Here is a 72,089-nt window from a genome sequence, read left to right on the forward strand (position 1 = left end):
TTCTGGTTCTTTTAGTGGTGTGTCACTCATATCAATTCTCCCTTTTGTTTCTTCCTCAGTAACCATTAGGCAATCATGGGGAGGCAATTCAGTCCCACCACTATTTTCCCTGGGAATTGGCATTAATTCTGCTGGATCAAAGCGCTACACCTCATAATTTGGATGTGGGGCGCAAACAATACAATTTCATATCTAGCCAATCTAGCAGAGGTGAGGTGTTGCATCTGCGTTCTATTGAGTAGAACGTCTATGGCATGTGGCACCATCAAAATTAAGGTGTGCCCCAAAACCATCCCTTCTGTTTGTTTCACTGACGCAGCAGCCGCTGCAACAGCTCACAAACATCGTGGGAGTGCGCGCGCTACAGGGTCCAGCACAGTAGACAAATAGCGGCACGGCCTATTTCTTCCACCTTGTTGCTGTGTTAAGACCGACAACGTGCATCCTTCGTTCTCATGCACAAATAGCCTAAAAACCTTTTCATAATTCGGTGTGCCCAAAACTGGAGCATAACTCAAAATGTTTTTTAGCGAATGAAATGCTTTCTGGCATTCTTCATTCCACTGCAAAGGCATCACAGCATCCTTTTTTGTTAATTCCACCATTGGTTTCACAATTAAAGCAAAGTTTATAATCCATTGACGGCAATAAGAAGCCATCCCTATTATCGCTCTCACACCTTTCTGTGTTGTTGGAATAGGCATACCAGAAATAGGGCCTCATTACACGTTAGGCGGTAACCTTGGCGCTATTAGCGCCATGGTTGCTGCCGGTATTTTACCGTGTCCGCCTTGGTGGATGGCAGAATTACCACCCTATTCCAAGGTGAGTGGGGGCGGTAATTCCCCATTCACCAAGGCCCTTCCCCATTCCCATTTTTGCCCCCATAGGGCATAATGGGGAAGGCGCTAATTACGGTACCGCAAATTGCGGTACCGTAATTAGCACCAAGGTCCCTTTGCGGGTTCGTTTTAGCAGGCGTTAAAGTACCAACCCGCAAAGGGACCTCGTAATAAGGCGGTAAGGGTTAACGGTCACCGGTACCCTTACCGGTGACCGTTAACCCTTACCGCCTACCGTGTAATGAGGCCCATACTCTTTATCCTCTCTGGCGTTAATCTTCTCCCTTCCTTTGAATGTAGGTATCCCAAATAAGCTACTTCTTTCTGACAGTACTGGAATTTCTTTAAGCTTGCTTTATGGCCATGCGTAGCTAGATGAGTCAATAATAGAACAATACCTTCTTTACATATCTCCTCCGTGTCAGCAGCGATGAGTAAATCGTCAATGTATTGTAGCAACACACAGTCTGCTGGTAATTCTAACATGTCTAGCTGTTCTTTCAATGCTCTACTGTATATACTCGGACTTTCAGTATAGCCTTGTGGAATGCATGTAACTGTGAATGATCATCCCCCTAGAGTGAAAGCAAATAAATACCTGCTTTCTTTGTGTACTGGAATGCTGAAGAAGGCGTTTTTTTAATTTGATCACACTAAAGTATTCTGCTGACGCAGGGATCATTGTCAAAATCGTAGTGACATCTGGCACTAACAGGAATTGGGGGTCTACCACTTTGTTCAGTGCACGGAGATCAATTATGAAATGGTACGGTACCTCATTACCCCCTTTCTTGTACACGGGAAGAATGGGACTGTTACATACACTACCTGTAATTTCTTCAATCACTCCCAATTTCACCAAATCTGGAACAATGCTTTTCAATCCTTTCTCTCCTTCTGCTGAAATTTTATACTGCGGAATACGTGATAGCATTATTCCTTCTTTTAATGTAATTTTCACTGGCTCTATTTTCATACATCCCACATCATTGTCATTCACGGCCCAAATGCAAGCTGGTACCTTACTCAATTCCTCTAATAAAGGTTCTGTCACAAATTCAGAAGTCGGCATAGTCTGGGGATAAATAGTCAAAAACACCCCATCTGGTGTACAATGAATAAATGCGCTTAGTTTTTTCAATAGATTCAATCCTAAAAGATTTTCCCCACAATGCTCTGTTAAAAGAAATGGACAATGTTCAGTAAAAGGCCCTATTGTCACTGCTGCTGATTTGGACTCAGGGTTTATTACTGGGGTACCTGCGAACCCTACTGAAATATTCTGTCGCCCTGACAGAGGTATGTCTGGAACCAAGTGATGATCTATCGAGCACTTTTGTGCCCCCGTGTCTACGAAGAATCTATGCTCTTCATTCCCGATTTTCATCTCTACGTAGGGTCCTTTCTGATTCACGGGAATGGGGAAGGCGCTGCCAGCGCCAATTGACACTGGTTCCGATCCCTGTCCTGAGCTGTCCTATTGGGGTAACAACACATCATCCGATGTGTAGTCTCCACTGTTATTATAATAAGCACCTGTCTGGTTATCAAAAATGTTCCCCCCTCTCCCTCTACTTCCCGTTTGTACACCTTGATGATTTTGATTTTGAGTAGCTTGATTCGGAGCCTGGTCTTGATTCTGTGCACCATTCCCATATTTATTTTGGTGCTGCTGCATATGATTTCTGTTGTGGCCATTTCTTCCCATGTGCCCTCTGTGAGGCCTTCTCTGACTATGTCTGCCTCTATTTTGCAAATGTGGACATTGTGCCTGCCAGTGTCCTTCCTCTCTGCAGTATGCACATTGGTTTAATCCCAAAAGCCCTCCATGCATATTCGAATTTCCCCTTCCCCTGTTGTGGTCTTTGGCCAACCAGTTATCATTCATTTCCGGGCCCTCAAGGGGTGTTTGGTTTTTCTGGACTGACAGATATGTCAGATATGTCACTCGATTGCTGGCACCAAAACTCAGGGATTTGTACTTCGAGGTGGGCCATGTTTTTGGTCTGAGTTGCTTCAGCTTTGTCCGCTTGGTCCGAGGTACACAAGGGAAAAGACAGAATCTGTTTTTCATCCGTAGGTTTTGATACATAACCTAATTTATTTGATTGTGCTGATGTCGTGAGAATGACAGTCTCTGCCTCCGGTATTCCTTGAGGGAGGGTTAGACCCTACCTGGAGGTGGATTTCTCAACTACGCGATCGAAGGCCGATAACTGTGATTGTTTTATATATTTACAATCACCTGTTTGTTTATCACTGGGTGAATCTGTTGGATCATTAGAAGACCCTATCTCCCTGTGAGGGGCTCTCAAGTCATCACTTGTAGTTTTGTTTCTAGCATTAATTTTATTTATTTTTATTTTTTTATTTTTTTATTTTTTAGTTGTTATTTTCTTGCCAAATAGTTTGGGATTAACATCATGTAATTGGAGAGCCACTCGGCTATCTTCATCAAGTTGGTTTAAGTCTGAGAAGGCTACTTCAATTGGTAATATATTTTCATTTTTATTTTAAGGTACTATTTGCTATTTTTATGAAGCATTCTATTTTTGGCCCTTTGGTCCAGGCGTTTCTGTCCCTGGGATAGAAAGTATCCCTTCGGATTAGTGCTTGGTTGATATGTAAAATCCAAGTTACCTGATTCTGCTATCTCCTTGTTATCCGTCTCATTTTCCATTATGTTAGATAGGGCTGTAGGGCTGTCAGGGGAATCGTTAGGTAAACTTTCATCACCCTGTGCCAGCCTAGTTCCCCCTAATTCGGTGGGAGGAGACATGCTGGTAACAAGTTTGAGAAAGCCCTGTTCCAGGTTTACCAATTTATCCAAAAGTCCATCCATACATTTCAATATTTTACCAAGGTCAGCCTCTTCCCTAGGCCAACCATTTCTAGATAGTGTGTTACGTATATCTGCAAAGGAGCACTTTTGCATCAGGTCCTGTGTCATCCCCATGGTTGCCGGTAAATTGGTATGTCTTTCCACCCTGTCACTTGTTTGGGAGCCTTGGGACCTCATCAAGTTTTTGGTAGATGGGAAATCCCTTGGTTCATACTGGTCAAGGCCAGTAGCTCTGCCCAACAGGAAGCCTTCCAATCTATTCACTTTAGTTAGTGTATCTGAGGAAATGCAAATGAGCTCTCTTATTTCCAAATGTGTATGTTCATGCCCTTTGTCTAAAAGATTTAGGGCCTCATCACGAGTTTGTAACCCTTAAATGTAGCGTTAGCGCGATTACTGCTGCATTTAAGGGTCCGCCAGATCATGGCCTTGGCAGATTTCCCCCCAGCTTTGAGCTGGGGGAAAATCTGTGGCAAATTTGTCAATTTTTGGCGCTATTACCGCCGGCAGGAATTTTCCCATTGGGCCCAATGGGGAATGAGGAATTCCCGAATGGGTCCAATGGGGAATGGGCACTAACCATTCCGCCAAACCTGTGATCTGGCGCTAATAGCGCCGGGGGGTTTGGCGGTAGGGCTAATAGCGCTGGCGGTAATACCGCCGGCATTACCGCCCAACTGTTGATGAGGCCCTAAGTTTTCTAGAGATCAAAGGGAGCAATTTTTCAAAATGTTCAATATCACCCATAATTGTTGAACTAGTCAAGGAGACAATAGGGGAGGCTTCCTGTTTGGACGAATGGCTGTTCTTCAAGTACAGAATTGCGATATATATGAGATGGTTGCATTAAAGTGGAATCTTCGATGGGATTAGACATTGATTCTGATTGTGGGCATATGAATAATGGAGTACAGGGTAATGGGATGTTAACATTTGGCCCAAAAAGCCCATGGGTAGAAAATCTACGTAGTGATGGTTGGGTGTTAAAAAAATGCACATTATCAATACCGTTTCTGGCGGCATTTACCGGGGTAGAAGGGCAGAAAGATAATCTGGTACGTTTACCTAGCTCCAGTTTAACCACTGATGCCATCATAGAGACATCAGTGGTAAGGTCATTAGTACTTACTAAACTTGTAGGATTGACATTTTCTCCACCACTAAGGAAGCTGTTTCGTATAGGCATAGCTAAATTTTATAACAGTTTGGACGGTGAGGACGACACCTCTCCATCCTCATGGGGCAGCGATTTTTGTATGAATTTGAGCATGCAAGTGGGAGAGTTCAACTTCCTGAAGAATTTCACGTTTGCCGTTTCTATATCAGAGAAACTAGCTACTAGGCTTTCGTTGTGGACAGGCGAGTGTGGCTTAGAATTATTTACCTCAAATTCAATATAATAATTTAGTGGAATATCATTCTTTTCTGCAGGCAATTCTGCACCAGTACTAGGTGATACTTTTACCATAGACATGCACACTTTACCGCTTGTTAATAGTGTAGCCATATTACCTCGTAACACAAATAGGATCACATCCTGCAAGCATACTCGAACAGTGCTAAGCTAGAATTTACTTAAATGAGGGAATATGAGTCTCACTCCCCGCTCACATTCTCACCCTAAGAGCCCCACTGAACTTTCGAAGCACTTCCGGGTGCGAGTGTGTGTGCACTCTGAGCTAAGTAGGGTTGGTGGAGTTGGTGGAGGGCGGGAAGCAGGAGGCAGGAGGTGGCGTCAACAATTCTGGGAAGACTGTAAAGGCAAAGAACAAAATGCTCTAAGTTCTGACACTTAGCAGAATTTAGAGACTGTTGCAATAAAACATAGGCATTTAATACAAAATCCCACAAAAATGCAAAGGAGTCCCAAAGGAGGTCACAGTTAGTAAAAAAAGTAATAACGTTTTTGAAGTATTTACTCTGGTATCTGAAGTCCAAATTTTTGCCTCAATTTAGAGCGCTGGCCCTTCCTCTCGCACATACGAGCGGGACAAAGAAACAACAAAGTAAATAACGCGATTCACGCAGTAGTAGCACAGTGCCAAAGATTCAGCGAGAACAACTCAAGCCCAACAGCCCTTTTGAAGCACATCCAGGTGACCCCTCCTTGAAGCTAAAGCCCAACTCGGCCTGGCCAACTGCAAAGCGTAAATCGCCCTGCCTGCTCCTGCTTTTGAGTTTGTACATGGTGCTCAAGTCTCATGCAAGGAACTCAACGGTGACTTCTTTCAATTAGTAGATATATAAGTCATTACAAAGAGCTCTTGCCCACAGGCATGCATCGAAGTACCACAACAAAGTAGAGGTTCCACAGTGCCAAAGGTTGATGTCTTAGTGTAGCAGGAGATCACCTTCCCCACTGATCCACTTCTCTGCTGACTGACCAAATACAATACGCTTAAGCACACTTGTTGCTCGCACACTGGTGCTTACTTATTTTGTTAGAAGCCCCCCACCAACTCTTGCATCCTACAATTGCTGTTAAAAGCAATACCCGACACACCACTGGTGAACCAAGATATAATAAACAGTTATGTAAATACCCTGGCATGTTTAGTGATTGGGCACACGTGCCAGGAAAAGGGGGGGGAGGCCAACTACAGGAGAAGAGATGGCTAGCAAGCAGGCAAGCATTTGACATACTCACCCTTAAACTATTGGGTGCCCATGTTCACCACGTCAACCACTGACGCAGCTTCAGACTGGAGGACAGGACTGTAGGACGGCTCTCTGCTATGCTTCCACACTGTCTCTGGCATCTCAACCTCAGCCTCGGTAGCTGCTCATGTACTCAAGAAAACCCACTCCATTATCAGGGTTCCTTACCTAGTAGCTGGATAAGAAAGCGTGCAACTGCCCCTTTCACCGACTCACTCCGCTGCACCTCTGCACCCATCACCAACTCTCTCGGTGAGCCAGCTGCACCTCTGAGAAAGGGCCTCTAAGCCTTACAAGCCCGCTGTCAAGCTAATTGCGCCTAGTCTCTCACAGAGCCGCTTCCGATAGTCTGTTGTTGTGGTAATCGGGCTCTAAGAAAAATTGAGTCGCAGCTTTGCGTTTCCTTTTCCCTACTTAATCAAAATACCTTTTTAGAAGCATTTTAGTATTTTCCCATTTTAAATAATGTGCCTGTTCTTTGTCCCAGCATTAATACATTCCTTTGTCAGTCTTCATAAGTTAGCTAACGGATGCCCCTCTATTTACTGTATATTTCCTTTACAGGGGTGAGTGTTATATTTTTCAAATTATTGTGTGTATTTTTTGTTAAGACTATTTTTAAAGGGCACTGCTTGCACATTACTCTTATGTGGTGCCCACCATATAGCGTTGTTAGGAAGGCTACACTGCTGTTCTTCAACTATGGAGAGTACAGCCTGCCCTTAACACTACAGTAAGGGGGCATTGGTATGCTTTTTACTTTTGTCTATTTGACCTTTGTGGCCGAAAATCCTGACCCAAGCAATAGGCCTTTGCTCCTTGTTGTACTTCTTCTCGCCAGATTCAGATGTTGTCCCAGTTGTGATTATTGAATGATGAATTCTTCAGGAAAGGGTTGAGTTCCTGCTCTTGATCATTCCGTTTGAGGAGCCAATTATAATGCGAGGAGATGTTGTTATTGAGGTGCAAAGGTCATTTAGAGGTGTTAGAGGTCAGGAAATGGACATGTCGCAGAACCTTTGTGGAAGCACGGGTCAGATTAATTCTTCATCAAATATCTTCAGCATACCATACGTGCTAAACTGATTCTGTAGGTTCACAGCAATCAAAAATAAAAATGTAAGCAGTATACCCTGAGAATGGGGGCATAAGTTAGAATCCTGAGCGAAGTGAATGCTTTAACGTTAGCCCCAGGGCATTACCTGACCACTAATGGCCTCCCCTGGGAGGGTTATAATGCTATTAGTAGCCGGCACTTTGTGATAGTGTTTTTTTCTCAAGATGAGAAACAAGGTGTTTGTCGTCTCCCAAGTTGAGAAAAAACTACAAAACAAAATGGCTGACATGGATTAGGGAGAATAGAACTATACTTAGTCCCTTCTCACTTAACATGGCAGCCATTGCCATGTTGGGGATGTGCGGGGATCACTAGGGTTCATGGTGCCAGCGAGGGACAACGGAGCGGCAGGTAAGTGAGGCAGAGGTAGGGGGTAGCTAAATATGTGGAAAATGGGGTGGTGAAAGGGGAAGGGGACACACAAGTGCACACTTACCTCGGACCCAGCAGAGGAAGATGGTGGACTCTAGCTCCAGTTTACCATGTGATACAGACCTTGTTCTGAGCTTCCTGATTGGCTGGATGGCCGCCACACCCCCTCACTGGGTACTAATAATTCAAATTGTGACTGACAGCCTAAAAATCGCATTTCAAAGCGTTGAATTTCACATATGATTTTTCTGCTTAATAAAAGTATAAAGCCCTCAGGAGCAAACAGGTCGGTGTTTCCCAGAAATCATGGCTTATTATCTCACAAAGTTGTCTATTTGGGTTCAAATTATTTATATGATCTGCAAGTCTGATTTGTGGGATGTGAGAACCACAATAATTACTTCTTATCTAAATCATTAAACCATGAAAAGTGAAGTAAGTATCTCTCATTTTATCATTTTTATATTTGCTTCTTCTTTGCTGTGTACGTTTTTGATGGACGGTATGTAGCTATAATGGCCATGACAGTAAGGTTGATATGTCCTGGGCCATATACATGAATGAAAAGCAGGGCCATAGAAGAAGGGTAATATTTTGTATGTACTTCATGAAACCTGAATGTGCAGACATTTTTAGCCGATTGGATTCATGTGCCGTGCTAAGGTTGTATAGATAGTGAATGCTTTAGCAGTTCTGTCATATAATCGGTAATGTTCAGTTTCACCGAAAAAGTACAAGTATTACACAGATGTCTATCTGAGAAGAAAGCGATGAATTTGAACACTGAAGGGTTCTTAAAGTACAATGGTTATAAAAGGTGTACTTTGCTCTGACATGTAGAGGCGTTGCCATGGAAAAGGCAAGTGACCAATTTCGGAAAGGGCCGGTCGTAATTTTAGATGGAAGCCTAGATAAAAATATATTTGACGAAGCTAGTTAGATCGACCGGATATATGTTTATATGTTTCCTAAATGAGGAATTTCACAGTTAGGATAGGCACAAAAATGTCACTTGCGTAATATTTCTAAGGTCCATTGACTTATTATATCGGCAGGGGATATATATTGGTTGGGGAAATAAACTGCATTTTTGGGCTAGAACCTGGTTGCATGATACACCAACGGCACTACAGCAAAAACAATGCAGTACACTGTTCATATGCAAATCATATATTGCCTCCCCCCTCACCCGACTCTGGGACACCCCATATATCTTTCCAAAATGCCAGCAGAGGAGTTTCCGCGTGTGCATGGTTCAGCAATGGGAGTATGTACATAAAAAGGCAATTGTCCTCCTTATTTTTGCGTAAAATTATAACAAGCAACTATGTGAACGTCACTTTTGCAAATGTGATGGGGCTTCATTTGCATGTTCCCCATAACTGAAGCAGGTGTGCACACAAACAGCTGCATCCCTTATATAAGAGGAACCTTTGTATGGAGCACAAAATCAGGCAGAAAGTCACGCATCACTGCTAAGAAAATATGTGTATGCATTATATACTTTAGGATGTATATAAATATGATAGAACATGGGTTTAGTATGTTGCATTATATAATTTAGGATGTATATAAATATGATAGAACATATGTTTAGTATGTTGCATTATATACTTTAGGATGTATATAAATATGATAGAACATATGTTTAGTATGTTGCATTATATAATTTAGGATGTATATAAATATGATAGAGCATATGTTTAGTATGTTGCATTATATACTTTAGGATGTATATAAATATGATAGAGCATATGTTTAGTATGTTGCATTATATAATTTAGGATGTATATAAATATGATAGAGCATATGTTTAGTATGTTGCATTATATAATTTAGGATGTATATAAATATGATAGAACATATGTTTAGTATGTTGCATTATATACTTTAGGATGTATATAAATATGATAGAACATATGTTTAGTATGTTGCATTATATATACTTTAGGATGTTGGTTCACAAAGCATTATACGGATTTGCCAGCAGCTATTTGCAATGCACATTATGAACCTAGCGGTGTTCACTAGTTGCATTTGTGCAACGCTATTCAGCTACTGTTCACCTACCATCCTAATACAGCAAACGGCTATGGACTTTCTAGGGGTTCAGGTTTTGCAGGAACCAATCAGCCCAGCCCAACCTACTAATATGCAGAAAGAATGCTGACAACACGCCATCTCCTCTAAATGTTAGTCGATTTAGGATGTCTACCCTCTGGACTGATGACTTGTCCATGGCGAGGAATAGATTGCCTTGCTGGGTATGATCCTGGATCTGAAGAAGACAACATTTCATTGCTATCTTAACATAAAAATTATCATAAAACATGTCCTGATAAGGCACACGTATTAGAATGAATAAATACCATTGGAATAAAGCACAAAGCACACAAGATCATGGTTTGCTTGTACTGTGATTGATTAAGAAAAGGACACATTGGACGTACATGTGCACACGATGTGTCAGTGCAGAATGCAGTGCATGTGTGCAAACAATATTCAGGCATCTCTGGGACTAATGGTGCACGAGTGGGTGTATCTCCAAAAAAAAGCAAACATGTTGTTCTATTATCTCTCTGGATGGATATATGTCATGGACAGCAATGCAAATGAAGGACACAAGTTAACTCTCAATAACCCAGCACATCATGTGTTCTTCTCTTTGAGGCCATCCTAGACAATGCCACATTTGTAAAATTTCCATAGATAAGATCAACTTCTGCTTCTACTTTTTGGCCTGAGAGGTTTGACTTTCAATGTTGTTGGGACTCATTTATATGACAATTATGTGAGTCAACTTGTATCACTTCTCATGTAGAAGTTCCTTTTACAGAGATGTGTGTCATGGCTTTTGCTCCTAATCAGGATACAATTATAGGTAGGCAAATGTTGAACAGTGGGCAGAAATATGTCCTTGTGAGTTGAGTGCAATATCGAATGACTACTCTCCAATAATGTTATATAGGCTTACATCCCTAGGCTTCAGTATTGCTCATGTCCTGATAAGGCACACGTATTACAGATTCAGCTACAGTTGTTGAAGAAGACATCATTGTTGCCTGCCAGTAAATATGATCCGGTGGAACAGGCCTGCTTGCCCTTTTAAATGGGTCGCCAAATGCACTGAAAGATAACAAGAAACATGGCATTGTGTGTGTGCATTCTTAAATAGGCCCACATATGACAGGTGAGACAGCACTAAGTCCATTCTAAGGATAACAGATGCGCTTTTGTCTCTAGTATATCATGACCTGGCACAAACAGAACATAGGGACGCTGATGGAGTTCTTAAGCACAGCAAATTGGGTTCATTTTGGAATTTCAAGAAGGGTAGAGGAGTACAATGTAGGTGGACATTAGATATTAGAGTTCCGATAAGATGCAATGGGCCAGAAGGGGTTGAGCCAGGTCAAAGCAATTGGTACATTGTGTTCCCAGGGGAATGTTAGGACAGTTGTTCTGAATCCAGCTAAGGGCTTAGTGAAACCATTCAACTGAGGCAGCACAGGATTCCACTCTTAGTGTCAGACTGTACTGCCTGAGTACAGGGTAGCATAGACAGAGCAGCCAGGCTTAACTTAGGAGGGGGGAGGGCTATAGAATCGGTACAATTAAATTGTAGTAAACATATAGTCCAAAGAAACACTCAAACACTATGAATTGTAAACATAAATAGTTTATTTAAATACAAACAGGCCCAGATCAATCTTGGGCAAAATCAGTACCATCACATTATGTATACAAATTATAGAAACACAGCACTATGCTTTAAAGTTCACAGACCAATATTTGTAGTTAAGTCAGACATGTGTATACACGTTCAGTATAGGGCACACCTATTCTTGCAGAGTAAAACCATATGTTACATTCAGATTACTTTATAGTAATACAAGGGAAGTAGACCCTGTCCGTTATACTGTGACGCTCAGCAAGACATCACTAGTAAGTCAACTGGACAATATACTTTTATGAATAGTGAAACACTTATTCTAGGAACAGTAAAAACCTATAACTCTGATTCAAGATAACACTATTCAAGATAACACAGTTTTTCTAGGGAAGTTGTAAGTTGGGGTGTAAAATTCAATTACAGTTGCTTTTCACTTCACAAACCAAGGGACGCACTAACCTATTTTAGGATAACCTATACTCAAGTATGTAAACCCTTTTGATGTAATATTCAATTGTAGTTGCTCTTCAGTTCACAGATTAAGGGTAGCAATAACTTGTTAACTTATTTTGGATGGCACACAGGATGATGAGAGAAAGGACAAACAAGACAGGCACATGGAGATAGAGGAAGAAACAGGGAAACAGAAAGAAAGTAAGGACAAAGATAAGGGAATGACAATGGTACAGAAAGAATGGATGGGAGAATGAACATTGCTTAAGCTAAACGATAAGGGCATTGATGGAGTTTGAGAAAGTGAGGAGACAGAAGAGCGGGAAAAGAAAGAGAAAGACGAAGAAAGAGCCTATAAAGAAGAGAGGGATACAGAATGCAAGCAAAGAAAAGAACAAAGAAAACATGAGATGAGGCAAGAAATTGAGAAATTAGAGTAGAAGAAACAAGAAGAGATAGATGCCCAAAGAATAAAAGTATATAGGTTGCAACAAAGGTGAGAGGAAGATGAACTGAGGGAGATGAGAAGAAAAGAAGAAGAAATGAACAAGAGTAGGGGATGAAAAGAGGATGCCATAGAATATTTATGCCATATGAGTAGGATGTTGATGGATGCAGGAGAATGACTAGAGGAAGATAGATGGTCATAACAAGCCCGTAGGGAGCTTCAAGGAATGCCAAGATCAGCATGCACTGGTGGGCAAGATACCAAAGCCATAGATCCAATACTTGGGAAATTATACAGGCAAATGAGGGACAAAGATAGGTACAAAAACCAAGAGAATGTAGAAGGATCCCTATTAAAGGGAACTGAAGATAGATCAGATGATGTCATAACAGACAAGTTGTCTTTAAATAGGTTAGACCTTGACGACACAGAAGAAAACAATAGTCACACAAGCTGGGGCATAATGATGTCAGACAAAGAGAGGGAGGATAGAGAGAGACCGCACAGAGATGGTGCATGCAGGTTTTCAAAAGAATCAAGTGCAGAAAAAGGGGTAACATTATGAGATTTAGAGGACCTTAAAGAAAGGACACCAGAACCAACACCTTATGCTGAGTGACCACAAGCACGATCATGTAGGGGATATATCCCCACCATATGTAAGCAGGTTAAGATCATAACCAGGAAGGAAACAAATGGGCAAGGATAATTCCACATTGAAGACAAGGAGTATAGGTAAATATGATAATGGACCAAGATGTTCACAATTCCCCTTATTGGAGATGGGGGAGGACGACCGCAATATATGCCTTGGCTGCTGATGGATAAAGACAATTTAAGGTATAAATTGCAGAGTTTAACTTCCAGTGCAGGAAAATGGATTTATAAATTAGAGGGAATAGAGCGAGCAGGATATGCAGGTGTGACTGTGCAAAATATGACTCAAAATGGAGCGCTATTTAAGCATTGCAGAGCTGAAGTGTAGTGGGCGCTCAAAGTAAAATACCCTGATACATCGGACATGGATGCGATTATGAATAGGAAAATGGGATTGTATGAAGATCATGTTGCTTATATTCAAAATATTCAAGACACATGGCGGCAGGAGACTCGTAAACCATGGGATAAAATAGTAGGATTGTGTTACCATATTTTGTGTCAGGGGCTGCCTGAGACAGTGCAATTGGAATTGAAAAAACAGGTGGGAATGGAAGCAAATCCATGGCCAGAAATACAATTGTCAATTATGCATCACTGCAGGAGAAAAATAAGAAGAAAGTTGAGAGCAGAAAGCAGGAGGAAGCAAGGTTAGTTCAGATAATGTTATCAAAAATAGCAATTGAGGGAGCGGTATTGACAAGTAATGAAGGAGGAGTGACACAGTAGGTACAGTCAGGGTAGCAGAATAATGCAGGATATACCACTGACCAGAGTGGGTACAATTTCTGGCCAAGAGGAAGATGGAATGGTCCTAGAGAAGTAGGACACAGTGGATTTCAAAACTCACAGGCAAGAGGAGGATTTAATTTTGGACAGCCACAACAATGTTGGAATTGTGAAAGAATGGGACACATAGCTAGGACGTGCATAGGCAGATGAGGCATTCAACAGAATTGACAAGCCCCAAGAGCGGGGATGGGTTACAATCCACAACATAATAAAGAACGACAGGAATATTATGCCCAATATCACAAATATGGTCAGACATATACGCCACAATTGCAACAAATGCAGCCAGCACCGCTGTAAATGCAATCACTGCAAGGGCAATCACAACAGGTACCCATGCAACCGCAACATGCACAGACACAGATGGCTATGGTACAATGAAACATGACCCCAGGATCCAAACAGCCAAACACACCCACATTGCAATGTGTGACCATGAAACCTTTCACAGGTACAGGGATGAATTTATACCCACGATAGGACAGCCCTCAGAGTGACTTGATGTGTTCAGTACTATCAGTGGCACCAGAACCCCAAGAGGAACCAAGGGTCAAGGTGACGATAGGAGCAAAACATTTTCATTTCTGATAGACTCTGTAAACACTTGTTCTTGTGTTCATGAGGGAAAATATTTCAATGTCAGGTACTGTCAGGAATGCTCTGAGATTATCTTAGGTGACGAGTTTAGATTCTTTTACAGACAACATACCAATCTCTATAGGAGAACTTCATGTGTCAGTGCCATTACTATACTCTAAGCAGATGCCAGTTAATATTTTGGGATGTGACTAAATGACAAAGCTTATGATGATGATATGTTTTACTGAGAAATGGAATTTGTGCTCTACTCCAGGGATACACTATATAAATGCGAAAGAGTTTATATTCACCACTATAGACCAGAAGGCATTACAAGGAGTATCTTTAGATCTAGAAGTATTTTTGTACTGAGCTACCCAGATAGCTAAATAAAATATTGTGAATACATGCCACATTTGTGTTCAGTCCAGAAATCCCTATGGAGGAGGGCACATCATTCCTTTATAATTAGAAGCAGCTGCGGTCAGAGAAGACAGTGTGATGCGTCATGTGACAGGTGATGAAGGAATAGTATGGAGGAGAGTGATAGCCCTCAGTGAGGAATACAGGTTGACCGATTTACAGATGAAGAACTGTTTAGAGATGACTACTCTGACGATGATCTAGTGTTTTTTATAAGTATCACTTATTGGATTAAAGTAAAGAATATAAAATATAGAACTACCTCAGAGAATGGCATTGGAAGAAAAACAAAAACAAACTGTCATTCTTTCAGGAAGAGAAAGTGCCAGTGATGTTATGGACTGGGTTTCTTAAAGAGGATAGGTGCAGTTAAAATGAAATTAAAACGTGGAGCTCTTTTACCACTATCAAAGCAATACCCTATGTCCAGAAAGGTGGATGAAGGTATATTTGAGACTATTTCCACTTTAATGAAGCAAGGCATACTGGTGCCACCTGACTCATCATGTAACACGGCTGTGAACCCCATGAAGAAATTGATGGTGGGGACATGGAGATTTAGTCAGGACCTTTGCCCTCTAAACAATATAGTCGAAGCTGAGTTTCCCTTGGTTCCAAATCCTGCGACGATACTGTGTAACATCCCATCCATGGCCAAATATTTCATAGTTGTCAATTTGAAGAATGCATTATTATCAATTCCCCTTCATGAAGACTTGACTTCCCTTTCATATCAAACTACGCACCTGAAAAATACTGGTTTACTCCAGGGGAACTGTGAGTCTCCTTCAATCTTTAACAGGGTAATGTCCAACTCGAAGTGCAATAATTAAGTATGTGGATGACATTTTGGTGTGTAGTGAGACAGAAAATGATGTAGAGAAGACTCAGTTAGTAAGGCCCTCCTTTCAGAGAAAGGATATAAGGTAGACAAGGAGAAATTACAATATTGTCAAGAGGTTTTGTATATAGGACAATTGATCTCTCACGGAGGGAGAAACGTTACATCTGAAAGAGCAGAAGCAATCATAAAAACCTTAGCACCTAAAAAATGGAGGGAAATTCAACAGTTACTAGGCTTATAGAGAATCCAGAGTGTTTTCTATCACCAACTGACTCACTTTGGAGGTAGGATAGGACTGGAAAGCCAGTTATGCCTCTAGCACTATTAAGAGTAGTGCCGGTGCAGCTTCAACACCCAACACACATAACTCAAGAGAGTCTAGCTGCAACAATTGCAGAAGAGTGGTTCTCACTCAAAATGTGGCACCGTTCATTGTGAATTTCATAGTGTGCCACAAATGTACCGCAGGGCACACTTTGTGAGAGGAGCAACCCTTAGACCCAATGACCCATTTCAGAATCTACATATAGATTATGCAGATATGCTGCAGATATGCAATGGCTACATGTATATGCTGGTTGCAGTATGTCATTTTTCTAGATGGATAAAGAAAGGTCCATGCACACACCCTGATGCTCAGTGTGCTGACAAGTTCCTTGTGTGTGAGGTGTTGCCCAGGTGGGGGGTCACCGAGATTTTGTGGTCTGACAATTTTTTTCTTCTGCATATCACCCAGAGGCAAATGGTGTCTGTGAGGGATTGAACAGATTGTTAAAGGAGCACATAGCCAAGTTGAAAATCATTTTGAGAAAGGGATGACTACATTGACTGTTCCTTGCCTTATATGCTCTAAGAAATGGTTCAGATCACTACCTAAAACCTCATGACCTGGTGACTGGATGCTGTATGAGAACCCCACCACCTCCTCCAACTATGGTAAGAACCGATGACCATAGTGTAGCGAAGGCATCAGGTGATGAGAGGCATGATTACCTATCAACAATGATTGCAAGTGTTTCTTGCATGTCTCAATAGATCACAAACAGAAGGGAAGGGGGACAAAAAGAAGTGACAAAGACAATCAACCTGGTGAAACAGAAGATTTATGGAATCCTCCAAGTTTATATCCAGGCAACCAAGTGCTAGTGCGCAAATTTATATGCACCTGGAGTGGGCCCCACTTTGAGGGGCCACATGAAGTAGAAGAAGCTAGCCCCACTGCTGTCATACTGAAGGGGTGAAGAGCATGGCTACATCTACACAACATAAAACCCTATAAAGGTGAAACTTTGACCACCCCCAAAGTTATCTGAAGTGAAGCAAGAGAAGTAGTTCGCCGTTTACTGATCCATCCAAGAGAAGCCAAAGAAGAAGTTCTATGCATGCAGATTTTCCTAATGGCTAGAATCGAGAATAAGGAAAATTAAGTGCACACAAGCACTAACGATTACAATCCTGAGACTCCAGTACCCTTGCACCTCCAGGAACCAAGTTCCATTAACCTAAGGATTGAAATGGAACTTGGTTCCTGGAGGTGCAAGTGTACTTTTCTTTATATGCTCACGGTTACTGGCTTCAGTATGCATCTACTCCCCTGTTTCAATGTCAATGTCAATCATTACATTCATCCCAATAGCTTTCTTGGCTGTCTTCTGGCACTGTCCTAAAATGATGTCACAGAACATGGAGAAAGCATGTAAACTCGTTAACCCATTTTTGCCTTTAAACTTATTTCCAAAGGAGTCTTGGTGAAAGTTCTAAAAAAGAGACACCTACCACATGTGTTGGTGAGGCCCTTCCGTCCTGATTCTTTTGGAAAATAGTGAGTTTTTTTATCCCCTTTCTTATTCGATTTACCAAATAGACCCTTGGGGAAAGTCACGTACCTGATGGACTAAAAAAAATGTTGCGATGACCCCTTAATAAAGATACCTGAGTTGGATCACAAGGTTTATTTTAACTTTAGACCTATTTCCAAGGCGCCCTTTCTGTTGGGAGTAATTGATAAATTGGCAACACTGGAATAACATCAGGTAAACTCAGGGGACTTTCATCCTAGGCAATCTAGCTTTAGTGCTTTCTATGGTATGGAAAATGCTTTGGTGAACCTGTAAACTGAAATTCTGCATATCATGGATAAAAGCAGTGCAGAGCTGCTGATGCTGGTAGACCTATCAGCAGCCTTTAATCTTGTGGATAATGAAAAGGCCAAGAAATATAAGAACATCTATATCGCGTCAATAGACTTGGAACAGGCATTCGATTCTGTTGATCGCGGAATGCTATGGCACAAATTAAGGAAATGGGGATGTCCGACCAACCTGAGAGAACCTCTCGAAGCACTACACACGGGGACAACCCTCAGAGTAAGGTTGGACAGACAGGGCGACCTCTCAAACAATGTGGTGGCCATGCATGGTCTGAAACAGGGCTGTCGGTTGGCTCCCGCTGTTTTTTGCCTTTTTATATCCGACATGCAGGAAGCTTTCGAAGCAGTGAGGTGTTTCCCCCCAAAAATCGTGGAGACCGTCATGGGAAGGCTGTTATTTGCGGACGATCTTCTGTTGCTAGACCAAACGGCCATCGGACTTCAGCGGCAACTAAAGGCACTCGAGTCATACACACAAGGAAACGGCCTCCGTATAAATCCCAAAAAATCAAAGATCTTGAGGCTAGGACCTATCATCGGCATGAAAAATCTAAGGTGGTACCTTTCCGGTGAAGAAGTACCAGTGGTTTCGTCCATGATATACCTTGGAGTAACTTTAAACAACAGCATCCAAGATGGTCCAGGTATCTGCAGGCTTAGAAGTAAAGTTACAAACTTAACTTCGCAAGCCTTGTTAATCAAGCGACGATACTGTCTTTTTCCCTTCGTCCTCTGACAGATTTCTACAAACTGAAAGTTGTGCCAATTCTCACTTACGCAGCAGAGGCAAATTTCTTCATCAATTCAGATGTTTGAAAACTGTTGGAGGGCCTATTCTGGAAAAGAGTATTGGGCTTACCGACATCAACTCCAATGGAAAGTGTGCGTAAGGAACTAGGCCTATCGTCCCTTTACATATCTACGGTCTGGAAATCCCTGACACTCCTCTGCAAATGTCTGCACCCCCAGGAAAGAAGTGGATTTGTGGCAATTAACGAAGCAATCAAAAGACAATTGATTCCGGTCCTAATCAAGTGGCAATTAATTTGTTTAGAAATCCTGAATACCATAGCTCTAAAACCAGACAATCTCATGTTAAATCCGCTCATGGTAAAGAGAAAACTCTTGGACTGGGACTGGATAGCCACCCTGGACAGGTTCAGTGCTTTGCCATCAATCACCCAAGGCATGGACGAGCACTATTGCAGAGGCACCGTCCACCCTTACTTGGATAAATTTCCCTCAAATACGGAAAGACAGTGGTTCTTAAAATTCAGACTAAACCTCTTCCACACAAGAGATGTCTTAGGGAGAAGAACCAAAAAAGAGGAAAAACCCAGTCTGCTGTGTTGAGGCTGTGGGCAAGAGGCTGAAACCTTACAGCATCTAGTGATGAATTGTGTTACCTTAACTAAGTTCAGAGAGAAATGGTTGGGGACGCACCTTTCAAATTTAAGCACTTTAACCTTGCAGGACAGGTGGCTAATTCTGAGAAGGGGGGAAAAAGTATCTACGACCCTGGCTCTGTTGAACTTTATGAGAGAAACCTTTACAATTTTGGACATTTAGTTATTTTTCTCGAGTTATACTGTTTCCCCCCCTATATATATATATAATTGATGTAACTGTTTTTTTTTTTTCTTCTTCCTTTTTTTCAATTATTTTCTTTTCTTTTTATCTCCACAATGCATTTAAAGTTTCCTTTGTTAACTAATTGATGCAATAAAAACAAAAAAAAAAAAGAAAAGCTTTTGTCAGGTTGAAGAACTTCAGCTATTGCTCTAGTGAAGGTGTCACCTGGATCAAAAACTTTCTGAATAACAGGAGATCTAAAATTGTATGCGGTGATGCCTGCTCCCTTCCAGAAGTGCTGCAATATGGTGTGCCACAAGGCGCTTGTCTCTTACCATCACTATTTAACGTCTATTGTCATCCTCTCTAAGAACTACCGGATAAGTTAGGAGTGCATTTGACGAACTACGCCGATATCACACAGCTGATCGTAGAGTTAAGTGGAGAGTATGAAAAAACACTGAGAGGGTGACTAATAGTATATGCTTAAATGCAGCCCAAACTTTTGCTCTTTGGCTCCTCTCAGGCTCGCGTGCAACTTGACAGCCAGTATTCTTGTTTTACCATTGAAAAACACCTCATTAGCATGGTCGCTAAGGCTGAAACCTTGGGGGTTGTTTTTGAATCCTCACTGAGCTTGGATGCTCAGATACAAAATGTAATTAACAGAACACAACACCACCTCAGATTATTGTGTCAAGTGAAGCCCTATGTTTCAGAAGCTAATTGTACTATGCTGGTCCGAGCGCTGATCATGCCAAGGATCGATGACTGTAATGCACTGATGATTGATGCAACTGAGAGTAGCTTAGGTGTTTAAAGGTTTACATTGTGAAAAGTGTACCTAGGCACGAAAACATTTCGAAGATGCTGATAAATGACAGAGAGGAGATAAAGATCATGGAAGAAGAACATTTGGTAGAAAATACGTCCAGATGGGGGGAATGCAGAGGAGCTGGTAGATGCTATCCCCCAGTTCCCTCCCTCACCACTGTCATACTGGAATAGCAGAGAATAGCAATAAATGGGACCCCATGCATTTCTCCAATACCAGATATAACATTGAATATATGAGAGAGGTTATGCACTCAGACAGCCATACAGAATGTACCCTCACACTGAAAGTGTTTTAAGGATGTCACATGGAAGAATGCTACATGGATGGATGTCGTCTACCAAGATGTCAGAATGCATCAATGAATATTATGGACGGATGGTAAAATGAAATCTGACGAGGACAAAGTGATGTCATAAAGAAGATATATGAACCTATGCTGAAGTGATATGAAAATATTTAAAAGTAACAATGTAGTTGAAGCGCTAACAGCAATGTGCACCTAAAGCTAGAGTAATCATGGATCTAAAGAAGATGAAATAACTTACTGGCCAATAACTGTAAATACACAATAACGCAAGGTAGAAAGAAAAAGTATAGAAGCTTGCTATAGATGTATATATAATGTGGCACGACGGCCATTATGGGAAAATGTACGCTGGCTCATGTTGTACTTAACCAAGCTACCTTATAGAAAGGCCAGGCTGTAGAATGAGGAGTCGTGGAAAAACAGCTCTGTGTGCAGAGCCGACAATGAGTCAAGGATGGCCCAGAGTGCAGGATTCTATTTTGAGGGATAAGCACAGAGCACAAAGGGCATACACGGATGTACATCAAAGTACTGTTGGCTGGTGCAGGCGACTCGTCTGGGGCTTTGCTGGATTATTGGATTTGCCTGCCCGAGATTGGAAAAGACTCGCTCTGTTATTCGGCGAATCTGCTCTGAAGCGGACGTCTTTAAGGAGCACACGGACGCTGCCTGACCCTCAATTCAAAAGTAAATATTGAACGATGTGAACACTGGAAATGAGAAATTACGTCTAGCGCTATATTGTGTGATCAAGTTTAGCGCTCTTCTAGAGTATTCACGTTTAGTGCCACTCATTAACATCTCTCCTCCTCACTTGTTTTCAGCCTGTCACTCGATTGGGCCAGTAGCCTAAAGCCCGCCTTGGGCTCCGCCCACTTTTTACATTCAAATGCAACGTGTGTAGCGCACTCGCGCGCGCACACTGAAGTACATAAATTACTGTTGGCTGTTTGCTGTTTAGATATTTTGTGATGTTATGATAGTGCGTGGCAATCTAACTTGGATCTTGACACAAGGTTTGTTTTTGACCTGTGGTTTGGTTAGATGAATTTAAAGAAAGGTATATGAAGTAAATCGTTAGGTGTGTTACCCTTCTGCTGTGACTTCATACTGTGGTTCTTCTAGTTTTTGTTACAGTGGCGCATTTACATTTATAAAGCGTGTTTTCAACTAACTAACTTAGAAAAAACAGTCAATGTTAATCTGACTGTTCGCTATTTACTTATACCTATTAATTCCATCTGTGTTAACTTTCTTAGAAACCACGTTGAGAATTGTTTATAACAGCTATGGCAGCAGGCTTAAGGAGTAAATTGCAATTACTTCTTCTAATATTGATTCACTAGTTTGCCATGGCCGCGCATCATATCCTGTTGCTTTAGAAGCAATGATTTCAGGTACTGTTGCGGCAGGCAATGCTAGCTCTACCTTGTCATCATGCGAGGCTGCGACATATAACAAGGGAATGAGTTCATCTCCAACTTTTTGTTCCACAACCTCCCATGATGATAGAAACATGAACAAAACTCTAAATATGACTACAAACGATCTTTACGGAAGTGGTCCCCAGGTACCCCTATTGAATCTATCTATCAGTGACCAACATGACCGTATCTTAAAAACACATGGTTGCCCTTGATGATCAAGTGTTTCGTGCCATAGGTACATTGACTTCTTTGCTTTATGGCCCATCTAAAAAGGTCCAAAAGGCTCTGTTGCAGTCACTCGATAACCAAGGCTTGGTAAGTGAACCTGGCAGCGATAGTTTGCAGGACATTAACCATGAACTACCTCCTCCGTGCACGTCATACATATCGGATTGTGCAGACGTCTCAATTGGGACTTTACAACTTGATCCTTTGGATGGCCCTATTGATTCAGGTGAGAAAGTACTGCGATCTCCATGTACCTTCCCAGTAATCATAAAAATTCTTGACTTACTGGATAAAGGACATGATTTGACTCATTTAGAAATAAAAGAGATAAAGGGCACCCTGCATCAATTGGGATCTAAAATGGAAAAGATAGATAGATTTATCATTGCTGCAGACACTTTACGAGCTATAAATAGTAAAACCCCTCAATGTGCCCTGGTGCAATTTGAAAAAGCGACTCAAGTCGGTGATGAGGCAAGTATTTATACTTTACCATCTCCAAGCATCTCTAATACCCTTTTGCCATGTAATTGCACGACTGAATTAAAAGAACTCAAAGTCGCAATAGAACTAATGAATTCTACCATTTTATCTCAACTGAGCAAGCTGGTTCCCTCTGTTGATTGTCCGGATAGTCCTTCAACCCTGGTGGAGATGCTTGATGAACAACAGCGGAAGGACTGCAAAATCCTTAATTCCGAAAAAGATTTCTTTTTTATGTCTCGTCGTGCAAAAAGGGTGCACCAAAGGGCAATGAAACGAAATTCAAAGCGGAAAAAGGAATCTATGGCCAAAAAATGTGACATAGATGGGAGCAAGACTAATACAACATCATTGAGAGATGAATCTTCACACATTTTCTAACAAGAAACAGTCATAGTAATATCTGATGAGGAAAGCATTGATCTACAGCAACTCTCCAAGGAGAGTCAGGAGGCATTCATATCGACATCTAGTATTAAAATTCAAACACAAACCAAAAATAAAGGGACTGAAATTCACTTTAAAAAAGCTAGGATTCCGGTGAAAACGTCAACAATTAAGCCTCCCTTGGTTGATGTGCTGATCAAAAACGATTCGACTAATTCGGAATCTCTAGAACCCGAAATGGAGGTCAAAGTGACTGATCAGCCATCCCTCTTACAGTCAAAATCGAACTTGACCAGATATTTTCCGAGTTTAGGAAGAAGCTGTACTACTAGAAAAGACGCCATACTTGAGCAACCCATGGCCATTAACAAGTTAAAAACCAACACAAATCCTTATCTGGAATTGAAAAAATCCTACAGTGTAGCTTGCTCTGAGCTCCCGTGTAGTTCAGGGAAACCTATAGTAAAAAATGAGAGTAACAAATTCAAGTTTTCAAATAAGATCAACGGGAAGGGTAAAGTTTCAACACTAGATAATGAATCCATGCAATACAAACCTAATTTTGCAGGATTCATCTCTGGCAAGGACAAGATGACCTGGTTAGACACTGATGTGGCACACAAACAACTTAATTTAATGAAAAGGAATAGTATTCATGGTAAAAAAAGATCCTCCTACTCGTATTTCCATACATGGTCCAGCTCTGAGTAGAATCATTCCGGAGATCAACTCGAAAGATTTTGAGAATCCCTATCAAGCTCCTCGAGGAATCCTCGGAAAACCATTGGCAAAGGGTATGTCTAGTACTGAAACACTCACGAAGGTGATTTCCGACGTGGAATCATTGCTTCCTTTATGTACTGAACAAAAAACCCTCTCGAAATCTCACCATGAGATACTATAAATTCTCAGAAAGGTCTTATATAACATTGACTTAAATGTAAAAAATGAAAATAAGGCAGTACCAACACTAGGATCCCAAATGGTAAGAGGAGTTGTCTCCCCCCCTCTTCAGGTTGAGGAAAAGAAATCTGAGAATCTGCCTGAGGATATTAATAAACTCTGTCTGGTTAGGATTGAAGGTAATAGGGTTTCGACAGCGGTGAAGCGCATTAATCGATCTTTTATACTGTCGCTTTTCTCGCGCATTTCTCAACTAAGAAGGGTAAATCTGAAGATATCCTTAGAGTGTCTATAGCCCAGACTGATAATTGTAGAGCAGTATGATATTTGAGCTCCGAATCTATATTGAAGTTTCTCAGGTTCTATCGTGATGAGCTCAAAAATCAAGGTTTAAGTTTACACACTTTCGATTTGGAATCAACAGCCAACGACTTCTTAGCATATATTGACCCTGTCGTTGCTATGAAAGCACTAAGTGGTACTGATGCCCAACAAAGTATCGGTAGAGTTGATGGAGATTTACATGCACTGTTATCGCATGTAGCGATAACAAAAGGTATGCCTTGGCTGGAACCAATGGTCACTGCTTTCTTAGAAACTAAAATGCCACGTAGTTCCGCGTAGCATACAGAACAGGGTCTGCTCAAAGTTCTTTCTTGGAATACCTGTGGCCTCGCTAATTTTATGGGATGGCACGCATCGTTATCAACCGACGAACAACCAACGATATTAATATTACAGGAGACAATGAAATTTACTGCATTTACCATACCAGGGTTCACCACTTACTGTAAGCTTGCAGGGAAGCCTCTTTTAGGATGACCTAGTGGTGGCCTTGCAATAGCTATTAATAACTCGGTGAACCTCCAGTCAGAATGGGTATGGGAATCTGCAAATCTGTTGGGTGTACTTGTATGGAATAACTTGCCTAAAAAGCTTCACAGTGTCGGAAGCGGCCTCTCACAGCGCAGTACTGAGTACGCTGAGTTCGATACGAGGTGCGGCTTGACACGACTTCCTTGTTCGGATACGCACGTTCTCTCCACGCCGCAGGGTCCTTTCCTCTAACGGAACGCAGAGCGGCGGTGGAGTGACGGAGGTGCGGCTGGTTTGACACGGAGGCTCCCGAAGCTCGTGGCAGCAGGCGAGTGACTGTATGACGAGTCACTGCGTGGTCCTCGGTCCCCCTACGCCCACGGGAGCTGCTGTATAGGCTGTATAGGCGGATTGGCGAAAGGACGGGGACGGTGACCACGAATCCGGCGAGGGGAGTCCCGGAGCTGATTAAGGAGGCGGGGTACCGTGCTCTCTCCTGCCAACTCCCATATACATGGAATATGGTGATACAGCATCACAAGGGCTTTGCTGTGAATATTGGAGGTGAGTGGTGAGCTGTGAGGCATATCCCTGGGGCTACACCTTACGCTCTCCGCATCTGATCCTCATATAGTCACCATTGAGGCTCATTGGGTGCTATGCTCGCGTCTGTCAGCATAGTAAAATCAGAATGCCAGCTGTGATAATATAATAATCTGGTGTAGAGTTTCTGCGCCCTATTAACCTCTAGCTAAGCGCAAACTTTCACCTACCTTGATCAATGGGGCTTTCGTGGGAGTTTTGTTGGATCCCATACTCATACCTTGTGACCATTTTTTGTTAAATTTGAGTAGTGGGGCCAGTGTTGCCCAACATACGCAATTGGGCCTTAAGGTCATACGCACAGGAGACTGCGGGCCTAGGCCTTTGATCCTGGGCGTGTTGTGCTACTGTGAGTGTTGAGCAATCTCTCTGGCCCCAGGTGAGAGGGACTGTCTGGATACAGTGGCCAATCCCTCCCCATTTCCTCTGGGGTGAAGGGGTTGATAATCCTTCTCCAGCAGTCACTATACCTTTTTCTTGATATTGTCCCTTGTGATATCTAAGTGCGGAGGGCGCTAACTTGTGAAAACCCGTATGCCTCCGAAGAAGAGAACTACACAGTCAAAGTATAATCTTAGAGGAACCAAGGGAATGGAGACAGCTAAGAGCCCCTCGAACAATCCTACCGTGCGGGTAAAACCCAGAAAGAAAGCTAAGAATGAAATACCTGCGGACCAGGGAAGGATTACTGAGTTTTTTCCACAAAACCCGCTTCCTGAAACGAATTCTACCACGATTGAGGAAGCCTTGGTTCTCGTTCCCTCTAATGAAGGATCCCTATGTGCCTCTAATTATGATGACATTGACAATAATTCATTATTGGAACTATGTCTTAATATTCAAAGGAAAATGACTCCTGCCCCAGGATCGATACCTACCAACATGGACTGCGCCAATGCTAATAAGCAGTGAAATACTTCATTAGTATCCCCTACTCCAGTTCAATGCATGGGCAGACTATCAGCATCACCAAATTTGGCGATGGCTTCTATGGAAGACAGCCCCATAGCTGAAAGTGAATGCCTGGCTGATACCTATCCGGGAGCGACAGAGATTGCTGAGATCCAGTCCTCAGTTGCATCACTGCAATTTGCCCTTAAGGTCTTACTGAAAATGACGGGGAGAATTCTGGAGATGGCCGCGAGAGAGAAAGTAGAGGGTACTGCTGAAGTTGATCAATCAGCAGAGTCCAATCTATCGGAAGCCATAAAACTGGCGGACATAAGTGAAGAACATCATTCTGAAGAGCTACAAAGCCCGGGGATGGAGACAGACAAAGAAAACGAAGAACCATTCTTTTCGCGTAAGCAACGCAGAATGGCCAGGAGGGCAGCAGGGATTAAAAGAGCTAAAGAAATGGCCATCTCCAAGTCTGTTAAGGAATCCGCTGGACACCCCTCAAAGAAAGCCAAAAAACGGGCAGCAAGAGCAAAGAAAAGGAAGAACAGTGGTGAGGGCTGCTTGACTAGTTGGCTAATATCTGACAGAGAAAAAATGATCATCCCACCGAATCTATATCTACCATGGAAGGAAATCGTATATGTCTTATAAAAAATGTATATCTAAGTGAAAACTCAAAATGGCTCTCTCGCTCAGAATTGTTAATTAGACTGAGCTATGTGCCACAACTGAGGGTCCTCAAGTCAGACGATTTCCAATTCGTGGAACCACTAAAAGGCCCTAATCCTCAGGTCTCAGCATTGCATTGTAGGTTCCTATCTACCGCGACATTGTTAAGGAACTATAAGACCGAATTGAAAGCGGTTGATGTGGAGGTTGATGCCGATCTCAATGAACCAGATCTAAGACAACTGCCCGCTAAGACAGATCTGACAGCTGAAACCAACCCCCGCCCCAATTTCTCTGAAGGGAAAAATGTGGACATTTCAGACATACAACAAGCATTAAAATGGATTGCGGATTCACTACCTGAAGTGCTGCTAAAGCAATGAGATATGTCTATTCTGTCCTGGAACTGTAGGGGTTTTGCTCACTTGTAGTCAACTGAGGGCTCTATTAAGATTTTAGATAAACATAGTTGTTTTTGCCTTCAAGAAACTTGGGCTATGGAGCCATTGATTTTGGATGGCTTTGTCATTTATCAAAGGGCAGCTAATAAAGGTACAAAGGGAAGACCCTATGGCGGACTTATCATAGGGGTGGCTAACATGTTTGGTTCTAAATTAGTGAAAACTGATTGTCCCAGTAATTTGATGGCAGTTGAGGTCGACTATAATAACCAGGCAGGAATGGATCACTTGCTACTAGTATATATAACCCCCCGGGTGCACTAATAAGAGAACAACTCCAGGAGGCCTTACAAAATCTATTGGCTACCTGGCTGCTAAAACTTGGGAACACTGGGGTAATAGTGGTTGGAGACTTCAACTGCCACATGAGCGGTAACATAGGGAAGTCCTATAACCCTAAGTTAAAAGCTCAAAATTATATGCAACACACCAAAAAAAATGATCCCGAAGGCCAAGGATGGAAACATTTGTTTGACCTATGGGACATTGAAATGCTTAATGGTAAAACAGTGAGCGACTCTCCAGGTAATTATACCTGGTCCAATGGCATTTCAAGAAGTACCATAGACTACATTTTTGTTTCTCCTAGTCTGTATGAGATAGTGGAGGATATGCAAATAACCCCTAATAAGTGGAGTGATCATGCTACACTCATATGCAAATTGAATATCGGGACAAAAGCCCCTCCTAGTATCAACATGGGTAACATCGTGCCAAATAAAGCTGGCACTAGGATCAGCTGGTCAGATAAAAATGTCGCTCTTGCGGTGGCAGCTTTGGTTAACTTTGATCTAAATTTGCTATCGAATTTCCAGGAGATGTCGAGCGACGCCATTGAACACTGGATCTGCACCTTTGCTGAGAAACATGCGGTCTGTCGTACGGGGTCTATGATTAGCTGTGGTAGGGAAAAGCCACCCTTTGACATAGCTATGAGAAACCTGAAGAGAGAGCGTAGAGCGGAACTCCGGCTGGCCAAGAGACAAGCCTACCCTTCAGACCTATATTTTATTAAGGTTAGGAGCGTTAAAAACAAATATAGAGCTATGATCAAGGCCAAATGGAAATTCGACAAAATCATGGCCTGGCAAAGATTAGTAAACACGATCTGTACAGGCAAAACACGTAATATCTGGGCTCTGCTGGGTGATGCGCGAGGTACTGTACAAGGCAAATTAGCTAACCGTATTAATGCTGAAACATGGATAGCTTTCCTCGAAAATAGGAATTCGAAGGCAGACACAGAGGAACCCCATACATTGATCAATAGGCCGTTAAACCCTCCATTTAATGTGACATATCAAATGGTGCTGAATACAATCTCAGATTTAAAATCCTCCCGAGCCCCGGGCCCAAATGGCCTAGCAAATATTGTGATGAAGGCGCATCCTGAATTCTGGGCATCCCTGTTAGCTATAATGTTTAAAAAGATCCTAAAAGAAGGGAGAATACCCCGATCCTGGCAAACAGCGGTGCTCATACCAGTCTTCAAGAAGGGTAATCGAGCGGATCCTAGCAATTATAGACTGCTCTCAATGCTGGATGTCACGGGCAAAATATTTGCCTCTCTCCTTTTAAAGGAGCTGCAGCTCTGGGTAGAGCAATCTGATATACTCTGCAAATTCCAGAGTGGCTTTAGGCAAGGGTATTCTACGGCACACAACATCATGGTGCTGGACCTTCTGAGAACACGAGCCAGATCAGGAGGGCAACCACCACTATATGCCCTCTATATAGACTTTTCGGCGGCATTTGACTCTATTTGCAGAGAGGCCCTCTGGCGGAAGTTAAAAGCAATGGGTTGCCCGGAGGGCCTGACCTATTATCTCAGACTACTCCATCAGAACACATCTGCTAAAGTAAAATTAGACCAGGAAGGACACACTACTAGAAGTGTGCTCCAAAATAGGGGGGTCAAACAAGGTTGTGTCACGGCCCCGCTGATCTATAATATGTACGTATATGACATCCCGGAGGCCATTAGGGCTGCGACAAATTGCCCACCGAAAATAGGAGATTCCATCTGCCCTGTCCTGGCCTATGCGGACGACCTGGTTTTACTGGACCACACTGTTAGTGGGCTTCGAAGGTCGGCCATCGCTCTGTGGGAATACGCTGAGAGGAACGGCCTCAAAATTAATCTGGAAAAAACTAAGGCAATGAGATTTACCAACAAGAACACCACTCGTGTACAGCTCAGAGTTGGTTCAGATACCATTGCCTATTCTCCTCATTACCGCTATCTAGGTATAGAATTTGAGAGTATCGGCGACTATGAACTCTGCAAGCAGTCACGCATTGTAAAGGCATCCCAACTGACTGCACTGTTCGATAGATTCACACTAAATCAGGGGGGATTCACCATCTGGGGCACGAGACAACTGTACATGCAGGTATTATCCCCTATGATCACCTATGGTCTTGAAGCCCTCCTCAACTCTGACCTGAAATGGCTCCAGGTGCTTGAGGGGAAATTTTGGCGCGCTATCCTGGGCCTGCCACCGGGAATCCCTATGGCAATACTAAGACTGGAAATGGGGCTGACCTCATTGAAAGCGATAGTACTAAAAAAACGAGCCCGACTCTACTTGAGAATGAGGGATGAGACTAAGAATGGGCTACTCAAGGCGGTCTACCTAGAGATTTCGAAGGATAAATCCTCGTGCCCCTTGAAGGAGCAAATGTCTAAATTCCTGACGACCATTGGATGGCAAATAAGGGAGGGCAGTGTAACTGTAGAAATGCAAAGGGCTGGGGTCAAACGCATAGAGCTCTGGGACTGGCTGGAGAATTACGCTCATCTCCAGAAGCTGAAAAGCTATCAGTTTGTCCAGTCTAGACCGTATAACTATAAAAATCTGCAGAGCTATCTCAATGTATGCCCGGATAGGAGACTTAGACGTTTCATATTACTTCTAAGGCTAGAACAACTACCTACTTTAATGATAACAGGCAGAAGAGACATGATCCCCCCAGAATTACGGCTTTGCCGGTTATGTAAAGGAGTGAATCAGCTAGAAACGGCCAGACATGTATTGACTGAATGTCACAAAATGTTAAGTACCATAAACCTTGGCTTGGGTCAGCTTGTGCATAACCAAGGTTACATTTAAGAGGAGCTATTTTGGCATCACTGTATTAACTCCAACAGTATAAGGCTCATGATGGCACTGTACAGTGTTTGGCTGAAGGTGGAAACAAGACTTAATATAACCATATAGGAGGATATAAAGAGGAGTTGATGTATAGCCATCGCTGAAATCCATGAGGGGCTGTTGGCTAATACAGGCCCCTATTTATATAGGAATTGTAACAACACTGAAATTAGATTGATATTCCATCTGAAACTCTTATTGGAGAATATACGGTAGGATGTGGTTAGATCTGGTTCCTGAACTATTGTAAATGTGAACTTAAAATGAAGCTGTTTTATATGGTTTTTAGGAAATGTATATTTAGAGAATTCAATGTATTGTCTTTCTTGGTAATTTCTTATGCAACCTTTTTGTTAATTACTGATGTTTTTTTCATTATAATTTTGTTCCTATTTAAGGTATATTTTATGTGTAAAGTTTCATTGTAAACTAAGTCACAATAAATTATATATATAAAAAGACCACGCCTATTCTGATCATTTGCCTATATTGGAACCCTGCTAGATTCTCGGTTGAAGTAATGTTAGATGAATTAGATGAATGCTTAGGGATCATAGCCAGGAAACATCAACCATTAGAAGTCATTATTGGAGGCGACTTCAATTGTGACTGTAGGAACCCGACTGAATGTGGACCACTTAAATCGTCACATTTGTCACGAGGTAGGGGTGCGCAATTTAGAGAGTTATTGGAAAATTGGGATATGGACGTGGTAACAAATAATGACATAGAATCTCAAATTACATGGTCCCGTGGATCCAAATCATCGACAATCGATTTTATCTTTGTCACCCAAGCTCTGTATACTCTCATTTCATCCTCATAATGCAGTTGCATTCTAACCAGCGACCACGCACGCATTGTATGTAATCTGAAATGGGAATGCAGGCAATTGGATATTGTACCAGCTTTAGCACTAGCTGAGATTGATCGTCCACAAATTTCCATTAGATGGAATCAAGGATTGTGTCATCAATTTGTTAACCATGTATCAAATCAGATAAACTTACATCAATTTCCCAATAATGAATCTCAAATCCCAATCACAAATTGTTATACTGGGGTGATAGAGAATGCCCTATTCACCTTTAGTAAAAGATACAATGGGAGTACGCACCCCCACCCGTTCGATTTTAATTGTAAGATCCTTAAACGTGTGCAAAATAAGGCACTCAGACAACTGAAAACATCTGGGCTTGAAGTGCAGCAATGTCGATTTATGCGGTCGCAAATTTTGAAGGAATTTAAGAGAAACTTAAACCACGCACGTATACTCAAATACAATAGAGAGAACTGTGACCTCATAAGAGCGATCTCTTTGCATGATACAAGAACAGTATGGTGCATGATGAAAAAGGATGATAAAGGAACTCCATTAATTTCACCCTGTTGCATATCTGATAGAGTATGGTGCGATTACGTAAAAACTAAATTTCACATTCCAGTGAGATTCGAGTCCCTTCCAAATGTACAGCTGTGTTATAGCAAGATCGCCTGATTGAAATGGACCCAGAACGTTATTAAAAGGGCAATATCAAAAATGTCATATTCTAAATCAGCAGGCCCGGACGGTCTTCCTCACTGCCTCTATAAAGCTGACCCTGAGTTTTGGGTAGAAATTTTAAAAACTAAATTTGACTTTATTATCAACACTGGTCAAAATCCCCCCTCTTGAACCTCAGCTAATATTGTTACAATATTCAAAAAGGGCGATCCTTCTCTACCACAAAATTATAGACCAATCTCCTTGATAGATACGGATGTGAAACTGTTTGCTATTCTTCTTTTACATGACCTCGAAAAGTTCATTCAAGAAAATGGTCTTTATTCCAGATTCCAAACAGGTTTTAGAAAAGGTATGAGTACCTCATTGAACGCTGCTGTCATGTCCCATCTTATTGCAGGCACAAAGGGAAAGAACTCACAATCCTTATATATGGCCATGATAGACATGACATCAGTGTTTGATAATGTGGCATAAACTGAGGTTGATGGTAATTCCGTTAGCACTACTTTACTGGTTTATTAAACTACATACAAACACCTCATACAAAATAGAAATGTCTGCAGGCGGTAGAACAACTGAGCCCATTAGCACGTTTATTGGCCTCAAGCAAGGCTGCAACCTAGCGGCAACTTTTTTCAATCTGTATATATCTGACCTGGACAAGCAATGGAACCATAGTAACTTGTTTTCTGTGAAAATTGGCTTCCTAAGGCTGAAATGGAGCGCATTTGCATAGTCTTCGATCCCACGCCGGTTGGGCTGCAAACCAAGCTAGCGCTCTTTCAGGAATTTGCAATTGCACACAACCTTACCCCAAACCCTGCAAAGACAGTCATTCTAAAATTTGGTAACAAGCAAAATAGTAAAGGATATCAATGGGAGATTATGCAAACTAAAATCTACTGCTCCTCTAGTGCAATATATTTGGGTTATAATTTAACTGCTCAAAATTCGATCAAATACTGGACGGATCTAATTAAAAATAAATCGCTCCCTTTACTATCCCAACTTAAAATGATCTACTCAAAATATTGTAAATTTTCATTAACACCGATGTTAGAATTTCTGACTTTAAAAATAGAGACTGTCATTCTCTATTCTACTGATATGTGCCTAAGTGACATTGCCGCAATCTTGGATTCTAAGCAGGGATCACTGTTAAAATCTGCTATGCACCTTCCAATGTGTATACCCAATGCACTGTTACGTCATGAGTTTGGCCTGGTTGCATTATCGTCATGCTGGAAATGGCGTCAACTATCTGGTAATGCAAAGATTTGCTCTCCTTCGGAAAACTCTTTGTACGTTGATTTGAATGGGTTGCTGAACTCTTCCTCCTCTGCTTCCTTTAAGAAATATCATTTGAGCATGCAACGCATTTTGAATTCTTTATGTATTATGATAGACGATGTTTACCAGCGCTCTGCGTTTGCTAAAAAGAAGCTCTTTGAACAGGATTGGAGGTGTACAATAGAACGCATATCAACATATAAAATGTACAAAGAGTATGGTGCCTTTCTTAAACAACGCATACCCCGCTTTGACCATGTAGTTCTATTTCCATGTAACCATACGCGTCAAGCATATATTCGGTATAGATTGAATCTATACCATACTAGAGAGAGAACTGCTAATTGGTCAAATCATGGTGAGCCAAAGGTAATGAAATGTCGATTCCCTCTTTGTAAAGAGCCGGTTGATTCTATGAAACATCCTATTCTTGAATGTCTACATTTTAAAGCAATGAGGACCAACCGGCTCTCGAAATTTGTGAATATTGACTTTGAGGATTTATGCAATTTCTTTGGGCATGTATGATGCTAGGCACGCATAAACCTTTGATATTTGAATTAGTTAGCTTGTGTAAATATATTGAAAAAGAGTTGCTTAAATTTTAAGTATTAAGAGGAAACAAAATGTTTGATAAGATATCCTCTTCTCTTAAATTTCTTAAAATTCTTAAAGTCTGTAAATTCGTTTTAGATTATGCTGTAAATTTGTATGATGTATATGCAAATATTTTATGGTCTAATATTTCTTTTGTACTTTGTTTTGTAAAGGTTCTACAATCTTTTTTTGTAAATGAACCAAACACAAATAATAAAAAAAAGGAGTTACATGGATACGCTCTGAATGTGGGACATTCTTCAAAGATGAAAGAAGAAGAAATCATCTGGGAGAGCCAAACTGTTGGTTAATTCAAAAAATACAAAGTTCATATGAGATAGAGTGAGCAAGTCTCTAGAGGCCAATAGGAGCAGCAGCACCCTGCATAATTAAATCAAATATCAGTAAATCGTAGGCTGAAATTGACAAATTCGTTGTCTCTTTACATGTGAATCAGAAATCAACAACAAAAGCTATTCATTAGAGCCTCAAGCTAAGATAGTTGTGTGTTCACTCTCCCTCGAATGTTCCGGGACAGTGAACAGGCAACAAGGTCAACTGCAAATAGAAGACTTCGGCTGAGGGCCTACCGATGATGGGATTCAAATACCTATGTTTCTTCACACGTATGTGCTGCTGAAGAGCCAAACATCCAGGGATGGGATAGTATGCTGACCAATCAGTGGGGTTGGGGGACAACATACAATGTTGCAGAAGCCAATCCACTGTTATTGTGTCCGCTATAATCAGTACTGTATGCATTTAGAGGTTGTTCAAGGCATGCCCTACAGATAAGGGGTAGCCAATGATGCACTAATCCTTATATGTTCTATAAGTAGATTTGTTCCCTTAACCAATCCCTGACTTGATAGGTTTTGTATTTTGCCACATATCATGACATCTTAAATGCCGCATATTGGGGTAGAAGCCCTCCATGAAATGAAGCTTCTATGAGAGTGTACATGCATCAGTCCGATGTTTGTCAGGTCTCCCTACTTTATTAAGTTGATAATAAAGTAGTATTTTGCCATATTCTTTGAGTCTGTGCGATTATTTGGTTTGTGAACATTATAGTAATTCCATCTAGCACAGAGGCTTGAAGACAACCACCTGAAACAATAAGAGGGTAATTCATAGAAATTCGCACAAAAGTGGCGCACGCGGCTGGCGCACAGTGTCCCCGTGCAATACACTGCGCCAGCCGCGTGTGAAAAAATCCTTTTCATCGCACAGCGTATTCATGGATTTTAGCCTCCGAAAATAGCCGTGGCGCAGAGTGGCGCAGCGACCCTGCAGCAGCGCCAGTTACACCCCCAAGAACGCCTTTGCGCAAGGAAAAGCCTTCAAAATTCCTAAATCATCGCAAAGGGCTGCGCTAACCCTGGACCAGTTCACAGGGCTGCCAAACAGCAAACCTCAAGCGGGGAACGTGTATTTCAGTGGTTCTCGGGAAGTTTCACACGCGATTGTCCTGGGTACGTGTACATCAGGGGTGCATGGGAAGTAACACACGCGATTCCATCAGGGCACGTGTATTCCAGGGGTGCGCGGGAAGTATCACACGCAGAAACAGCAGGGTACATGCATTTCAGGGGTGCGCGGGAAGTATCACACGCGATTCCATCAGGGTACGTGTATTCCAGGGGTGCGTGGGAAGTATCACACGCAAAAACAGCAGGGTACGTGCATTTCAGGGGTGCGCGGGAAGTATCACAAGCAAAAGCAGCAGGGTACGTGTACATCAGGGGTGCGCGGGAAGTAACACACGCGATTCCATCAGGCCACGTGTATTCCAGAGGTGCGCAGGAAGTATCACACGCAAAAACAGCAGGTTACGTGCATTTCAGGGGTGCGCGGGAAGTATCACACGCGATTCCATCAGGGTACGTGTATTCCAGGGGTGCGCAGGAAGTATCACACGCAAAAGCAGCAGGGTACGTGTATTCCAGGGGTGCGCGGGAAGTATCACATGCAAAAGCAGCAGGGTACGTGTATTTCAGGGGTGCGCGGGAAGTATCACACGCGATTCCATCAGGGTACGTGTATTCCAGGGGTGCGCGGGGAGCACCACACATGAATTGCATGTGTGGGTCCTCCCAGGTGTTCCCTCTACACCCTCCACGGCCCGTGCAGGCAGCCCACACTACAGGGGACTACCCTGCACATGTCCCACAGGCAGCCCATCCACCATGCCCATGCCCCCCAGCCAACCCACATGTCACCTTGCACTACTGCCCACCAACGCATGTCCCCCCAGCCCCCAGCCCCCAGCATCCAGGGGCACCCTCCACCAGGCCCCCACTCATGTCTCCCATCACCCCCACCCGCCAGGCAGTGCAGGGCACCCTCCACCAGGCCCCCACTCATGTCCCCCTGCACCCCCACCCCCCCAGCAGCAGTGCAGGGCACCCTTCACCAGGCCCCCACTCATGTCTCCCATCACCCCCACCCCCCAGCAGTGCAGGGCACCCTCCACCAGGCCCCCACTCATGTCCAACTCATGTCTCCCACCACCCCCACCCCCAAGCATCCAGGGGCAGCCTCCACCAGGCCCCCACTCATGTCCAACTCATGTCTCCCATCACCCCCACCCCCCAGCATCCAGGGGCACCCCCCACCAGGCCCCCACTCATGTCCAACTCATGTCTCCCACCACCCCCACCCCCCAGCAGTGCAGGGCACCCTCCACCAGGCCCCCACTCATGTCTCCCAGCACCCCACCCCAGCAAAAGGGGCAGCCTCCACCAGGCCCCCCCTCATGTCCAACTCATGTCTCCCATCACCCCCACCCCCCAGCAGTGCAGGGCACCCTCCACCAGGCCCCCACTCATGTCCAACTCATGTCTCCCACCACCCCCACCCCCCAGCAGACATGAGTTGGACATGCCCATGTCTCCCAGCACCCCCACCCCCCAGCATCCAGGGGCAGCCTCCACCAGGCCCCCAATCATGTCCAACACATGTCTCCCAGCAGCCCCACTGCCCAGCAGTGCAGGGCACCCTCCACCAGGCCCCCACTCATGTCCCCCTGCACCCCCACCCCCCAGTAGTGCAGGGCACCCTCCACCAGGCCCCCACTCATGTCTCCCATCACCCCCACCCCCAGCAGTGCAGGGCACCCTCCATCAGGCCCCCACTCATGTCCCCCTGCACCCCCACCCCCCAGCAGTGCAGGGCACCCTCCAGCAGGCCCCCACTCATGTCTCCCATCACCCCCACCCCCCAGCAGTGCAGGGCACCCTCCACCAGGCCCCCTCTCATGTCCAACTCATGTCTCCCACCACCCCCAGCAGTGCAGGGCACCCTCCACCAGGCCCCCACTCATGTCCAACTCATGTGTCCCTGCACCCCCACCCACCAGCAGTGCAGGGCACCCTCCACCAGGCCCCCACTCATGTCTCCCATCACCCCCAACCCCCAGCAGTGCAGGGCAATCTCCACCAGGCGCCCACTCATGTCCAACTCATGTCTCCCTGCACCCCACCCCCCAGCAGTTGTCATGCCTGCGCCATGGGCGCATCCATTTACGCTCAATTTGGACTATATGTTTATCATTTATTTACAACAGACTCTTGGATCTATCTATTTACTTTGGAAACTTTATTTCCCATTTGCGAGACTTTGCTGCTTAATTATTATTTCCAACAAACTACGCATACCATAATGCACCTGGCTACAAGCATTGATTCCTGGCTGTTCCTATTGGTTATCAATGGAACTACACCCCCCAGAAGCCCTAGAGACTTGCCCTGCTTCCACCAGCCCAGGAACAGAAAGGGAGGTGGCCGATTGCCTGCAGGTGTGTTTAGCCAGGTGCAACCAATTAGCCTGCCTCTGTGCTGGGCTAGGCAGTATAAAGGCTGCTGCCTGCAGTGGCTCAGCCTCTTGCATCTGAGAGTTCTTCCTCCACCTTTTGCTACTTTCTACGGATCTTGTATGCTGCTTACCTTCACTCCTGCTTGGACCCTGCCTTGTTGCTTGCTCCACCCTGCTGCCTCAAGCCATAGCTTTCCAGGCTCCCTGCCTCACAGCCCTGCTCCTCTGGGCTCTCCACACTGCAGCTGATCACGCTCTGCTGCCTTCCAGTCTCCACCCTTGCCCTGCCGGGCTCTCCACATTGCAGCGGATCACGCTCTGCTGCCTTCCAGCCTTCGCCCTTGCCCTGCCGGGCTCTCCACACTGCAGCGGATCACGCTCTGCTGCCTTCCAGCCTTCGCCCTTGCCCTGCCGGGCTCTCCACATTACAGCGGATCACGCTCTTCTGTCTTCCAGTCTCCGCCCTTGCCCTGCCGGGCTCTCCACATTACAGCGGATCACGCTCTGCTGCCTTCCAGCCTTCACCCTTGCCCTGCCGGGCTCTCCACATTGCAGCCGATCACGCTCTGCTGCCTTCCAGTCTCCGGCCTTGCCCTGCCGGGCTCTCCACATTGCAGCGGATCACGCTCTGCTGTCTTCCAGCCTCCGCCCTTGCCCTGCGTACCCTCTACATTGCAGCTGATCACGCTCTGCTGCTTTCCTGCCTCAGCCCTCGTCCTCTGGGGCTCCCTGCTCTGCAGCCTACCTCTCTCTGGCTACCTACAGCCCTTGTTCTCTGGGCCTTCCTACTTTGCAGTTTATCCCGCTTCGCTGCCTACTACCTACCTTTTCCGCTGGGTTCTCAGCCTAGCAGTTCTCTACAGTCCTCTGCTACCTTCTATGTTCATCGGCCCTGTCCTCAGGGTTCACTCCTTACTGCCCGGCCCTTACGGGATCCTTGCCGTGCAGTCTGCTTTACTCTGCTGCCCTAAGCCCTTTTCCTCTGGGTGTTCTACCTTACAGTCCTACCCCTGTGGGCTTACTCATTGCTTTCCTGCTCCTCTGAGCTCTCAACCTTGTTCCTTACTGTCCTCTGCTATCCTATCCTGTTACACGACTTTCCTTTCATTTCCTTCTGCTAGTTTGCTATCACCTCATTTACTGGATTTGTCTGTAGTATCTTCTCTTGTACTGTTTGTAGACCCTTTTGTACAGAGTTTGTCTGTTGGTTCCCATCAGTCAACCTCTGCCCCTTCCCTTGTCCTGTTTCTACATTACAGACACTCAGAGCTGCTGTTCCAAGTCATGAGCAATCAGCGTGGGCCTCTGTTATAGCAAACTGTGCAGAAGGCTAGAGTATTTCCAAGGTTCGTGGAATACTCTTTTCCTATATCTGCATACACCCCAAGAGGGTATTCATTCTGTATCTTTTCCCTTGCTACTCTTGCTTACTCTTCGTTCTCTTTCCTTTCCGCTGTGTGTGTTCTTATCTGTCCACTTTATTTGGCACAACCACCCAAACCCTTTCTGGGTGTCCTGTGCCACTCTTAATAGAGTGCCACTCCTGACAGAATGCAGGAGCCAAAGATTTCTTGTTCCATAGGCCGGAAAGGCACACACAGAACAAGGATGCTTTCCTTTTGGGTAAAGAAACCTTTGCATAAACCTATGGTTTCTCTAAAGACAGCAAACAAGAACCTTAGTCTAAAGGACAGTCTCGCCTCAGTAAACAAAGATTTACAAACACGGTACTATACTCACTGGCTAGCTGACCCTTCTTCCATGTACAATTATTATGACATCTGCGACTATGACCCGCAGTCCTTATCTGTTGCAGAGCTACAGCAAGATAATGAATTCTTACAGATCTTGTTAAACCAAACAGTGAAAAACACTCCTGCGTCTTCTGACAAGCCTTCTAACACCGCAACAGCCAAGGATATAGCACTCATTGTGGGAGACTCTAAACCAGAATACGCTGTTGCCAGAGTGATATGCGCAAGATCAACTTGGCAAGCACCCCAGAATGCTGGAAACCCTTATTTGACAGGACAAGGCAGTCATTAGCCTGAGGTTTGTGCATCTGGTCCTGGGTACAAAAGACCTATACTAACCATCGGTTGTCTTAATGCTTCCACAGTATCTACTAACCACAATAACCCTAAGGTCAGTCTTCCCATTGCTACAACCGAATTTTCTGCCACACCAGCTTCTGAAGCTTTAGATCAAACTAATGATACTTACCTGCTACACGAACAACTCCTACGCCTTAAAAGAAAGACCGAAGACCTATATGATGACTTTGTTTATTTGCATTATAAGAATCTTATGAAGGGACACAAGTCACCAGACCATCTGACACTATGTCCAACACCTGACATCTTATCTCTTATCTTTAGAGATCGACATGATAAGGCCTGGAATTTCCATACAGAAAAGTATACAGACTTATACCAAGCAGATGGAAGACCTAAATATAGCATATGTATCCCTTCTAAAGACTGACACAGCTCTTTCACCTTCCAGCCACAGAAACTCAGGTTGTTGTACTGACAGAAAAGAATTAACTCCTCCGGTGGGTCAAATCACGCACACAGCCATTACACCACAAAACAAGGGTGGTCTTCTGATTGGAAATCCCTCTGAGTCAAAGGATGGTTCCGCCCTCACCCTTGCCTATTGTCCAGTACTCACACTTACAACCTCTTCTGAAATGACAATGGCAGCTGAAGAGACTGGCGCAGTTCACACCGAGCATGCTGAGTTGGCAAGCGGGGCTTGCCAAAGTGTGGCTGTGCTATCAGACAACACTCTTGAGCAATCTACATCTTCAGTTTCTTCGATACCCCCTGAATCGCCAGTGGTTGTGGTACCCGATCTACCAGTAGTTGCAACACCTGAACTATCTGTAGCTGCTACAGCACCCGAACCTCCAACTGCAATCCATGATCTTCCTGCTGCTGTGGTTCCTAAACTCCCTGCCACATTTGAGACTCCTCAAGTCTCTGCTGCAAATCTTGAGGTTGCTATAGCTACTGTGATTCCTGAAGCTACTGCTAATTCTGATGCTCCTGATGCCCAGATTTCTACTTCCTTCGCAGCTGTGCTCGCTGCAGCAGAATCCTCTGCTACACAACCTGATCCCTCAGCACCTTCTCTTCCTGATCCTACATCCGCCATGCTAACTGTTGCAGGGTCAGCGAAGGGTTTTCCTGTTAAGACTACTGCTCCAGTTGTTTCTGCTGGTGTATCTATAGCACTAAGACTGCCAGACTCTACTCTACCAGTCTCAGGTGCATTCCAGCCCGCTGGCTCTCTCATGACACCCACACACCCAGTTGCTACCGCCTTGATACTCTCTACAGCCATTCAAGACTCTCACCTTGCAACCCGTTTCTGGTGCTTCATGATTTGCCTTTTTGGAGTAAGACTCTTGTACGGTGTGACATACTTCCTATAGGTCGGTCTTCAGGGAACCTGGAGAGGGGCCTGGAGAGGGGCCTGGAGAGGGGCATACTGTCATGCCTGTGCCATGGGTGCATCCATTTACGCTCAATTTGGACTATATGTTTATCATTTATTTACAACAGACTCTTGGATCTATCTATATTTACTTTGTAAACTTTATTTCCCATTTGCGAGACTTTGCTGCTTAATTATTATTTCCAACAAACTACGCATACCATAATGCACCTGGCTACAAGCATTGATTCCTGGCTGTTCCTATTGTGGATATTAGAATGCCCTCCCTAGACAATCAAGACGCTACTCAAAAGGAGGGTACGGATCAGTCACCTGAAGAGTTATTTGAGCCACAGATTTTTGAGAAAGTTAAAAAGACTGGTACCATGCCAAATACCCACAAGTGCTCAGGACTAGAAAATGACAAATTATCAAGTGATGTTTATACGCATATTCAGTTGGAGAATTGTAGTGATGAACTCTAATGATCCCCGGATGGAAGGGGAAACAGTGGCCACACTCCAAAAGACCTCTGAATATGGGGAAATGAATAAGGTTTCTCAAACGAAAATGGACAGAAAGGAGGGAAAAATGTCCTTTCATTTACCAATGTCCTTAGTCAAAAGTGAGAAAGGTCTGAGAAAAGTGAATCCTGAAATCAGTAAGAATTCACATTTTTTGTGTGTGTTAGAGGAAGTTGAAGACAGATATTATGCTCCCATTACAGTGGAAGAGAAATGCAATACATTTGCAATGATTGACACAGGCGAACAGGCCACAATTATGTCCAAAGAATTGGTAAAAAGTATCAATGAAGGGGGATCTCCACAGAATCAGATCACAGTGAGGCAGAGGTAAGGCCCAGTACATAACTTTAACGGTGAGGAGGTGCCTACCATGGGTGTTACTGAGGTTGACATAAAGATAGGAAAACACAGAATTAAACAGGAAGTATTGATCACATCTATTTGTGAAATTCCATTCCTAATGGGAACAGATTGCCTGAAAAGATTGTCTCCTCTCATTGATGGGGTGAATGGGGTACTGTGGTCTTTAACCAAAAAAACACTAAGACCTAAGAAAATAAAGTCCTAAAATAGCAGTGTAAATGAATGCCATACTGTAGCCAAATCAAATGATACAGTGGAGGTGTACCTACAGAAGAGTTGTGTGCCTAGTGTCACTGTCATTTTGATGTGTCAGGGTAAAATGCAAAGTGAAAAAGAAAAACAATCTGTGCAGGTCTATTTGGATGCAAGGAAGAAATGGCAAACTGAAATAGATGAACACACATTGCACTTCTATTTAAAAGAGAAGAAATGCAAACAGAACACTATTCCTAAAGCAGACACAGAAAAACACATCACCACCCTTGCTGAAAGACACATGGAAGATGGGCAGCCTTGGATTCACTTTGGTATAAATGACCATTCTAAAATGACAAAAGCCCCTTTGGCACTTGAACAGGAAAGGAGTTTTATTAATGAGAAATTACTGCAGAGAATAATGGAAAGGGAGTAGATCCCAACATTTAGAATTAAAAAACAATATATCACTGGTTTGGACAATCCAGATTTTGAAAATCTAATTGCTGGAAGATGCATGCTAAAGATTATCATTGGACAAAAAAACATCTACCACAATGTGTGGATAGTGAGTGGAACTGTAGGGTATTTTGTGTAGATTTGAGACCTAGCGGTATTTTTTTACCGCCAAAAAATAAAGTAATTCAGCAACAATCACTCCTTGCATTCAGATTGGGTTTGGTATTATAGTAATGTAGTGGATATGCATTATTTCAGTACACAGATACATTTAGTTGGTATGCATTTCGTTGTGGTATAGTGATGAGCATAATTTATTTGTTTTATTTGTGGCCCCAACATACAAAACCCCTTTCTTTTGTTTAGACTGTTCTTGTGATCTCTAGAGGCCTCAGGCTTCTACATTATTCAAGAACACCACAGTTTCATATGGAGTGCCACTTATGGCTTTTATCACTGATTTATGTACACCAGTGAGCTATGCTTACATAACATATTCACAATAACATGTGGTATAATCACTAATTTATTTACATTAGTGAAACTATTTCCAGAGGCCTCTTTCTCTGTTGACTCATGTACGTCCAACAGACTATCAGATTGTGTTCCACTCAGAAGACACACACAAATACACTGAGTGGAACCACGCACACAGCTATTTATAATTACTCATAACATAACTTTTTCCACATGGGATGCTTGACATATATTACCTAATACCCTCACCTTTTATCAGGTGATGTGGGCTAACTGTACCAGAGAAAAACAGAAGCAAATATAAGCCTTTACACGGATTGTGATTTACATCAATTTAATTTCAAAATCATACATTACCAGTTTTGCGAGGCAGTCTTTTCTAGAATAAACACAAGAGAAGCAATTGCAAAATACATGGCATTTCATTCGATTTTTCGCAACAATAAAAAGAACAGTGCATCAGTTGACTTGCATTTCTGAAAAGCAACATTAGAACACAGCTATCGCTACGCTGCCTGACTGAAATAGCTTTCATTCACACACCACATTCTCACTTTGTGTAAGATAATTACCAGCAAAATTGTAGCAGATCAGCACGCAAACTCTCTGGACAGGTCACCTTCTTTAACTGGCTTGGGACTTCCCTTTGTAACACCCGGCGAGGGCATGCAGTTCCAATCTGCACTCTTTGGTCCTCAAACCGGTGCCAATTGACTGGAATCTCCAGCCTGTGAAAGTCAGCAGTACACTGGAACGACGCCCCTCAATCAGGCAGTCCTACAGCAACTCCCCTCAGGCTTCTCACCCAAGCTGTGTAAAAATGTCCACTGCCTTTGTCTCTCCCCGAGATTCTTCAGGAAACCTCTGTTACAGCCCCTAGGGTGACGTGCACCCAATAAAATTCTATCATGTCATACCCTCCTTCTTTAAACAATGGCTTGGCTTATACAGGTTAAAAACTGTATCTACTCATTTCCTGGCATTCAGATTTTGCATCCAGCTAACACAGTGAACAGAAAAGAAAAAAAATGAATCCAAGTGCACGTTTAAAATGACTTTCAGAGCCTGTTTTTTCCACCTCATTTTGCACTGGATGCACATTATGATGTTAATAAGTTAAGATCATGTTAGTACTGTTAATTATATTAGTTCATTAATCATCTAATGTGTCTCCTGCAACAGAGGCATTTCAGGAGAAAAGAAAATGGTGCAATTGCTTGTACCGCATTATAGCAATACATTGATCTCATGCAGTGGTGCTGCACTCCAAAAACACGCTAAATAAACCTACAGAACACAAAATGATTTTTATCTGTACAATGATATCATGCATAGAACGTGTATGGTGTTAGATTTAATCAAAAAATATGGTCCTGCTTAGGCGGGCCTGCACCCGAATTTGAAGACAAGAGAAAGGCTTATCATTGTGCACAATTGGTCCCATTTGCAATTGAATTACAGGTGAATAAGGATATTACTATTCCTGCATTCAGTAAGCAGGTTGCTATCACACTAAAGTGCAAGAATGGACAGCAAATGAAATATTCTGATGCATTTGTGTGTTTGAATGAATCCATGAAACAGCAAGGCCTGGATTGTTGATGTACCTCTTTGGTAGAAGTTAGGGAAGGGTCTGTCTAAATTATAGTGAATAATAAAGGATGTCAGGATATTCATTTAGAAGATAAGTCTTTATTAGGAATGGCCATACAAAAATCACATTATACTGCAGATTTTAATAACATGGTGATTGGAAATATCCCTGAGAGATATGTAGATGCACAGGGTGTGTTGCCAGAATGTCTAGATTCCCAACCCAATGTGACCTATAAAATTCATTCTGTGTACCCTTATGATTCAAATGAGACAGTGGCCCTCATTACGACCCTGGCGGAGTGGGTTACCGCCAGCGGTAATCGTGGCGGACCCGTCCGCCCTACTACGAGTTCCCGTAGCGCCATGGAGCCTTTCTCCGCCTGGTTTTACCGGGCGGAGAAATCTATGGCGCTAAGGGACCTCGTTGTTAATTACGCCACCGTACTTTACGGTGGCGTAATTAACGCCTTCCCCACTCCCATTATACCCTATGGGGCAAGAATGGGAATGGGGAAGGGCAAAATGGGGATTGGGGATTTACCGCTCCGCCAAGGTCGGCATGGGGTGGAAAATCCGCCAACCCCCATGGCGCTATCGGCAGCTTTCCGCCGTGCTCCGCGGTGCATTTAGCACCGCGAATTCCGCCAGGGTCGTAATGAGGGCCAGTGTGCTGTCACCAAGAGAATTGTATAGTATTTGACTTAAATGAAAATGAAACAGAACATCAGCACATTGAAATTGAAGCTGATATGCCAAAATATTTAAAAGTGGCAGCTTTACAGAGAGATACAGCCACACAGTTGGAAGAGAGCACAGAGGTTCCTCCGCTGGAAGATTCCACAGAATTTTCAAAAATGGTAGAGGAACAGATTTTGTTAGCAGATGCATGTGACAGTGAAGAGGATAAGAATGAGTTGATAAAAATATTTATGGAATTTAAAGAAGTATTTGCCAAAGATGCATATGATTGCAGCCTAACTAATTTACATGTTGCCACATTACCAGAGGGGTGTGGTAGAAATCCAGTATTTATGCGCCAATACCGATTGCCATGGCTTGCTTAGAGTCATTGGCAGAGATAATTACAAACTTGGAGTCTAGGGGAATTATCAGGCCCATTCATAGTACCTCCAACACTCCTATTTTGGCTGTGTTAAAGCCAAATGGTCAATGGCGTCTGTGTGCAGAACTGAGGGAGTTAAATAAAAGAGTGCCAGTGTCTAGATGGCCGCTGCCATTCATTGATCAAGGCCTTGCTCAAGTGCATGGGTCAAAGGTGTTTACCACATTAGATCTTACATCTGGATATTCGTGTGTGCTACTTGCAGAGGATATTCAGAATGTATTTTCATTTTCATTTGATAAAACGCAATATGCATGGGCTAGAATACCGTTCGGGTATGTCAATAGTGGGAGCAAATTTTGCATATTTTTGAGACAGGCTATGCCAGATGCAGCGGAAAGAGGAACTATAGTTTATGTAGATGATGTCCTGATAAAAAATGAAAACTTGAAAAGTCATTTTGATGAAACTAGACATGTACTTGACCAATTGCAAAAGGCGGGGGGCAAAATATCTTTACAGAAAGCCCAATGGTGCAAGAAAAAGGTGAATTCCCTTGGCCATGAAGTAACTGAACATGGGCTAAATCCACAAAAGAAAAAGGTGGAGGCAATACAGAGACTGAAAGATCCTAGAAATGTGAAAGGTTTAAAATGTTTATTAGGAATGATGGGATATAACAGGACATTTATTGAAAATTATGCTGAAATTACTCAACCATTGACTAAACTATTGAAGCTGAATACGCCCTGGAAGTGGGAAAAGGAGCAATCTGAGGCAGTTGCTAAATTGAAGGAATGTCTCATAAAGGCACCATTCTTAGCATATCCCATAAAAAACAGAGATTTCGTTATAGAAAAAGGTTTCACTGAACATTGTATGTCAGCAGTGTTATCTCAAAAACATTATTTGAACCACAAAACTATTGCTTATGCAAGTAAGGCATTTTCCCAGGTTGAGATTAAATTCAGTGAATGTGAAAAGGCTTTTCTGACCACTGTGTGGGTGTTGCAACATGTTCGCCCATTGTTCAAAGGGAAAAGGTAATCATTGAGACAAATCATCAACCATTGCAGTTTTTACAGAGTAAGAGGATTAGGTCAGGCAATCTAGCACAGGCCAGAATTACTTCATAGACATTGGCATTGCAAGGCTTTCCTGTAAAAGTGAGGTATGGCCAGAATAAAAAGAGCCCAGTTGCTCAAGGATTAGCAGATTTACATGACTGTGCAGCTGAATGTGTATCAGACGAAGTAGAAGTGGAATCTTGTTTGCAGGAGTTTTAACAATCAACACACAAAGCTTTTGATGAAAATAAATGTAAGAATTTACCAACTGTATATGTTGACGGATGTGCCTTTCAAATTGAAAATGACAGCAATAAACAGTTGGTATCAGGGATAGGAAATGTCTGGTTGAAATGTGAGGACATTCCTAGTATAGGAATGAGAATTGGGGCTAGGAGTAGCCAGGTAGCAGAGTTCACAGCCATTTATAAAGCAATTACTACTGCAGTTGATAATAAATTCAGTGAAATTGTGTTGGTGACTGATTCTGATTATGCAGGAAATAGCTTTGTGAATGTTTGCCTGGCTGGAAAGCAAGAACACATATAATAAAATGCCCCTCAAGCATGGGAAATTGATACAAGCTATTGACAAATTAGTGTCAGAGAATAATTTAACAGTATACTGGAGGAAAATTCGTGGACATTTGCAAACTCCAGGAGAAGATAAGGAGGGAAATGATAAAGCAGATCACTTAGCCGAGATTGGGGCTGTTATGGGAGAGTTGTTACCCATTGAACACTTAATTGGTGAAATACAAATAGATGCAGTTACACGCTCTAATGTTCCAAAAGAGGTAGAACAACCAGTAGTGCAATGGAGTTATGATACAACAGATCAAGATCTGATTAAGGTGCAAAAAGATGATCCAATATTGGGGATCTATTATAATCATTTGATGGACCCTGAACAAAATCCTTTAACTGCAAATGATTGTACAGGAAAAGAAGAGTTGAGGGTGTTATTAAAGAATAAAAAACGGATTAGGATACTGTAACGCTCACCTGATTCCCGTAGAGGCGCCGGTCTTGACTGGGCGTATACCGTATCTTCAAAGGTGATGTGTAACACACGGCTGGCTCTTTGGGCTGGACCTCTGTGCACTGTATGTCTGACTTGAAGGGTAAGATGTCTGCAGATAGAAAATATGGGATTAAGGAACTGGGTTATTGAATGTCTCTCTCTTCTTCCCTTTCTCTTCTCCTGTAGAACCCCAAAGGTTAACGCTCTCACCTTAGGTAAGTGAACGCCGTGCTCTCCATCTGCCTCGGGGCAGGGTGCTGTAACCAGTTTCTTCACTGGATAAGAGGAGCAGGCCTCTTGACTTCAGAGGACTGCTGTCCGTCGTTTACTGCACGAACGGTAAGTTTCGAGTAATTCTAATGTCTTTAAAAGTCTTTAGTAATGATGTCTCTTGTTTTGCAGGGTTCCGGCGATGGCGGATGACGGGCTGAAGTGAGTTGAAGATGGAGCCCGTGTGATGAATAGAAGCGCCTGGAAGCACGCAAGTAAGCGCTTGTTGCCTGCTTCACGATGCGCTCTAACTGTCTTTTTATTTTGCAGATACAAGTTCGGAGCGGCTGCAGGGTGCCGGAATACCCACTGGGTTAGATGTGGAAAGGAGTAATGGCACGTGAGTATTAAAGTTCCCCAATGTCTTTAAACGCACCTTGTTTTGTCTTTCAGATGCGGGATGCAGCGCCGAAGGCCTCCGGAGCGTGCAAAGAGTTGGTAAGCTTTTGTCTTTCAGATGCCGGAATGCAGTGCGTAGACCTCCGGAGCGCACGAAGAGTAGGTAAGCCTTTGTCTTTCAGATGCCGGAATGCAGCGCGAGGCGTTGGTGACAGCCGATGGACCAGGTAAGTGAAGTGCTGTCACTGAAGACCGTAATGCTAACCTGTTCTTTCTTGTCTTTATAGATGTTGCTGAAGACTGGATTCAGGATGGTAAGCCTTTTTCCTTAGGCCCAGGATCAGATGCAGAAGACACGATGAGCGTTCTGCTGCAGAGGATGCAGAATAACGCAAAGCAAGATTCATCCATCGGGTGTGGTTTAAATAGCCTCCTGTAGTGCTTAGGTGTTTCCTTCCACAGCCACGCCTAGGTAAGAAAAGAGTTCCTGCTTTCCAGAAGAGTTCCAGTGTTCTGAACCTAGGGAGTGGCTCATGCCCCACCCAACAGGAAAAGTAGTTCCAAACAGAAGAGGATCAGAGGCTCAACTGGCAGGCAAGTAAGCAGCATGGTCTGCTGCAGGTAAGTCCACCCAAGCATTATGAGCCCGGCGCTTCCAGCGCTGGGACTGGGCATATTTATGAGCCTGGTGCCACTGGCGCCAGGACTGGCTCCAAAAGGTCCCAATTGGGACTGGTTGGCACTCGGAACCTGGGTTATGGATCTGCTTCCAAGGGAGTTGGGAAAACCCTTACCTTTTGGAAGCAGAGATCATGACAGTACCCCCCCTCAAGGCCCCTCCCAAACCGGGCTTCTCCTGGGGTTTTGGCTTGTCAGGAAATGTTCGGTGAAATCTTTTGATTAGGCGAGGAGCGTGGACATATTCAGCAGGTTCCCAGGATCTCTCTTGGGGGCCGTAGCCTTTCCAGTCAACTAGGTAAAATAGTTTAGATTTGGAGATCTTGGAGTCCAGAATGGTTTTGACTTCAAACTCGAGTTCTCCATCAACTAGGATGGGTTTTGGAGATTTAGTTAGTCGGGTTTGAGGTTGCACGGGTTTTAATAGAGAGACGTGGAAGACCGGATGTATCTTCATGTGCGGGGGCAAATCCAACTTGACCGCTACTGGGTTTACTATGGTAGTGATGGAATAGGGACCAAGGTATCTTGGGTTGAATGTGCGTGGCCCTTTTAGAGGTAGATATTTGGTGGATAACCAGACTTGATCCCCTACTTGATATTGAGGGGCTTCCTTCCGATGTTGATCTGCTCCTTTCTTGTATTGTTCTTTAGCCCTTTGAAGGTGAGAAACAGCTTCCTTAAAGGCTTGGGTGATTGTAGAATGCAGGTAGTCTACTGCTGGTGTTTCAAGATCTTGGAGGGGATCCAACTCCGAGGTTCGAGGGTGACTGCCGTATAAAAGAAAAAACGGGGTTTTCCCAGTTCCCGAATGGACAGAGTTATTGTAGGCATATTCGGCTTTCCAAAGGATATCTTTACAAGTCTTTTCAGTTTGTTGCAGCATGCAGCGTAAATACTGTTCCAGAGTTTGATTGGTCCTCTCGGTTTGTCCGTCGGTCTGAGGGTGGTGACTGGTTGATAGTCTCACATCAATTTGAGCCGACCTACAGCAACTTCGCCAAAAATGAGAAATAAATTGACTACCTCGATCCGAAATTAGAACCGAAGGAAAACCGTGCAGTCGGACAATGTTTTCGAGAAATTCTCGGGCCAGAGTTGCTGCTGTTGGCAAGCCTTTGAGCGGAATGAAATGCGCCATCTTGGAGAATAAGTCCACGATTACTAGAATCGTATTGTATTCGGAGCATGGAGGTAGATCGGTGATGGAGTCCATAGAAAGCGTATGCCAAGGGCGAGGTGGGATGTCAATAGGGCGTAAGAGGCCTGCTGGTCTTTCCTTTTGACTCTTGTTTTGGGCGCATACTCCACAGGACATTATAAAGTCTCTGATATCTTTTTTCCAAGACGGCCACCAGAAGTAGCGCTTGATCTTTTCTGAGGTCTTGGCCATACCGGGATGTCCTTCCATTAAAGAATCGTGATAACAAGAGATTACTTTTTTCTGTAAATCTGTGCCGGGCAGGTATAATCGTTCTTGGAAATACAATAAGTTGTCCTTTACTGCAAAGTCCTTTCCCTGCAGATGCCAATTCTGTATGTCTGCTGGAGTTACAAGTTGCCTGGCTTTATCCTTAACTTTCTCTATGGATTGTGTGGTGATTACACCCAGAATTCTTTGTTCGGGAATGATTGGTACAGGTTTAGGGTTGATCAAGTGTTCTTCCACTCCCATCCGAGAAAGGGCATCAGCTTTACCGTTTTTTGTACCAGGTCGATAGGTAATTATGAAGTCAAACTCGGCAAAGAATAATGCCCAACGGAGTTGTCTAGAGGATTGAGCTTTTGCGGTTTTCAAATATTGCAGGTTTCGGTGATCCGTAATCACAGTAACGGTGTGTCGGGCCCCCAGCAGATAATGCCACCAAGCCTTAAAGGCAGACTTGATAGCCAGAAGTTCCTTGTCAGTAATCGTGTAATTGATTTCAGGAGGCGAGAATTTGTGGGACCAAAATGCCACGGGATGCAACTGATTGGTTACCGGGTCCTTTTGTGATAGAACTGCCCCCATGGCAAGGCTTGAAGCATCAGTTTCCACGATGTAGGGGAGTTCGGGGCGAGGGTGTTTTAAGATTGGTGCAGAGATAAATTTAGTCTTCAAATCCTGGAAAGCTTGTTCCGCCTCGGTAGACCATTCAAAACGTTTGTTTTTCTTTAACAAGGCAGTGATGGGCTGGACTATTCGAGAAAATTCGGGGATAAACCTGCGGTAAAAGTTAGCGAAGCCTAACATGCTTTGCACACCTTTTACGGAGGATGGTGATGGCCATTTGAGAACTGCATCGACCTTCTTTGAATCCATACGCACTCCGCTAGGTGATAATATGAATCCCAAGAATTCAACTTCAGTCACGTTGAAAACACATTTTTCCAACTTAGCGAAAAGTTTGTGTTGACGCAATCTTTCGAGGACCATTTTCACGTGTTTCCGATGTTCAGATTCCGATGAAGAATAAACGAGGATGTCATCAATGTAAACAACAACACACACATCTATGAGCTCTCTGAGGACATCGTTCATAAAATATTGAAAGGCGGCCGGGGCATTGCAAAGTCCGAAGGGCATGACCTGATATTCAAATAGCCCATATTTGGTGCGGAAGGCCGTCTTCCATTCATCGCCCTCTTTTACTCGTACCAAGTGGTAGGCTCCTCTAAGATCCAGCTTTGTATATATGCATGCTTTTCTGACTTGGTCCAGGAGTTCAGGGATCAAAGGTAACGGATATCTATTCTTGACGGTGATCTGGTTCAGGGAGTGATAATCTATACAAGTTCTAAGGTCTCCTTCCTTTTTTGCAACGAAGAACAAAGCTGAAGAAGCAGGGGACTTGGAAGGACGAATAAACCCATTTGCCAGGTATTGATCCAGGTATTGTCGAAGGTGAAGGTTCTCAGGCTCAGTGAGGGCATAAATTCTACTACAAGGAGGAGTAGATCCAGGTATCAGGTCTATCTGGCAGTCATAAGACCTATGAGGAGGTAGAGAGTTAGCCTGATCCTTCCGGAAAACATCTTGGTATTCTAGGTATTCGGGAGGTAACTGGGGAGTCTCTGAAGAAATTGCTGCCAGTGCACCACCAGGTGGAGGGTGACAAGTAGAGACACATTCTGGAAACTGGACCGTTCTTGCTCGCCAATCGATCAGAGGATTGTGTTTCTCTAACCAAGGTATTCCTAGAATAATCTGAAACTGAGGAAGCTTGATCACATTGAACACGATCTTCTCATGGTGTCCATCTTGACTTACTAGCGTCACTTCTTGAGTGGTATGCGTTACTGGTCCGGAGGCTATCTCCGTTCCATCCACCGTAGTAATGACGTCCTTTACAGCCTTGGGACAAAGAGTTAGATTCATCCTCAAAACCATTTCATGATCCACATAATTGCCGATGGCACCGCTGTCGACGTAAGCTTCAATTGCATGTAATCGATCCGGATTATCAGGGCTAATGAGGACCATAGGTATCACGAAATGCGAGGTCACGGAACTGGTTTTCACGCTCGGCAAGAGGACCTCTATTCTTGTCGGGCGAGGTCGTTTCCCTGCTCAGAGTTTGTAACTTTGGTAACTGCAGCTCCTACTGCCTTCTTGGCAGGTTTCACCGGACAGTCTCGAAGAAAGTGCCCTGAGTTTCCGCAATAGAGGCATAATTGCAACTGTTTTCTCCTTTCCCGCTCCTTTTGTGTTAGAGGACCTTTCAGGCCCCCTATTTGCATGGGTTCCCCGGAGTCTACTCCTTTGGAAGGAGTTGGCGGTTTGGAAAATACTCGAGCATCAAACTTGGAATGATCGGCCTTCCTGTTCTGCAGTCTGTGATCTATTTGAACAACTAAGTCTATATAGTCCGAACAATCTTGTGGGGGATTCACTACTTGGGCTAACACATCTTTGAGCTCTCCACGTAGACCTCTATAAAACAGCGTAATCCTTTTGTCCTCAGGCCATTGAGTTTCCACTATCAGTCTGTTGAAAGAGGCAATATAAGCCAAAAGGTCTTGATTACCTTGTCGCAACGAAAGAAGCTCATTGTCCAAGGCCTGCCCCTGTGAATGTCTTGCGAACAGTTTTTCCATACTGAGCTGAAAAGTTTGAAAATCATGGAGGACCGGATCATCTTGATTTACTAGAGGGATCGACCAGTCTGCCGCATTGCCACTAAGGTACGAAAGCACGAAAGCTACTTTAGCTTGATCAGTTGGAAAGGCTGCTGGCCGGCATAAGAAATGCAACCGGCACTGATTGATAAATACTGCAAACCTCTTTGGGTCACCAGAAAATCGTTCGGGCGGAGCCAGAGGTACATTCCCAGGTAGGTTGATCTGCACTGGATTCATAGAGGATGTAGAAGGAAGATTTACCCCAGATGCGGGTAACGGGGTCTGTCCGGCTTGTGACTGTAGCAATTGTCTAGCGAAATCATCTGTTCGCTCCTTGGAAATAATCAGTTCCCTTCTTAGAGCATTCGTTTCCTGACGGGCTGCATGCACTTCTGCCCTTAGTTCCCCAAGTAACTGGGCTAGCTGGTCGGTATCCGAGGTTTCCATAGCGCCTGGACGGGAGTTTTGCGGTAGGCTTTGCGTTCTGTAACGCTCACCTGATTCCCGTAGAGGCGCCGGTCTTGACTGGGCGTATACCGTATCTTCAAAGGTGATGTGTAACACACGGCTGGCTCTTTGGGCTGGACCTCTGTGCACTGTATGTCTGACTTGAAGGGTAAGATGTCTGCAGATAGAAAATATGGGATTAAGGAACTGGGTTATTGAATGTCTCTCTCTTCTTCCCTTTCTCTTCTCCTGTAGAACCCCAAAGGTTAACGCTCTCACCTTAGGTAAGTGAACGCCGTGCTCTCCATCTGCCTCGGGGCAGGGTGCTGTAACCAGTTTCTTCACTGGATAAGAGGAGCAGGCCTCTTGACTTCAGAGGACTGCTGTCCGTCGTTTACTGCACGAACGGTAAGTTTCGAGTAATTCTAATGTCTTTAAAAGTCTTTAGTAATGATGTCTCTTGTTTTGCAGGGTTCCGGCGATGGCGGATGACGGGCTGAAGTGAGTTGAAGATGGAGCCCGTGTGATGAATAGAAGCGCCTGGAAGCACGCAAGTAAGCGCTTGTTGCCTGCTTCACGATGCGCTCTAACTGTCTTTTTATTTTGCAGGTACAAGTTCGGAGCGGCTGCAGGGTACCAGAATACCCACTGGGTTAGATGTGGAAAGGAGTAATGGCACGTGAGTATTAAAGTTCCCCAATGTCTTTAAACGCACCTTGTTTTGTCTTTCAGATGCGGGATGCAGCGCCGAAGGCCTCAGGAGCGTGCGAAGAGTTGGTAAGCTTTTGTCTTTCAGATGCCGGAATGCAGTGCGAAGACATCCGGAGCGCACGAAGAGTAGGTAAGCCTTTGTCTTTCAGATGCCGGAATGCAGCGCGAGGCGTTGGTGACAGCCGATGGACCAGGTAAGTGAAGCGCTGTCACTGAAGACCGTAATGCTAACCTGTTCTTTCTTGTCTTTATAGGTGTTGCTGAAGACTGGATTCAGGATGGTAAGCCTTTTTCCTTAGGCCCAGGATCAGATGCAGAAGACACGATGAGCGTTCTGCTGCAGAGGATGCAGAATAACGCACAGCAAGATTCATCCATCGGGTGTGGTTTAAATAGCCTCCTGTAGTGCTTAGGTGTCTCCTTCCACAGCCACGCCTAAGTAAGAAAAGAGTTCCTGCTTTCCAGAAGAGTTCCAGTGTTCTGAACCTAGGGAGTGGCTCCTGCCCCACCCAACAGGAAAAGTAGTTCCAAACAGAAGAGGATCAGAGGCTCAACTGGCAGGCAAGTAAGCAGCATGGTCTGCTGCAGGTAAATCCACCCAAGCATTATGAGCCCGGCGCTTCCAGCGCTGGGACTGGGCATATTTATGAGCCTGGTGCCACTGGCGCCAGGACTGGGTCCAAAAGGTCCCAATTGGGACTGGTTGGCACTCTGAACCTGGGTTATGGATCTGCTTCCAAGGGAGTTGGGAAAACCCTGACCTTTTGGAAGCAGAGATCATGACAGATACAGGATGGACTTATGATCAGGGAATCCATAACAGGACAGATACAGTGGGTGGTACCCCTTTCATTCAGAAGCCTAATGCTACACCATGCACATGGTGCAATAACTGCAGGACACAGAGGTTCACAAAAACTTTAGAGATACTGAAAAATTATGCTTACTGGCCACATATGTCCCAAGATGTGGAATTATACACTAGTGGGTGCCTGGTATGTGCTCAATTCAAACCCGCGTCACCAATGCATAGGGCTCCATTGATGAGAAGAGGTTTAACTCTTCCATGGTCAAATTTGCAAATTGACTATGTAGGGCCTGTAAAAAGGTCAAGTAGGGGGAAACATTATCTTTTGACCGTGGTTTTTTTGATGTTGAAATGGGTAGAGTGTATCCCTGCACCAGATTGTAGTGCCAAACAGCAGCTGCATTACTGGTAAATGATATATTTTCAAGATTTGGATTACCACAAACAATAGAATAAGACAGGGGGAGTCATTTCACAAGCACCTTAATGAGTAAGGTGTGGCAGATATTCGGGGTGAAAAGGAAACTGCATATTGTGTACCGGCTCGCCTCTTCTGGGAATATTGAACGTTGCAACAGGTCTGTTGTAGAGATATTAAAGAAGTTCGTAGCGGAGGCAGATTCCAGTTGGGATTTACGATTACCTCTGGTATTGATGGCAATCAGATCGACTCCTGCTAATATTGGTGGTCATTTTAGTGGTATCTTGTTTTGCAGTATTTATATCTATGGTATAGCGGTGAACATGGTTTTCTTTCTATACTATAACCCCATCATAAAACAAACCTTTCCTTTCTATTAGAATACCTCCTAGTTTTCTGTAGAGTGCCACAGACTTATGCACTTTATCAAAACCCAATAATTTTATTCAGAGCACCAACTACAGTTTGTGGCTGGTATTACTGGCTTATGTACATCCAGTAATCTATGTATCAGATCAGACATCTTCCCATCAGCATTCAAGGAAGGAAACATTCATCACACTGCACACAAACCTCTGCTTTATAGATGTTTATTACTAGTTTTCTCTTGTTTGCTATTTTTGATGCATTGGTAAACTGGCAAATGCACTACTGCACTGATATGAGCCTCCCCTTTCTACTTCACTTATGTAAATAAACAGATGCATGAATGACACAAAATCCCATTGGTTTTTATAAATACAAGCAGTATTTTTTCTTATTTACAAGTCACCAAGTCTTACCATGAGTTAAATTACAGCACCGTCTGTAATACAAGAGAATAAAACAGAACAAGCAGGTATTTTTGAAACATGGATTAATGTTCACACGTTCTGAAATTGAAGAAAAAAAAACAACATGCAATGATTTCCTAACTTCCCTATACTGTAATAAATCTTAGTCACACATACAGTATTTTATGGTCCTCACTTAGCACTTATCTTACCAAGATTGGTATTTCTTTGAAGTCCTCCTCAGGACTTTGCTATGTTCGCCATTGCAGGCCCAGTGTCAGCGCAAAATTCTTCAGTAAGTTTGTGTGGACAGCACCAGTTTATCATATCCCACAGCTAGGGCTTTATCCCTTTGAATCTCTGTCTGTCTCCTCAGCCCAGCATGAACTAACTGCTCTCCTCACTTCTTGTTACCAAGAGAACTCTCATCCACCCCCTTATTGACGTGATTGTCTGCCTACATTTTCCACCAATCATACTAAAAAAAAGTTTGCTCTGTATCAGCCCTCATTTTCAGAACAATGAAAGCTTTAGGCTCAGAGTTACTGTATCATTCTGTTTCCTGCAGCCTGCATTTTTTCTGTTCTCTACAAACTGAAGAAAACATCAGCAGTGCCACCAAAACATGGATTTCACCTAATTTTGCATATGAAACTGCATTTTAATGTTAGAGAAGTTAGAATTAGCATTTTAGTAATGTTACTAATGTTAGTCGGTTATGTATTATAATGTAGTCTTCATACATGAAGCATCCAAAAAAAAAATGGTGCACTTCATTATTTGACTCTGGCAGTACACAAAGCTTTTCTATGTGTGCTCTGAATATCTGCAGTTTCAAGTTGGGGTTGGCTGTGTTGTAAATCCTGTACTTTGCATACTACCAATAATGCTATGTTATACTGGCAAAAAAAAATAATCTATGTTACATACTGGCAAAATACTATTATCTGCTGGCAATAAAAAAATGCTATTCTATTTTGACAAAATACTATACATGCCCTTACAGGCTGCTGTTTACCTCCAATGTGTATTCCCTCTGGATCTTCTCACTTTGCTCCATTCCTTTTAGTTCTTTGGCCTCCTTAGTTTCTCCATCTAGTTCACCATTGTAATGCGGCAGTGCACGTCTGCCCCAACAAGCACATCCAATACACTGGCCTCCTTAGTTTCTCCATCTAGTTCACCATTGTAACCCTACAGCGCACGTCTGCCCCAACAAGCACATCCAATACACTTGATATCTAACCACTTAAATAAGGATTGTGGGAGTCTTCTAAACCTGTATAACTGGTAGCAGCCAATACCTGTTCTCTTTTTAACCATGGCTTGTATTGCTACCTTCCATCTAATACAGCAGTTAAGGTGGGTGCTACACACATATAGCTTAACTGTTTATGGTGTAAGAGCAAGTAGCTGCAGAATATGAAATCTAGACTAAAGATGAAAAACAATGGTTTCGTTTGGAAGTGTTTATTTGAACTTAAATCATGGTTTATAACCTTGAGACTAAAATAAAAAAGTTCAAATTTGAAAGGTTGTTAAAGTGCATCTCGGTACCTACTTAATAGTAATAGGTTAACGTAACTATATAGCCATGAGTCATAATACAGATCCAACAATTAGTTTCCATGGCACCATCAGCCTCAAAAGTGTCCTGTAGACTCATCAGTAATATCCATAGTGCCTAAGTCACCACCAACAATGGCTTTATCCCCACCCATCTCTCTTCTTCCTCCTATTTAGCAAACCCTAATTAACAAAGTAATCAGCAATCTGCTCATCTACAAATAATGAATGTGGTCTGCAGAATGTGGAGTTTAGTGGCTGGCTTGGTACTCAAAATGCACACAATTATGCTCCTTCCTCTGTTCTACACACACATTATTAGGTCAGTTGGTGGAAGACCAAAAAGTGACACTACACATTGGTGAAAAGAGGTGTTCAAACATGCATGCTGGAATCATCAAGTAATATATTATGTCCATGCGTTTGGGCCCCAGATGGCAGCAATTAATTATAATTCATTACAAATCTATCACACACTCTGGGTTTAATGGCCTTGGAAAAGCAAAGAGAGAATGGGGGAAGAATTGAATGTACATGTTTTGAACGAAATGGCTAAAGCAACTAGGGTTTGAATGAATGGAACAGATGGTATAGATGGAACAAAAGGAATACATGGGACCAGTGGAAGTTGAACAGATGGAGCAGATGGGAACAGTAGAAAAGGAGTAAGTGGATAGAACAGATGTAGTGGATGGAACAGATGAAGTGGATGGAATGGATGAAGTGGATGAAACAAATGAGAAGATGGAACAGAGGAAGTGAATAGAATGGATGAAGTGCTTGGAACGGATCAGGGCGATGGAAAGGATGAAGCGAATAGATGGAGCGAGTGGAAGCTGAACAGATGGAGCAGATATGAATGGAAGAAATGGATGAAGTGGATAGTACAAATTGTCATGCCTGCTGGACATATCTCTGGACCCGGAACAACCTCTCCATACAAAATGAGTTACGCCCATAGAACCGCTAGACCATTCTATTCGAAATGGTGGTTGTTCGATGCATTGCCCGGAAAACGACATCTGCATTTTTCACGTCGTTAAATTCACGTGACTTAGTTCCATCACGTGTATCATGGCAGTACGTACATAAGCAGCGTGGAAATCTCGACAGTAGCAGGAGTCCCTGTGTCGAGTGTTACATCGGACTCCATTACTTTTCCAGTGCACGCACCTATAGCTGTTGAGATGACTTTACGTTTTGATGATCAAGAATTGGTTTCCAGGGGTATGGTTGATTCTGGAGCCACTAATAATTACATGGATATCACATATGCCAAGAAATGTTCTATACCCCTTGTAGACAAGAATAAACCTGAAACTGTTAATACGGTGGATGGATCGGTCTTGATTTCCGGTATGGTAACTCAGGAGACTGTACCTATTCAGATGACTCTATTAAATGGTCATTCGGAGGAAATAGTCTTCAATGTCATTGCGGCCCCTCAGTACAAAATATTACTTGGACTTGCGTGGTTGACTCTTCATAATCCTGCCATTGACTGGGTTACGGGATTGATCCAATATCCTTCCGTTTTTTGCAATGAACATTGCTTTACCAGTCAGGAGGTGTCAAATAAATCACATATTTTGGCCTCTATGGAGGGAATTTCCACTATTAGTGTGGTACATCAGAGCGGTACACATATACCAAGTGAATATACAGATTTTGCTGATGTGTTTGACAAAGGCCAGGCAGAACAGCTGTCTCCATATAGGCAGTATGATTGTCCAATTGAACTAATTCCTGGAGCTAAAATCCCTACTGGTCGAGTCTATTCTTTAACTCCCAAAGAAGATGTTGTCTTGAAAGAATACATCGATAAAGCTCTTGATATGGGATTTATACAGCCATCTCAATCGCCGGCTGCCTCTCCTTTATTCTTTGTTCCGAAGAAGGAAGGAGATCTAAGGCCTTGCATTGATTACAGGGCTCTTAACCACATCACCATAAAGAATCAGTAACCTTTACCACTGATAAATGTTCTGTTGGATCACTTAGGAACTTCCAAGTACTTTTCTAAACTTGCGCGGTGCTTACAATCTGGTTCGCATTCGTGAAGGAGACGAATGGAAGACCGCTTTTAAGACGTGGTACAGCCTTTATGAATATTTAGTGATGCCTTTTGGTCTTTGTAACGCTCCCACCACATTTCAGTTCTTCATGAACGATATCTTCAGAGATATGATGGATCAATTTGTGGTGATTTACTTGGAAGACATTTTGATATATTCATCGTCTTTTCCAGAACATGTTCAAAACGTGTTAGATGTCTTACAAAGACTGAGAGAGAACAAGCTTTTTGTTAAAGCCGAGAAATGTGTCTTTCATACACAAGAAGTGGAATTTCTGGGTTACGACATTACCAATCAAGGTGTTCAAATGAGTCGTTCCAAAGTAAAGGCCATATTGAATTGGCCGTTCCACACAATGTCAAGTCATTACAGTCAATCCTAGGTTTTGCAATTTTTTATCGCAGATTTATTTGTTCTTTCTCGAAAACAGTGGCCCCATTGACAGCTTTAACTAGTTCCAAAGTTCCATTCTGTTGGAACCAGAATGCCCAAGCATCTTTTGAGATGTTAAAGTAAGCATTTACCACTGCACCTGTACTACAACATCCTGATCCGGATTGTCAGTTTATCGTTGAAGCAGATGCTTCCAGTGTCGCTACAGGAGCTGTACTTTCGAAAGTTTGTGCAGAAACCATGGAGGAGCATCCAGTTGCTTTCTTCTCACGTAAGCTTACCTCATACTAACAGAACTATACTGTCACTGAGCGTGAATTACTTGCAATCAAGGATGCTTTCCGAGAATGGCAACATCATCTTATTGGGGCCAAACATCAGGTGCTGGTGTACTCGGATCATAGAAATCTTCAGGCATTCAAAACTATGAAATGTCTTACAGCTAGACAGGCCAGATGGCATGTCTTTTTTGCTCAATATGATTTCCAGATTACTTATCGCCCTGCCAGACAACATGTCAAGTCGGATGCTTTGTCTCGCATCGGTGAAGAGGTGAAGGAAGAACCATCAGTGCAAAATAAGTTGTTGGCAGATCACGTGATATGTAGTTGTTCTGCACAACCTTCCCTAAAAAACGAGTTACAGGAGTGGGTGAAACTAAATCCACAATCGATTCAGGAATTGAATCTTGATATATACAATGGTTTGCCTTTCAAACAAGGAGTACTCTATCTACCAACTGGTACCACTCGGAACAAGGCCCTCAGTTGGGGTCATGATTCCTTGATTGCAGCCCATCCTGGACAGAAGAAGACCCTAGAGTTACTGAAAAGATGGTGTTGGTGGCCGTCTATAACACAAGATGTTATAAATTATGTTTCAACTTGTTCTGTATGCAGTCAATGCAAGAACAATTCTGGCAAACCAGTGGGTTTACTCCAGTCTCTACCTGTTCCTAAAAAACCATGGGACATGATATCAATGGATTTTGTGGTAGAACTTCCAAGAAATAATGGCTACGATACCATATGGGTTGTGGTGGACTACTTTACAAAATTGGCACTTTTTATCCCCTCTATTGGTTTACCAACAGCTGCTGGTCTGGCTGATTTATTCATCCGGCATATATTCCGTTTTTTTGGCCTACCTTCAGTGATAATCACTGATAGGGGCTCACAGTTTGCATCACGTTTTTGGAGAGCACTAAATTCGGCATTACTAATTGATGACAGGTTGTCTAGTGCTTATCACCCTCAAATGGATGGACAGACTGAGAGAGTCAACAGCACTATGGAACAATATCTGCGATGTTTGTGCCTGCAGTTTCATTCAGATTGGCTCAATGTCCTGCCGGCAGCAGAGTTTGCCTATAATAATTCCTACCATAGTGCCATAGGTACTTCGCCTTTTTATGCTCTGTATGGGTAACACCCCCGATCCATTCCTTTGGATTCTAGTTTGTCTTTGGATACTCCTGCAGCAGGACGTAATATTAGAGATCTAAAGAGTCTACAGATGAAAGTTAAGCAGCAGTTGGAGCAAGCTAAAAAACGAGATAAGACATATGCCGATGCTCATAGAATTCCTGCACCTGTCTACAAAGCAGGTATGAAGGTATGGCTGTCCACTAAAAACTTGAGGATACCTGGTAAAAAATTGTTGCCTAAATATATCGGGCCATATGAAGTGCTCCACGTTATAAATCCGGCTGCTGTCCGTCTGGCATTGCCACAATGGTGGCGAGTGCATCCTGTATTCCACGTGTCACTCATCAAACCGTGCTCTGATGCTACTAGACTGCCTATACAGCCCGTTGCTATTTCCGTGAAAGGCTCAGACGAATATGAAGTACAGGACATACTGGACATGAGGCTACGGTCTGGGAAGCTGTATTATCTGGTGGATTGGAAAGGCTATGGTCCCGAGGATAGATCCTGGGAACCTCTGTCTAACACTCATGCTCCTGCTTTATTAAGGTGATTCCACTCGAAAAGGGGAGAGGTTGCTCCTTTGGGGGGTGGCACTGTCATGCCTGCTGGACACATCTCTGGACCAGGAACAACCTCTCCATACAAAATGAGTTACGCCCATAGAACCGCTAGACCATTCTATTCGAAATGGAGGTTGTTCGATGCATTGCCCGGAAAACGACGTCTGCATTTTTCACGTTGTTAAATTCACGTGACTTAGTTCCATCACGTGTATCACGGCAGTACGCACATAAGCAGAGTGGAAACGTCGATCACTGCTTCTGATGAATTAATTTTTGGCGTTTTGTAGCTGAACTCCGGACCTGCATCCTCGCATTCCTTTCAGCAACTTCTTTGGCCTTTTGGAGAGTGTTTTCCTCCACACGCTAATTCCTGGAGCCGTGTGTCCTTTTCGCGTGTCAAATCTCCATGCGGACGCTGTCTTCAAGCGTGGCTGTCGTGGGCTGCGTGTATCCTGTTCGCATGCCAAAACTCCACGCGGACGCTGTCTGCAAGCGCGGCTGTCCTGAGCTGCGTGTATCCTGTTTGCGTGCCAAATCTCCACGCGGACGCTGTCTCCAAGCGCAGCTGACCTGGGCTGTGTGTATCCTGTTCGCATGCCAAAACTCCACGCGGACGCTGTCTGCAAGCGCGGCTGTCCTGAGCTGCGTGTATCCTGTTTGCGTGCTAAATCTCCACGCGGACGCGGTCTCCAAGTGTGGCTGTCCTGGGCTGCGTGTATCCTGTTTGCATGCCAAATATTCACGCGGACGTTGTCTTCAAGCGCGGCTGTCCTGGGCTGCGTGTATCCTGTTCACGTGCCAAATCTCCACACAGATGCTGTCTGCAAGCGCGGCTGTCCTGAGCTGCGTGTATCCTGTCACGTGCAATCCTGCACGTGGTTTTCTGAAACTACTTTGAACCTTTGGTACCTGTGACAGTTAACAGTTGAACTTCTAATATCTCCACGCGGACGCTGTCTGCAAGCGCGGCTGTCCTGAGCTGCGTGTATCCTGTCGTGTGCAATCCTGCACGTGGTTTTCTGAAACTACTTTGAACCTTTGGTACCTGTGACAGTTAACAGGTGAACTTCTAATATCTCCACGCGGACGCTGTCTGCAAGCACGGCTTTCCTGAGCTGTGTGTATCCTGTCGCATGCAAACCTGCATGTGGTTTTCTGAAACTACGTTCTTCGTGGGAAAGGAAGTATTTCATGAACTATTGGAAGGTGATTGTGCACAGTACTTTGGACGCTATCCTGTGGTGCACCAACCCGGTATCTAGCGTGAGCCTCATGCCGTTCGGGATAAGTCTCCCTTACTAACCTTCCCCTCCTTTGTCGTTGGTTCAACTCCTGGTTTTCTTCAAGAGACTTTCGTTGAATTACTTCAGTTTTTTGCCATAAGGTCAGTGTTTTGAATTAATGCTAATACTGTGCTATAATAGTGATTTGAGTTTGGGACAGTTTCTTATGATACTTTATCCTAGGCATACTTCCGACACAATACCCACGCCCTTTCCAGTGATCCATCTCTCTGCCTGTTTCATCAGTCAGAGAGTTGTATCATTTGGAAGGTCTAATTTGACCTACCTACAATCAAGTTGTGTGAAAAAGGATCCGGAAGAGCCCTACCAATTGTATCCTTTTTTGGTTACTGTATCCTTTTCAATTGATACATTGGTGATTCATGACACAAATTAAGTGGATGGAACAGATGAAGTGGATAGAACGGATGAAGTAGATGGAACGGATGAAACGGATGGAACGGAAGGAGTGGATGGAACAGAATGAGTAAATTGAACAGAACGAGAGGATAGAACAGAATAAGTGGATGGAATGGAAGGAGTAGATGGAACGGAAAGTTTGGATGGAACAGATTGAGTGGATGGAATGGGAGTACTAGATGGAACATATGGAGTGGATGAAACAAATGGAGTGGAAGGAACAGACAGATAGATGATAGGGATAGAACAGATAGAATGGATGAGTGGATTGAACAGATGAGACGAACAAACAGATTGAACGGATGGAAAGGATGAGTAGTTTTAACGAATGGAACAGATGGAAAGGCTGGAATAGATGGAACAAATAGAGTGGATGGAACATATGGGGTGGATGGGACAGATTGGTGTGGTTGGGACAGATGGAGTGGATGGAACAGACGTAGTGGATGGAAGAGTTGGAGTCAATGGAACAGATGGAGTGGATGGAACTGGTGGAGTGGATGGAACTGATGGAGTGGATGGAACAGATGGAGTGGAAGGAACAAATGGAGTGGATGAAACAGAAGGTGTGGATGAAACAGAAGGAATGGATGGATCCGATGGAGTGAATGGATCAGATGGAGTGAATGGATCAGATGGAGTGGATGGAACAGATGGAGTGGATAGAACAGATGGAGTAGATGGAACAGATGGAATGGATAGAACAGTTGGAGCAGATGGAAGACATCGAATGGATGAAACAGATGTAGTGAATGGAACGGATAGAGCAGATATAACGGACTGAGTGGATGTAACTGATGAAGTGGGGGGAACACACGGAGCGGATCGAATGAATAGGAAAGAAGGAACGGATAGAACACTTAAATGGATGGGAATGATGAAATGGATCTACGGAATGGATGGAGTAGATCATGTGGCTGAAGGGTTGAGTGGATGGAATAGATGGAAGAACTAGTAGATTAAATCGATGAAACAGACAAAATGGATGAACAGACAAAGTGGAATGAACGGACAGAGTAAAAAACGGATAGAATAGATGGTACAGATGGAGTGCTCGATCTCTAGCGCATTACTGATAACCAACACATTACACTACCACACTTACTCTCTCCTAAACACCACCACTCAACTAGAACACAGCAATACTATGACACATTCGGTATAGCTGTTCTCATACTAACACCCACCACATACTCCTCATCATCCTATTTAAACAGAGCTAGCTGAGCACACACTGCTAGCTTAAGCGTCTCCTCAGGCCTAACGCAGCCTGAAATCAGTCTGGATGTCAACCTCCAGAATGAACACATATACCTGACCTCCCTACCACCACAGCTACCTCTAAGAAGCAGCTACCATGCAACTGCCACACCGGCTACACACATACCCGGTGCACCCACACACCTTATGACTCTCTCTCTCTCTCTCTCTACTGACTTGAAATACGGTTCCCAAGGGCGTTCTACCTACTAGCGCTTTGAGATCATACCAATGATACATAAGGAGCATTATAAATGCCAAGTAACATAATATAACATAACATGGTGGTTTAAAAAAGCCAGCCCTATCCTAAACATGGCTTACACCCAGCAGAGAAATGTCCTGAGATTGTACCTGTCTCTAGCTTGCCCACATCAGTAAAGAATGTTGACAAATGATCATTTCTGGTGGTTTTAATAGAAAAATGAGAAAGACACTGACTGACATGTTAATGAATAGTTCACTGATAAAACCCCAGAGACAAGAACTGGGCTAGAAATTCACACTTATAATGGGTCAGAGGATAGATATATTTTTTTAAAACCTTTATTTTACGTTGGCATGGTAACAACACATGTCAGGCAGAGCACTGTAGCCATTCAGAAAGCAAAGACAATTATTAAATCACACATTTTCTAAGATAAATAGTGTCATTTAATTACATACAATTGCAGAATGCATCTTTGAAAAAAACATCTCTGGTTAATGATAGTCATTAGAATGGCTATTAATCTATAATAGGTATATACAAACTTATATATACAAACTTACACCTTAGCACAAAAGTATGCCTAAATGACATGAGGAAACCCAGCACCACTGGAAATTATGTTTATAAATGGTGAAGGATAGTGACCATCAATTTGTAGAAATAAATGTCCATTTTATTTAGAGTAATTAAGATGAATAAATAGGCATCATACCTCTGACTACCAGGCATCTGAGAAACCATCACTGAAAATTGCGTGTGTTTTCAGAGTATGTCACTTTCTTATTTGTGTTTCCCCAGCGCCCAGGGACTGGCAGACAGTAAAACATAGCTCTTGATAGAGCTCTCAAATATTTGTTGGCTTAAATATTCATATATGATTGTCTGCATCTTTACGAAGAATTGATAAATAGATATTATATCTAAAAAACACTGTTGCACATGTGCATATTAGAAGCTGCATGTACATTCTGAATCTGAAACACAGCCATTTCAACTTGCAACTTGTGTGTGTTTGCAGACTGTGCACAGCTGAATTAAAAATACACACACTGTATGTATAACATGTATACATGAATAACATGTAGGTATTCTTACAATAAGAATGATCTAATGATTCTGGACAACCATTAGAGGAAAAGTTAATCAACGTGAAAATGCAAGAACATTTCAAATTACCAGTGTATAAGTATAATCAAGGCATTTAATATCTTAAAAAAAAACATTTATTTGGGTCGATTGAAATCTGCTCAACATGTTCAGCTTATTGCATAGACTGTTGGGAATTAATTGAATCAATGCCTTACATAAGAAAAGATCATATTGATCATGATACCTGACATGCATGGACATCAAATAGGGAAAATTCATCAGATGTTGCCCTCAAATATTAATCATGCCACTCTTTGAAAAAATGCTTTTATACGTGAAATTGAGAGATCTCATTGGTGTCACAAAAGTTTTTATATTATCATTTCTAAATTATATGGACCAGGGACAGAAAAAACATGCTCTCAAAAATATGTTCCATAAACAATTGGACTTTATTCCAATACATAAGGCCCCCTATTAAAACTCCCCAGAATTTCCAATGTTCATTTCACATCTGGTGTCAGTATACAAGAACCCTAAAAATTGAAAGCTAGGCAAGACTATACATTAAGCAACAGTCTGTTAAAGTAGAATGTTGTGGCATGAATAGCAACACAGTAGTAGCCATTGTTGTATTTGATAAAAATAATTCAATGAGGATTTGCAGGGAACACATTCTCTCTTCAGAACTGATATCAGGTGGCCCAGGCATGTCAACATAGGTCCTTTCTGATACCCAATCACCAGATACTTAATTCAATAGCATTTGTTGGGGAGGGCTTTTGAATATTTGGCAGAACTCAAAACAACATCTTGGAGACTATTCATCAAAATGTGATCTGCAGAATGAATGATACTTCTATACAAAGCCCTTTATTCTGATGGTCACACAGCATGCATGGAGCTAAGTCAATATGTGAGCTCTGGCACACAAAAGATACATTCAATGTTCGGATTCCCTCCACATGCTTATTTCTGCTCTTGGGCGATGTCACCTGTGGGAATTCACTCTCGGAATTGGTGAGAAAGAGGATTGACACTCCTCTATACAATTGTCCACATTGGGACTTTAATTGATGTATTGAAGTCACCAATTAACTGCGAGAAGTCAGATGTAAATTGTTTGAGGGGCACCTACTTTTGGCTACTTCTTTCTCTTGAGACTTTGTCAGCTCCATGTGCCTTACATAGAGGATAAGACACCTGTTCAGAAGAAAACAGTTACATCCCTTGAAAGGTCTTCATGTACCCGCTTAAATGCAGTTAGCTTGGAAGAGTTCCCACTATTCACTTCTCTCCAACTTCCGGAACTAATGATGTCTTTTAACTTCTATCTTTCTATCCGAGGAGGCATTTTGCAGTGTGGATTTTCTTAAATGATCGACAGCACCTGATGGTCAGTGACAATAGTAAACGCCTTCCCAAGAGAAACATTTGAAAATGTTTGCAGGCCCAGACGACGCATGCCCTAATTTTTCAGATTGAGAATATTTGACTTCCACTCATCCCTGATTTTGTTGCACTAGTAGGGCTCCCAATCCTACCGGACTAGTGTCCACTGTTAGTTCTGTGCATAACTCTGGGTTGAAGTATGCAATGTGCTCTGCCGAGATTATGTCTTGTTTGATCTGCGTGAACACACTCTAACATTCTGCAATCTACTGAAAAATATGTCCCTGGTTCGTGAGTTCTCTGAGTGGGGCGCTGACAGTGGAAAAGTCATGCAAGTATATGCTGCAGTAGCTGACCATTCCTAGAAATGAGCTGATGTCACTGACATCCTTAGGTGGTGAGAACTCGGTTATCGCTGTAACCTTGCTTGGGTCAGGACTCATGCCTTTTTTCGAGAATATATGCCCAAATAACTTGAAATGTTCCTTGAGAAATGTGCACTTGTCCCGATTCAGCATTGGTTTGTTTGTTTGTTTGTTTGTTTGTTTTATTGATTTATAGAGCGCACCACACCATGAAGTATCTGGGCGCATCACAAAGACATTTTTGATGAATACGGTTGCATACATACATACATACAAAGTAGGTGAGGATATAGTACAGTGACAAATCTACAAATAAAAATACAGTTACAGAAATATTACAAGATCGTGAAAGGTAAGAGAGCACATGTTGCTGTAAGGAACAAGTGCATTGACAGGAAAGGGCAAGTGTGACATAAGTGTGATATAAGAGCACACAGAGGTTAGATGCCATTCATAACTAGCCACTTTTTGTGTTAATCCTGAAGCTTTGGAAGGTCTGATCTGTTTGTAGATGAAAGGTGGGGGGGGTATTTCAAACTGATGCAGCCTGTATAGGAAAGCTAATGCCGCCAGCTCTTTTCAGGTTGAATCTTGGAACAGTGATGGAAAATCAGTTGGCAGTCGTAGTGGGATGTGGTGATGTTTTTTTGATGATTTTTCTCTTAAATACTGTGAGTTAGCATTGTTGAAGCATGTAAGTGTAATGGAAGCTATTTTTATTTGAATCCTATGCTTGATAGAGAGCCATTTGTGCTTTCTTCTGGTCTCTAAAATATGTTCTCTCGCCAGGATACTCAATTCTTATCTAAGAGTGTTATTTTGCAGTATTTGGAGTTTGTGATTTGTTTGTTGGCTCCTGCATAGAGCGCATTACAATAATCGAGTTTAGACAAGATTAAGGCTCTCGATCGTGTAATACAGCTCTTTGTCATTAGGTCCAGCTTGCAAGCATGGATAAGCTTAAAGGTGTACGCTGTTGCAGAGGCTGTCACATTAACCGGTTTGCACAAGTTCAGGGTAGAATCCAGGTAGAAACCTAGTGTTTTAGTATCCTTAGCGACTTTGATGACAGTACCGTCTATGTTAAATGATGAGTATTGGGTGTCAAGTTTATTGAGGTTTAGGGAGCTCCTAGGATCAGAATCTCCATCTTGTCATCATTCAGGCAGAGGCTGTGGACTGCCATCCATGACTGAATGATGCAATAAATGTTATTGACTAATGCAAGGTCAGTGTCGTAGTTACCTGAAAGAGGTATGAGAATCTGGGTGTCATCTGCATAGTTCATGTAGATGACACCCAAATGATCCAGATCGTCGAACAGAGGCTTTGTGAATATATTATACATTGTGGGGGAGACTCTTGACCCTTGTGGAACTCTACATGCGATGGGAGATGAATCAGCAGCAGCGGATGAAAAGACTCTCATAGATCTGTTGCTAAGAAAGGATTTGATCCAGTCTGACGCTTCTTGAGAGAAGTTAGCCGCACATGATAGGTGTTGACAGAGGACTTTGTGGTCCATCAAATCAAAAACAGCTGAGAGGGCTAGTAAGAGAAATAGGGTGCATTGCCTGTTGTCTTTCAGTTGATTAATTTGCATTTTCAGATCTATCAGGGAGGTTTCTGTGCCGTGAAGTGGTCTGAAGCCGGATTGTCTTAGTCCTTGGAGACTATTTGACTCTAGATATTGCTGGATCTGGAAGTATGTAGCTTTATCTAGTATTTTAAGTAAGAATGGGACCATCATGATAGGCCTATAATTCGTTGGGATGGCTTGGTCCAATTTTGATTTCTTTAGCAGTGGCAGAACCCACGCATACTTGAGGTTTGTGGGTACCTTGCCAGTGCGAAATGAGCCATTTATTAGTTTAGTGATAAATGGGCAAGTTCTCCAGCGGCTTCTTTGATTATTTGGGAAGGGCACACGTTGCCTTGGAATCTTGAGGGTTTAAGCAATGCTATAATCTTTTGGACCCCTAAGGTGGTAACTTGAGCTAATTTAAATTCCTCGGGTAGATTGAGGGAACTATTTTTTTGGGGGTCTCTGGAGGGTCTCTGAATCAGAGAGTTTAAGCCTTTTATCTGCTATTTTATTTTGGAGGGTGACAATTTTGTTGGATAAGGCATTTTGGATGCTCGTGTACCAAGCTTTGTCTTTTGGGCACAAATCATCAGGGGGTACATGTAATTCCATTTCCCTCAGGATTATGAATAGTTCCTGTGTACTAGAACTGGCTTTGTGAATCCTTTCATTATAGGTTTCATGTTTAGTTCAAAGCATTTCAGTTTTTTTTTTTTTTTTTTAGATGGAAGGTTTTTCCATATGACATTTTTCTTTTTTCTATCCTTAAAGCTTTTAGCTGGAGGTAAATCAAGTGTTGAGGTGAGCTTTAGGTTTGCTTTTCCTCAGTTTGAGTGGGACAATGGATTCTAATGCTAGGGTCATGGTAGTGTTATATAAGTCCACTAATTCTGTTGGGTGTAGAGACTTGGATGAGTTCAGGGCAGGGAGCAGGATGGGCATGAGCTTGTCGGTGTTGATATTTAAGTTGTTTCTGGTAAGGAGGGGTGGAGCTATCGGGTTAGGCTTATTAACTGTTTGTTTGGCAAGGGTAGAGACGTAAATTAAATAGTGGTCTGTCCATGTGTGTGGTTCAATTGCTATGATTGAAGTTTCACAGTTAGAGTCGGCCACCCAAGCTAGTATTATGCATTCTCATGGGCATGTTGGTCAACTCTTTGCGTAATACCTAATTCAGTTAGGGAGTCAGCAAATGCCTTGGCTGCATGGTCATTAGGGTCCTTGACTTAGGGGTAGATAATTTAACTGTGAGTAGTTCACAAGACTTAACAATGGGTGGGGGTGGATACTCTTGGGGCTAGGCTCGACCTAGCAATGATGACAATGACTCCTCATGTTGTTGTTGCCCATCCGCTCTTACAATTCTGTATGAGTCCGGAATTGCCTGTAGGAGAGAAGGTCCTGATGCCTTTTTTTGAGAATGTCTGCCCAAATAACTTAAGGTGTTGCTTGAGAAATGCACACTCGTCCCGATTCAGAATTAGTCCTGCTTCCATTAGCGCAGTGCATACCTTCTATAGGTCCTCATCATGCTCTTCTATGGTGGCTCCAAACACCAAAATGTGATTGTTGCAGTTGATAAAGTTATTTATGTTGCAAATGACTTTTCTTATGCTTTCCTGGAATATCTCTGCCGACAATGACATTCAAAGCTGAGCCTTTTGTTTCTAAAAAGCCCAATATGGGTGGTGAAAGTGGTGATACACCTCAATTACTTGTCTATTTTTATCTGGTGTGTATCCTTTGTTGAGATCAACTTTTGGGAAGATCCGGGATCAATTCAATAGACTAATCATGTCATCCAAGTGCATCCCAGGATGTCTATTGCATTTGATTGGACGTTTAGCTTGCCTCATGCTGATACATATGCGTATTGTGTTGGGCATGTCT

The sequence above is a fragment of the Ambystoma mexicanum genome, chromosome 6p (genome assembly GCF_040938575.1).
Source record: "Ambystoma mexicanum isolate Mex_15411 chromosome 6p, UKY_AmexF1_1, whole genome shotgun sequence".
Lineage (NCBI taxonomy): Eukaryota > Metazoa > Chordata > Amphibia > Caudata > Ambystomatidae > Ambystoma > Ambystoma mexicanum.